The sequence below is a fragment of the Gigantopelta aegis genome, chromosome 5 (assembly GCF_016097555.1).
Source record: "Gigantopelta aegis isolate Gae_Host chromosome 5, Gae_host_genome, whole genome shotgun sequence".
In the NCBI taxonomy this organism is placed as follows: Eukaryota; Metazoa; Mollusca; class Gastropoda; order Neomphalida; family Peltospiridae; genus Gigantopelta; species Gigantopelta aegis.
Window position 1 is genome coordinate 2,004,225 of NC_054703.1, and position 60,948 is coordinate 2,065,172.

General features: G+C 37.8%; 2 protein-coding genes and 1 long non-coding RNA gene across 6 annotated transcripts in view; all 3 read right to left on the reverse strand.

Moving 5' to 3' along the window:
- Positions 1–228, reverse strand: part of LOC121373457 (coadhesin-like) — a 25,839-nt gene extending 25,611 nt beyond the window's left edge. The window contains exon 1 of the mRNA XM_041500121.1: positions 166–228. Coding sequence (XP_041356055.1) covers positions 166–228 — 63 coding nt within the window. The remainder of the gene's footprint in view (positions 1–165) is intronic.
- Positions 229–36,672: 36,444 nt separating this feature from the next.
- On the reverse strand, positions 36,673–60,694 carry LOC121373309 (gastrula zinc finger protein xLCGF3.1-like). Of its 4 annotated transcripts, XM_041499867.1 has the most exons (3): positions 60,623–60,694; positions 38,024–38,321; positions 36,673–37,840 (listed from the first exon to the last, which is right to left on the reverse strand). In XM_041499867.1, exons 2-3 carry the CDS (start codon positions 38,226–38,228, stop codon positions 37,074–37,076), a joined length of 972 nt encoding a protein of 323 aa, XP_041355801.1. In that variant the 5' UTR covers positions 38,229–38,321; positions 60,623–60,694; the 3' UTR covers positions 36,673–37,073. The 4 variants fall into 4 exon arrangements, with proteins under 4 accessions (XP_041355801.1, XP_041355799.1, XP_041355800.1 ...); XM_041499865.1 differs by having other exon boundaries at positions 36,673–38,321; XM_041499866.1 differs by lacking the exon at positions 60,623–60,694 and adding an exon at positions 39,619–39,672 and having other exon boundaries at positions 36,673–38,321.
- On the reverse strand, positions 41,000–43,264 carry LOC121373310. Its single transcript, XR_005958062.1, has 2 exons — positions 42,131–43,264; positions 41,000–41,185 (listed from the first exon to the last, which is right to left on the reverse strand). It is a non-coding gene; the product is annotated as an uncharacterized LOC121373310 (long non-coding RNA).
- Positions 60,695–60,948: the final 254 nt, after the last annotated feature.

Sequence of the window (60,948 nt, forward strand, 5' to 3'; positions counted from 1 at the left end):
TCCAGATCCCATTCGACCCACACGTCACAGAACAGGCAGTGTATGCCGTGTAGCCAGACCACGGGCCCCACTGAGGACAAGGATTCAGAATACAGTCCCGTGTCTGCTGCGACGACTGAGGAGATAATTCACCACAACCACGCCGAGATGGGACGTCATTCAAACAGGTTCTTGTTCGTATTCCAGTTTGCGTTGCGCCGGTTCCACACGTTTTAGTGCATCTGCCATACTGGAAGCCAGACCACAGACCCCAACTGGGACACAGTGGTTTGCTGCACGGTCGCATCGTCTGCTGTTGCTGAGGAGACAGTGCCCCACAACCTAGATTAGATGGGATGTCGTTCAAACAGACTCTCGACCTTGCACCAGTTTGAGTTATGCCTGTACCGCACGTAGCAGAGCAAGCACTGTAATTGTACGGTGACCACGATCCCCATTTTGGACAAGTGGGCCCTGAACACAGTTCAGTTCTTCTTTCAAACTGGGGCGACAGAGCACCACACGCATCATGAGCGGCATTATCATTAAAGCATGTTCGACTTCGTCGCATTGTTTTAACTCCAGTGGGTCCACAGGTGACTGAACATGGTATCAATTCAGTGAATGGTGTCCATACACCCCAAGCTACAAAAAAAGAAGAAAAAAAAGAGGATAAAATATTTGTACTAACAGGACAGGCGTGCGCTACAACAGCTTGTTCTGAATGTGCACGTAAAACCCTATGACATGACATGACACTATTTGTACTAACAAAGTGAAAGATAGCATTGAATTTATGCTAATATGTACTACTTTAATGTTAATTTGTCATCCACGGGTGACTGAATATGCTATCGATTCTGCGAATGATGTCCATGACCCCAAGCTACAAAAAAAGAAGATACAATATTTGTACTAACAAAGTGAAAGATAGCATTCAATTTATGCTAACACACACACGCACATACACACACACACACACACACACACACACACACACACACACACACACACACAATGTCTCAGGCAGTTTATTATGTATGTAATGTTAACAATATAGAACCGCCAAGAAATTAGCTGGACAAGGCTATTTTACTAAAGTATTTGCCGTTATGTGCAGTGGACCGTGAAAAGTAGATCACAATGACCTAAAGTAGTGTCGGAAATAGAATAAAAATGATTTTTATCAACTATTTCTTTCATATTAAGCTGACATGTAAATATTTTGTAAATACCTATTTAATGATACGCTACCTAATTTAGCATTTACTTGTTTGGGCTCTCATTGATGTACAAAGTGGTGTTTACTCTTGAAATTAAAATAAAGATGTCAGTAAACAGGAAATTTGTGACCTTTATTGGAACAGACTATAACAAATATTTATGATATGTGTCAATTTCATTTACCCGTAAACAAACTTTTAATTTAAAACTGCAAGTTAACTGATTATTTTGAATTGCAGCATAAATTATTAATTATGACCAGCATTTTAGTGAATATAAATTCAATATAAGCACATTATAAATTAACACAATCTTGCAACCACTTAAAGGTGCTATATTAGCAGTTATATGTGAGCATCTGTTTGTGAGAAACATTCTCCAATAAAAATTTATTTTCTACGAGTAGATAAAATTATTTCCTATAATCATTCATGGGCATATAGTTAAAGGTGTAGTTTTTAAATGTTAAAGCAAAATTTAATAAAAACATTGCAATGGCTGTCATTATGTAACTTTGAGATAGCACCTTTAATACCGGTAAAATAGATCACAAATTATTCTTGACAGTTTTGCTCAAAAGTTACTTATAATGTCTACAAACATTTTGTTTTGGAGAGGGATAGGGGGGTAAACTGTCATCAGAAACAGTCCCTTACATATTGTAACAGCAATGAAATTGACACATGTTGACCAATTTTTTTTATAGTCTGTTCCAATAAAGTGCACAAATCACCTATTTACTGACATCCTTATTTTAATTTCAAGAGTAAACACCACCTTGTACATCAATGAAAGCCCAAACAAGTAAATGCTAAATTAGGTAGACTATCATTAAATATATATTTATAAAATATCTACTTGTCTGTTTAATATGTCTGTTTAAAATCGACAAAAATCATTTTTATTCTATTTCCGACAGTACTTTAGTAATAGTACGCGACACAGCACCATCCGCCATCCGTCATCCCAAGTTGTTCCTACATGTGTGGTTTGATGATCCTGTGTGCGTCTGTATGCAATATATGGTCTGGACAAGAAAACGTTAACAGACGGACGTATGGACAACGCCATACCATAATACGAACCATCATAGACGGACGAATAAATATGTTTCTAAACCAAATGCAATAGATGGTCAGTTTGATTAATAGTGTTAATCAATTTGACATAAGGCCTGTAGGTTTTGGGTTCGCCTCCCAGTACTGGCACCTATCTAGAGCGAGTTTAATAAATCAGTGGGTAGAAGTAAGGCCACTACACCGTCTTCTTACTCACCAACCATAAACCCTCTATCCAATTCAGGTTCAAGCACGCTGTTCTGGGCACAGGACAGTGGGTTAGTTGTTAATTGTTAGTGGTTAGTGAGAGAGAAGAGGGTGTAGTGGTCTTACATCTACCAATTGAGTCGTTAAAACTCGCTCTGGTTGCGAGCGGGTACCAGGCTGCGAGCCGTGTACCTACCAGCCTTATGTCCGACGGCCTAACCACGACACCACCGAGGACGGTTTCGCTATCTATATAAACCAACCTTGGCCTTGCACGTGCGTCCATTGCGTTGCCGCCACGAAGACTATCAGAGCCAGGCAGACAGTAGCCGTCCTCCCCATGTTCCCGTAGAGATCCTAATCCTGGAATAGAAAATAAAACATTAAATTTCACAGTTTGTCATTTTCCCAAGCAACCATGACTAGCTGATGTAGGATAATTACCTACCTCAGGAATGAAAACAGAAAATGTATCTTTCTATATCCGTAGGAATAGGCGCAACTCTAGAGGATGGCTGGTTTTAATCATGTTGTTATTTTTTATTTAGTTCGGGTTTGTTTTGGGTTTTTTGGGTTTTTTTTTTTGGTTGGTTGCTTTGTTTTGAAAGTTGATGTTGTTCCTACCTAAAAATCAATAAATAAATAAATTAATTAATTAATCGAGCTCACACATAATCTTCATATAATTAAATGTAAAATATATATTTTAATAGACACTTGTGCTTTAAAAAGACATTATATTAACTATTTCAATATATATATATATATATATATATATATATATATATACTCTGTCAAAAAAGAAACGCATAGGCGAAATATTCATGGAATTATCTGTTTAATACAAAGTGGCATAATTTCGTTATTTATGACCATATCACAGTCAAATTTGACATAAGTATGTGACAATGTTCTTGCTATGGACTGGTGGCAGTGGATGCGTTTTCGTCACCAAACAGCGTCGCACGAAGGCGCTGAAATCAGTACCTTGTGTGGCCACCAGCAGCAGCAATCACTGCGCGACATCTCCTTGGCATAGACTGAATGAGTCTCTGAATCCGGGCACGTGAAATCCTAGCCCATTCTTCCTGCAGTGCATGTGACAGTTGCAGAAGCGTCTGAGGCTCCGGATCACGCTGGCGTACACATTTGTCCAGTTCGTCCCATAGATGTTCAATGGGGTTGAGATCTGGCTATCTTGATGGCCATGGCAGCACATTAATGTTCTCATTCTGTAGGAAATCCATTGTTACACGTGCCGTATGCGGCCTGGCATTGTCCTGCTGAAAGAGTTCTCTCTGGCGATCCAAAATGGGAAGCATGTGACAGAGAAGAATTTCATCCCGGTAGCGTACAGCTGCTAGGTTGCCTTGTACAAACATAAGTTCATTTCTGCCGGTGTATCAGATGGCTCCCCACATCATGACACTTCCTCCACCGAATATGTCAACTTGGGCGACGCAGCCGTTGGTAAGACGTTCATTGCGGCGTCTATAAACACGTTGTCGTCCATCACGTCGCTGTAGAAAGAAACGTGACTCGTCGCTGAACCATACTCGCAGCTAGTTTCCACAAGTTCTACCCCTGTACATTCGTGCACCAGCGACAACGTAAATGTCCATGTTGACGTCGCAGGACGGGACCAACATATGGTCTCCTAGCCCGTAAATCAGCTTCTCGAAGTCGGTGCCGAATGGTTTGTGCAGACACCCGTCTCAAACCAGGTATGCGTCCAGCAGTGTTCGTTGCTGTGGCAGTTCGGTGACGCAAGTGCAGAACCCTGATGTAGCGATCTTGTGCTGCAGTTGTTACGCGAGGTCTTCCACTTCTGAGCCGGTCTTCAGCTGATTGAAACTGCTGGTACCTGTCCCAGAGACGTGAAATGGTGCTCTGATGGACGTTCATGTGGTGTGCGACTGCTGACTGCGATTGACCTAACTGGAGGGATCACACCGCTATTTAGTTCCATGAAAAAGAGTACCTCTTTTCTTTATTTTATTATGTTGGTGTCTGAACAGACTTGACAGTATGATTATGGAATATTGGAAGGGTAACATTGCCTCTTGATTTTGGCATATCAAACTGACAGATGCATATCTGCTTAGCTACAAGCAAGACCATTGTTTGCTATGCCTGTGGTACATATATTTAACGAGAGTAGCCTCCCCTCCATTAGCCCATGTGCTTAGGAGAGTGGATAATTAAAATTGCAGGTGGCGAAGTATCAATTTTATTTACTTAAATCCTGTCACAGAGGCTGTTCTCTTCATGTCAGGTAGTATATAGCACCTACTGTTAATAATTTAGTCAGTGCTTGGCTTTATATTTGTACTGTCACCAATGTATAATCAATAGTGGTGAGATACCTGGAGGTGGCCTATTGCAATAGTTCGATTCGGCAGGCTTAGTCTTGGCATCTTGTAACTCGTCTACGTCGAAATGGAAATGAGGTATCATTGCAATTGCAGCTTTAAATACCCATCACTATCCCAATGATTTCCCCGAGTTTCATGTGCATTCGCCAAAATCTGACCATTTCACGCCGATTTCCTGCAATTGTCGCACAACGTGCCACAACGTGTGTTAAATTTGTTTTAGGGTGCATATGTGCATTAACAAAAATAAAAAATTGTAAAATCAAACACTTTTCTTCTTTCCCTATCACCTATGCGTTTCTTTTTTGACAGAGTATATATATATATTATATATATATATATATATATATATATATATATATATATATACATTAGATAGATAGATTGAAATAGTTAAAAGCACAAGTGTCTTAAAATATATATTTTACAGTTAATTATACGAAGATTATATGTGAGCTCGATTAATTAATTAATTAATATATATATATATATATATATATATATATATATATATATATATATATATATATATATATAAAACAAGTTTTAAAATTTAAATTGAGCAAAATGTTTTTTCAAGGAATTTAATTTGTTGTTATTGTAAAAAGAAATTATATTAACCCAATTGTAAAAAGAAATTATATTAACCCAAACATTTAATGAACTAAATGCAAAAGTATTTAAATTTAAAATTAAATGTAACATTTAAAACCAAAATTTAAGATGAGCATCTAGAGTTGTAGCTATAAACCAAGTTTTATTGGTCTAGTGGTAAAGCGCTCGCTTGATGCGCGTTCGGTTTACGATCGATCCCCATCGGTGGGCCATTGGGCTATTTCTCGTTCCAGCCAGTGCGCTACGAATGGTATATAAAAGGCCGTGGGATGGTGCATATAAAATTATATGGATAGATATAAAAATAGATAGATAGATAGATATGTAGATAGATAGATAGATAGATAGATAGATAGACAGATAGATATACTGAACGTCAAAATAAACTATACAAACATACATACGCACATTTTGAGGCGTTTTCCTCCTTTTGCTTTGTAATTTGCCAGTTTGCTTTGTAATTTGCTGGTGGACTATTGTAGTTGCTCCTTTTTAACAATTTTGTTTATGTTCAAGTGCCCTTTTCAAGGAGTTAGTCAATGTGCCCGTTTGCCATTGTACGCCTCTCCAAAATATGTTGTGGGTCCACCCTTAGAAATGTTTTTGAAAAGCCTGTATTATACACAGTTATGTATGTGGTGCCGCAACAATGACCGCCTGAGAAACGACTGTGTAATAATGCTAATAATATTATATGAGCCACTCCCGACAGGTTTAACAAACAGGTTTGGAGTTTTTCACTAAACGAATTCTGTGTATAAAAATAAATATATCCCACTAAGCTAATTTTAAAATGTACTTTACTATAATTATTAAAGCAACGTCACATACATTACGTGATGTCGGAACGAAATGGCTGGAGGGTGGTGGCTAATGGGGGGGGGGGGGGGGGGGGGGGGGGGGGGGGGGGCATACATACGGGGATTTGTCAGTTTTTAGTTCTTACAAAAATATGTTCTTTTCTTTTCTTTTTCTTTTTCGGGGGGGGGGGGGGGAGAGGAGTTTGGGGTTTTGCTGCTATTTGTTTGGTTGGTTTCTGAGGGTCTTTCTTAAATAAATATTTATTATTCCCAGAGTATTGGCACTGAATACGTTGGAGAGTGATTAGGCAATCGGTCTATAGGCTGGTAGGTATTGGGTTCGGATCCCAGTCGAGGCATGGGATTTTTAATTCCAAATACCGACTCCAAACCCTGAGTGAGTGCTCCGCAAGGCTCAATGAGTAGGTGTAAATCACTTGCACCGACTAGTGATCCATAACTGGTTCAACAAAGGCCATGGTGTGTGCTATCCTGCCTGTGGGAGGCGCAAATAAAAGATCCCTTGCTACTAATCGGAAAGAGTAGCCCATGTAGTGGTGACAGCGGGTTTCCTCAAAATATGTGTGGTCCTTAACCATATGTCTGACGCCATATAACCGTAAATAAAATGTGTTGAGTGCGTCGTTAACTAAAACATTTCTTTCTTTCTTTCTTTCTTTCCTCACTAACCACTAACAATAACCAATAACCTATATATCTCAGTAACCAGTAAGCAATAACCCATGTCTGTCACTAACAACTAATAACCCATCTCTCTCACTAACCACTAAAACCTAATAACCCATGTCTGTCACTAACCACTAACAATAACCAATAACCCATATATCTCACTAAACAATAACCCATCTGCCTCACTAACCACTAACACCTAATAACCCATGTCTCTCGCTAACCACTAACAATAACCAATAACCCATATATCTCACTAAACAATAACCCATCTGTCTCACTAACCACTAACAACCAATAACACACCTCCTTTTTTGACTAAGCCAATTCGGGCTACAGGATTCACAAAGCTGCCACTACTACAAGGAACTAATTCATCAGTGTTTGCGGTAACAACTCCCGTGTTTGTGTCTGTCACCGTGACACAAGTCGTCTCAAGTTACAGGTGTATTAGCTGCTCCACCGCTCTGGGCAACTGGTGAAGAAAAAGCAGCAAGGTTCTGAAAGAAATGGGTGTATTCGTCTGTGTCGGGAATACAGTAACCTGTTATAAGTAATTCAGTGACTGAAATATGGATACATTAAATATAGACTGGAGGCAGAGTCCGTATCTTTAGGATTTCCATTGTATTACTTTCATGTAGGGGGATGGGCTGCACAGGCACGGCAGAAGCAAGTAGACATTGGGGGAGGGACTGAGATCGAGGACACAAAGTAAAGTTCTTAGGGGGTTCGGGGTAAAGTTGTGAAAACTAGACGCCCTGAAATGTAATTTCCTGCATACTACAAGTAAAATTCATCGCTGCCATAAGATTTACTACCAATAATATGTTTTATTCAGAATTAACAACCCACCCACCCCCTCCACACACACACACGCACACACACACACACACACACACACACACACACACACACACACACCGTATTCCCATATTAATATCGTTGTGATTGCTTCCATGATCCATTTTCAGGTGTTCGTCTTAGGAGGACTGTCACTCTCGTAGGTGTAGCGATCCATAAAAGCACATAATTTGATACACTGGTTAGCATACTAAGCAACATTAAGTACAAATTAGCTTGTAAAAGGTTTAAATGAATGCCTTTTTATAGTTAAACGTGTTCTGTTGTTGTTTGTTTGTTTGTTACACTGGAGCACATTGATTTGTTAATCATCGGCTATTGGATGTCAAACATTTGGTAATTTTTGACATATAGTTTTCGAGATGAAACCCGCTATATATTTCCATTAGTTCCAAGGGATCTTTTATATTCACCATCCCACAGACAGGTTTAGCACATACCACGGTCTTTGGTATATCAGAGGTTCTGCATTGACTGGGGCGAGAAATAGCCCAATGGGCGCCTTTTTAAAGATACCAGCCATATTTTTTATTACTTTGGATATAAAGTTAGTTTTTATTATTGGACTCGTAACAGTGTGTAGCCTTAGGGCAGCACAACACCGTTACTTTAGTCTGTTTAACGACACCACCAGAGCATATATTGGTGTCCAGCATGAGAAGACGTGTTCAGTCCGTCATCTAGGCACATGTCGGATATACCTGATATTGATCACTGATAGACACAAACCGTGTTGAGGTGTTGGCTGACATTTACAAATGACGTTACCGACCATCACGTCGTTTGTATCAGCTATGGAACATTAGTTATAAATTGTTTGGCAAATGCTTATTTCCATGTCACTTGTTCAAATGGTGATAAAATCATTCAGTATTTCCATGGCATCATCCCAAGTGTTTCGTTTGTGTCAGTGGTATCTATTGTAATCGATATACATTTAAAAATGTAAAATAGTATTGGTATTCTCGTAGTACGACTTGGTGTGTTCATGTCTGAAACAAATGAGTGGTGCTTAACTTTGGCGCAGGTGTATATTTTTCAATTGTTTTGAATTAAACAATGAGTATTTCTGTTTATATTAACATATGGGATTGGTCAACAGACATAGCCTATATAAAGACCTTTCCCTACATTATACAATTGAAATATTAACTGGTCTACATAGAAAGTATAAGACATGGATTCAAAATTATTGTATATTTAACCTATCAAAGTATAAATGTTTGTATATAGATTAGAGCAGAGAGACAAGAAGAATAAAGAAGAAGGTGAACGGTTTTATTAGTCAAAACGTTTGCTTTCAGCAATGAAATTGTGAATTGCTTTGCAGATGAGACTGTTTTCCTGTAGTGTTAAGTTGGGATCGCCATATATTAATGTCTTGATATTTAAATTTAAATGATTTAACGTGGATAAGTACGACTGGCGCTCTCTATTATATAGAGGGCAAAACAACAGGAAATGTTCCGAGTCTTCACCGTGATGACCACATGTACAACGTGGATTATCTCCAACGAAGCGTGTAAATTTGTGGCCGTTTAGATCACTTATTCCTAATCGAAGTCTGCAGTGCAGTATGTGTAGCTTTCTTTCGCCCTTCAATTGTTTTACCGATATGCCGATAATTTCAGTCAGCCATTACTTGATATTCAAGTGACGTATGCATATGTGACGCGGTGTATTTTTGAATGGGAATAAACTATTAGAAAGTTGTCATTGATCACACGAAAGGTTCATTTTTATATTAAATATGTTTTATATGGGTAGATGCTGATCTATTTGGCCCTGCAGTCGCTGATAGCAGGAAAACAATACACTGGAGTAATGAGAGCTCTTAAGTTAACACCTCAAGCATTTTTTTCTGCAACTGACTTCGAAAAAAAAGCTGACTAACAGAAATGCAGAAACATCCACCAAATATTTAATCAAGTAAAATCACTTACCATCCTTAAACGGATTATTTGAGTTTTCTACATTGTAAAATCTTTTAAAGACAATAATTACATATTTTTGGTTTAGAATATCACTGTATGTATGATTAATCTGTTTCTGATCGTCTTAATATTTGTACGTAGTCCAAACTGGATGTTGTTTTCAAATAATTTCGAACGTACGAACAAATATATATTAATAAACAGCCATTGATATTTTATATATATATATATATATATATATATATATATATATATATATATATATATATATGTGTGTGTGTGTGTATGTATATATATATAGATATAGATACAGATATAGATAGATATATATAGATAGATAGATAGATAGATAGATAGATAGATAGATATACACACACACACACACACACATACATACATACATACATACATACATACATACATACATACATACATACATACATACATACATACATACATACGGTATATTTGGGCCATACGCAAGATTGTTTGGACGAGAAGAAAGCAGAACTTTGACATAACGAAATGACTGGTAATTGATAAACATTAACTGATACATAAATAGAAAAGCTAACGTTTGACACGATTCACGCCTTTGAGACCAAAAACAAACAGCGCTAATAATTATTACAAATGCTCTTTGAAGTTAACCAGACTGTGTCTTTAATTAAGTATTGCGTAGCGAGGCTCTCCACCACGGACGAACACCGACTCTCAAACATAGGATCATTTCGTTCCGCTTAGTCGGCGATCTATTATTCTGTAATTATCACCCTCATCCTCGACAGCCAAGACCACCCGAGACAGGCGCGCTTCGCTTGTTTGACATGATTGACAATGCATTCGTCTTTAAAATACTATCGGCAACGACAGTTTGATCAATCCACACGCGTCGAGTTTTAGAGGTGCATACTGTATTAAATCTTTATGGTGGGACCAAAGAATTAGGTCGAGAGATCGAGGTTATCGAGTTTTCGAAGTTTGAGTTTTCGAAGGTCGTTATTACTAGTTTGTATAGCAACTCGGCCGGGACCGTCGCTTCAGATCGAAAGATCGAAGTTTTCGAGAGATCGAAGTTGGAGTGATAGAAGTTTGACTGTATATATATATGTGTGTTGTTAAAAGTATCTGTTAGTTGGCAACATTTTACCAATTACAACAAACTCAGTGTTCCTTTAAGCAAAATGAAACAGTTTGCACTCACTAGCAACATACAAAGCCAACAGGGAGTTGAGTATTGTACTGATCGTAAAGCCTGACTTGCTACACGTATCAACACAGCAGGTTAATATTTATTGTTGGTACTGATCGTAAGACATGACTTGCTACACGTACCAAGACAGCAGGTTAATATTTATTGTTGGTACTGGTCGTAAAGCATGACTTGCTACACGTACCAACACAGCAGGTTAATATTTATTGTTGGTACTGATCGTAAAGCATGACTTGCTACACGTACCAACACAGAAGTTTAATATTTATTGTTGGTACTGATCGTAAAGCATGACTTGCTACACGTACCAACACAGCACTTTAATATTTATTGTTGGTACTGATCGTAAAGCATGACTTGCTACACGTACCAACACAGCAGTTTAATATTTAGTGTTGGTACTGATGGTAAAACATGACTTGCTACACGTACCAACACAGCAGTTTAATATTTATTTATTGTTGGTACTGATCGTAAAGCATGACTTGCTACACGTACCAACACAGCACTTTAATATTTATTGTTGGTACTGATCGTAAAGCATGACTTGCTACACGTACTAACACAGCAGTTTAATATTTATTTATTGTTGGTACTGATCGTAAAGCATGACTTCCTACACGTACCAACACAGCAGGTTAATATTTATTGTTGGTACTGATCGTAAAGCATGACTTGCTACACGTACTAACACAGCAGTTTAATATTTATTTATTGTTGGTACTGATCGTAAAGCATGACTTGCTACACGTACTAACACAGCAGGTTAATATTTATTGTTGCTTCAAGTCGAAAACCTGACGGGAAGAGAATATAAGGGAAACATGCTGTATTTGATAGCTATAATTCTATGTTAACAGACTCGTTATTTTTGCTTTTACCTTTGACACCCGACAGCCGATGTATTTTTCGCGCTGGGGTATCGTTAAACATTTAATCTATTCTATTCTATTATTATTATATTCTATTATTATTCTATTATATTCTATTATATTAACAGGTTATGTAAAAGAAGTGAATGCAGAAATTAGAGACAATCAAACGTCTATGGAAAAGGATGCAAATGTCAAATAAATGGTTGAACAGAAAGCAATGTTAACGGGGGTTTTTGGAATTCGCCTTGAATGAAAAATGGTTCTGGATCGATGGGAGGGAGTTCACGGAGGAAGATGTAGTGCACAGTACTAACGATGAGATGAATGTTGAACAACCAAATACCAAGCACGTGGAATGTGATACCAGAATAGTGTTTCCTGCAATTCAATATTCAAAGCCATAGGGCGAAATAGTGTGGTACATATTAGATGGGTGATCTATTGGGTGTTTTGCTGTTTCACGTCAAATATCTATGTAACAATTTGAAAGTTACTGGAAAGCCATTCCACTTGACAGAATATTGGAAACCTCCTAGCATCAGACTGTTGTGTTTGCTTCCATTGCATGCTCTGCAAAGCGATGATACTACCTCATGTGTCCTGATATTGTCCTAAGAAAAAGCTTTCAATGTGTTTGTTCCAAATGTGTTACAGGACTCTAATAGGTTACTGAAGACAAATGGGAATGTTTTGTACAATTAAGTTTGTAAAGTGTATGTCCTGACAGTAACCAGTGTTGACAAAGTATAAAATGTTCTATCTAACGAATTGAAAGGTCCAAAATGTGATGTTTGCAGATGAGCCTGCATGGCTGTTTCCAGCTGAGTCGGTAGAGCGCTCTGATTATTTTTAATCGACCCATCCAGAGCACCATGACTGGCATATCAAAATCCGTGGCATGTGATGTATGTTTGAAAGTGTTTATAAAAGATATCTTGCTACTGTTGGATAAATCTAATGGTTTTCTCCTAAGACTACGAGTCACAAATTACCAAATATTTGACATCTAATTGTCCATGATCAATACATCAATGTTCTAGTGATGTCGTTAAACAAAACAAACTTTAGTGTTTCATGTCATTGTCATACTATGGTATGGATACAAGCTTACATGTATTTGCCCACTGTAGATCTTCCATCACCTTCAGCGGTGGCATTGGGCATATGTACTCGGCTATCATGTACAGACCATTGTTAATGATTTTCCCTTTGGTTACCATTTCACTGTTTTCAGAGTTATCTTCCCATTTGTGTTAAAGCAATTGGCGTTCATTTTGCAAATGTGTAAAGACGCATGAAACATCGCCAGTACAACAAATGATTGATCGATTGCCCCTTTTGTTACCATTTCAGAGTCATCTGATTTTGCTTCCGATCTGTGTTAAAACTGCTTTTGTTACATAATCCTTTCAGTAATTATGCATATGTTAAATGACTGCTAGCATCACGTTTTGAACGACCCCACCCCCACCCCAAGTACAAATAATTCTGATTTGGCGGTCATTTTGGATCATGTTACATATCTACATGTATGTTGAACTTCTTTTAGTTGTGTGATATGCTTAGCAGCAAATGGTGTCCTTCATAAAACTTGGATGTCGGTTTTATTAATTGTATTACAAATGGCCGCCATCTTGTTTCCGGTATCTTGTTTTTCACCAGTTTGAACAATAAAACTAAATGTTCAGATTTCAACATAGATTTTTACAAATGTAATGTACATACATATCATACGTTAGTACTATAAAAATCATATAAAGGTCATTGTGGTACCATTTAGATATTTTATAATAGACAATTTTCCGCTATGTTCATTTTAATAATTTTTAATCATAAAATGTAATTTCTCAGACGACCAGCATATAAATTTTTTTCGGATTCAACATCCCCTAATTAGGCTTAAAATCTATGTTGGACTAAATTCTAAAAAACAAACATTCTCGTACATATAGCATTCTTGGCAAAGTAGGACCTGTCTAAAATATTCTAGCAATAAAAACTTTAAATGTGTTTAGTACATAGTGATGATCGGTAACAGAAAGAGACTATTAGTTGAAAACCGTGACATTGCCAGTGATCTGGGGTAATAAAGTTAAAACCAAAACCAAAAAAACAAAACGTTCAGTAATGGCATGAGTTTCAGGACAGCCTGTTTAATAGTAAAATGAGCTGTAGTACGTGAAATTATGTTACACTATCTTGGAATCAGTAGCTTTAATAAGATGTGTATGTGTGCGTTGTGTGTGTGTGTGTGTGTGTGTGTGTGTCGTGTATGTGTGTGTGTGAGAGAGAGAGAGAGAGAGAGAGAGAGAGAGAGAGAGAGAGAGAGAGAGAGAGAGAGAGAGAGAGAGCGTTTGTATGAGAGCGTGTGCGTGCGAGTGTGCGTGCGTGTGTGTGTGTGAGTGTGTCATCGAGTGTCCGTGTCATTGTTTGTTTTCTTTTGTTTGTTTTGGCGTGCGGGGGTTTTCGGGGGTGGTTGTTTATTGTTGTTGTTGTTCTTCTTGTTCTTTTAATTGTGGTTTGTTTTTTGTTGTTGTTTTTTTGTCGGATTTTTTTCTTCAAAATATTAAACATTAAATAACTAACTACTGATCAATAATGAGTTAACGATGTGTTAACAGGTCTTACCTCACCAGCCACTGTCTCCAAGTAGACCCTGATTTGTTGATTCCTCTAATGAGTTAACTATGTGTTAACAGGTCTTATGTTACCAACCACAGTCTCCAAGTAGATCCTGGTTTGTTAATTCTTCTAATGAGCGAACGATGTGTTAACAGGTCTTACCTCACCAGCCACAATCTCCAAGTAGATCCTGGTTTGTTAATTTCTTTTATGCACCAAGCTACTTCTCTCAATACAGCGCAGCCGCATTACACAGTCAGCAACATGTCTACACATTGCATCACAGAAGATTCGCGTGAATAACCTAACAAGATGGTTACACATGCGGTCGGTATTTGGGTATTCTTGGGCATTTTTTGTTCTTCTTTTGAGATTTTATCGACCCAGAAGTAAAATAAAAGATGGGGTAGTGGATCATTGGGGGGGGGGGGGTTGCTTCTCGGGTCGAAACCTCACTGCTCAGGCAAATGTTCTTCTTTCTCGGTATATTTCCTGGGGGAGACACAGTCTAGACTCGCACACGACCCACGCAGAACTGTCTTCATACACAGCAGGAGGTGGGAATTAAAATTAGAATCTACTAGCTCTTTATATCAGATCCATCCGCCGCCCAAACGACGCACTCAGCATTAACGGTTATATATCGTCAGACTTATAGTAAGCGATCACGCAGATAATTAGAGAAGAAACCCGCTGTCGCAACAAGTTATTTTTATAAGTACCACCCTACAGACAGGATAGTACACGGCCTTTGTTAAACCATGGGGCGAGCGCTTTACCACTGCACTAATTACAATCCGGCATAAAAGGATGAAAACATATTTTCATTAATTATAAACGAAACTAATATTCTTTATAAAAAAACAAATAATAAAAAGATTTTTTTTAATCGGTTTTTAAAAACACACACCTGATATCCAACGTATAATATGTTTCCCAAACAATCGAGAGACTTATGCATGAATGACGATGAATTGGGTGTCGATTGCCTTTTCAAAATCTACTCTTAGCAACATACCACGCACCTTTTAAAAGGACATTTCTGAATTTGCTGCAAGTTTTAAGATGTTATCGACTAACAGAGTGTAATTACATATCAACTATATTTGTCTGCATAAAATATTAGTGGCCGTATATTAAACGTGTTTCTGATCGTTCTAATATTTGTAAAAGCTTAAATTTCATTTTATTTCCTAAAAAAAACAATTCGTACGTACGAAATTATTTGAAGACAAAATCCAGTTTGGGCTTCTAACAAATATTATGACGACCAGAAAGACGTTGAATATACAGACACTGATATTCTAAACAAGAAAATATATTTAATATGTAACCTGTGGCACCGAATCGCCGCAACTTGAAGACTTGCCACGATACGTTCTGACGTATCCAGACATCCATAAGAAGGATGCTGTTTTACTCAATCACTTGCATGGGGCCTACAAGTCACGCGGTCGATCCCGCTTACGTGCATGACACAGAGGGCAGACGTGGCACTGGCTAGTATATATTGATGTATGACTATCTATATGTTGTATGTATGTCCGGTTTGACTATTACATACGTAGATATTAACGCACTGGCGCAGGGGATAATTAAATCCTGTCTGACCTCACAAATTGTCCCATACTGTTGATGGGACTCAAACCTATGACACCGAATCACCCGCAACTTGCAGCCTTGCCACGATACGTTCTGGCCTATCCAGACATCCATAAAAAGGATGCTGTTTTACTCAATCACTTGCATGGGGCCTACAAGTCACGCGGTTAAACGTTTTGTCTGCTAATGATAATAGATCATAATGTAATTAGATGAAGAAATATTTAATTTATTCTTTCTTCTGGAATTTGAACAGAAACAGCTCCAACCAGCATGTCAGAGCAAGCTATTTTATAAACAGTTCTTCTTACAGCCCAGCATGTGACAGATTGTGAAAAATCTCAAGTCAAGAATAATGTTAGCTTGCAGTGAGTCCACATGGCATACTGTAAACTTTCAATTTCGCAGCAGCTCTAAAACACCTAATTGAGTTTGTGTTGTTAATACTTTGAACATGTGCTGGAGGCAGGAAGTAATTGTAAACAACAACAGATTATTTCTAGATAGCAGACCCTCACAACCCTCACAGGAGTATCATGCTGTGCGCAGAGTAACCTTATCTTACACTGTGCTGGAGAATCCGGCTCCCTGGTATTGTAACAGGTTGCCAGAAGCACTTTACTACTTTGGAAAAACAGTTTATCAAACAAAGTGAAGCCTTTAAACCAGTTATAACAGACATATTTATTACACTAATTATTACATGAAATATAAGCTATCATCCCAGTTATAACAGATGTATTTATTACACTAATTAGTACACGAAATGTAAACTATCAAAAAAAACTGAACCATATCTGTAGTATTGAAATACTGACTGAATTAAAAATGCTACTCAACAGTTAAGATGTGTTAATACATTTAATCACTTGACATACACATTAATTTAACTAAATAAAATTAATTAAGGGCCAGTTGTTATATTCGGCATTTTCCCTTAAACGTTTTCTTTCGTTGTAAAGTGTCTACGTTTTGACATGTTCTAAAAAAAATGTTCTATAACTTAATGATATAAACAGCACTTTAGAGATAAGAAAATGACAAATATATTTATAAATCACATTTAACAATTTCTAGCAGAATGCACATTTTTGTACGTTTTACAAAAATGCACAAAACTCATTGTGTCCAAGAGTTTTGCGTGTAACATGGGTCAGATATTACTAAAACAATATTTAGAAATTATTTGTGATTAAAACTTACTGGAATAATATGACATTAGTAAATAATTACCAAAAGTCGACTGGCCTTTAATTAATTTTGTTGAGTATATTTTAAATATGTTAGTAATACTACTAAAGGTAACTGTGTTGAAACAAAAATCGATTGATTGATAAACTTAAAATGCACAGATATGCACTGGCATAGCCTGGTAGCCGGGGATTCGGCACAAGAAGGCCTTGCCTTCTCAAATATACCTCTTTTTCCCCCCACCATACTAACTTTTATAACGACTGTCTCCCCATGACACGTGTAAAAGTAGTGTCCTCCACCCGACCCCAACTCCAATATAAAGTATTGACTACCCCAATACATATATGTGCCGTTAAGGTTTGATGACTAGTTGGATATTGGCATGGAAAGGAAAGAAATATTCAATGACAGCGCAGCACATGCTATTTTTAAACCATGGTTAACTGATGTCAACTTTGTGAGGTATTTCGACACTTGGTCTGTAAAATGCAAAAAGAAATTTGCTACCACCACAGAGGCTGCTCCAACTAAACAGTGACAAAGTATTATTTATATGTACTTCCCCATTGAAAGGATAGTACATACCACAATCTTTAATGTACCAATCTTGGGCACTGGTTTGGATAAGATAAAAGCTGACGGGTCCACTAAGGGCAATCAATCACATATCCAATCGCACCTATCTGTGTCAATGAACTATAATGACGTGGGTGATATATAATGATGCCTGCATAGCAAGTGTTTAAATATCACCTCAACAGTGAACATTAATATCCATGTCAATGCCACAAAACTGTCACTACAACGAACAATACATCCCCAAAATATTCAATCCTTCCTGGTAATTATTCTTCAGGACACTAGCATCTATAACAGCTAAAACAAAACCTCTGTAACTACAAAAATGGAAAATGCATCCTCTAAATATTTGCAACAGTCCTTCCTGGTAATTATTATTCAGGACACTAACATCAGATTCTATAACAGCTAACCAGAACCTCTGTAACTACAACACTGTAAAAGACATCCTCACAATATTTGCAACAGTCCTTCCTGGTAATTATTATTCAGGACACTAACATATATAACTAAAAAAAAAAACTCTAACTACAACTATGGAAAATACATCCTCTAAATATTTGCAACAGTCCTTCCTGGTAATTGTTATTCAGCATCAGTATCAGTGTCATTCTGATAACAGTGTCCCACTGGCTGGGTACATAATGCTGGTCTTCTTCTTGGCAAATTCAATACTAGAATGCATGGCATCACATTCCATCTGAGTGTGGCCAGGTTCCAGAAATTTGTGGTCAATGGTGTTGATGTGATCAATCGATATGACAGCATGCAACAGAGCAGCGGCAACATACTGGTTTCTGTTCTGCCCTGTACAGGTATCAGAATAGAATATCACATGTCTGATATTGGGGGGTAATGCCTTCAACTGAATTTGTAAGCAAGACGCTATTTCACATGATCCTTTTTGGGCATCCACTTCCGACCAAAGAAAGCATGTTCCACTCTTACTTGCCACATCATAAATGGTAAAATTGTAGCAGTTGAGTTTTCTCATATAGTAGATTTCACTCACCAGTGAGCATGGTGTTACAAGCACAGCTTCTAAGTCAAAGGTTCCAACAAACATGGAAGTATTTTTGCAGGAAAGTGCCTTGTCTCTTATTTTTGCCTCTCGAGCTTTTATTTTTCTTGATTGGTGGGTGATGTATTCCTGATTTAAATCTTCATTGATTGCTCCAGCATCCTTTTCTCTGTTGTATCTTTGGCAGAGAGAGCACTGGTCTTTCTTTGGAACGTGGAATGAAAAGTTGAATTCTTCATTGAAAACCTGCCTGTAGAGGGAGGCTGACACTGGTTCAATGCCATCTGACTCACACTTCTCTTTGTACAGATCATACATTTTCTTGATGTTCAGTTGTGGTCCTAAAAACTGCCTATTGGTGTCTCGACGAGTGTAATGTGCATCCACCCTTGGAAATGAATCTATATGTTTCCTGACCTTGTTGAGTTGGTCTTTGGAAGTCTTGTTATGTGGCTTATGTTTCCCACGTCTCTCGCTGCCATAAAATACTCCTTGGTCATTGTGTTTCATTGCATGGTTTATATAAGCCTCCCCAATGTCCAGAGTTTTTCTGAAAAACATCTTGCAGACTTTATGCCTTTCTCCTTCATGTTGAAATGAGTAGGTTCGGTGCACTTGATGCGTTTTGTTTACCACCCTTTTCTCCTCATCCAGATATGTTCGAGTTTTCTTTTCTTGTGTGTTCGAACAAATGAAATCTTTTTGTCTGTCATACGAGTACAAGTTCCAAAATGCCTCACAAATACTTTGTCGAATCGCCTCTGAAAAGTGTTCTGAGCATCTATACACTTAGTACAGTCTGTTTTTTGAACTGTTCTAGCCCTCATGGTTCTTCCTTCATGGTTGACATATACCTCCCCCGCGAGCTTCAGATGTTTTCTTTTATTCTTTAGCCAGGTGTCAGGGGTAGCTTTTCTCTTTCTGAACAGTTGCTTCTTTGGCGGAGTATTGTAGGCTGCAGACATTCTGGGTGATGCTGATGGAGGTGGATTAGGTGATTTTATAGGAGTGGTGATTGAAACATTAAGACTGGCACTTGGAACATCAGTAGTAACAGTTGTACCATCTGTACGTGAAACAGACTGTTGAACAGAATCTGACAGAGCCGTACTCGATGAGGCTGGACTTGGATTTACCATGACTGTAGGTGTGGTAGAAGATGGAGTAACCTCTGTTTTGTTTATTTCTGTAAGCACTGTCTCTCTATGATGTGCATGTGTGATGAAACTCGTTAGTGTCTTACATGCATCATAATGGTCACGTAGTCCTCTTATTGATGTATAAGCCAAAATAATGCGTGTATCAGCAGTAGGGAGTTGCAATGTAGGCTTTACATCGATGAGTGGAGTTGAAGCTTTGCTGCAAAATATCAGAACACAACGACCAGACCAGTTTGCCACTGCGAGGGGCAGGAAATCGGCTACTCTGTTGGAAAAGTAACCATCTTGGCGAAGTTTCTCTACTTCTAGTTGGTAATCTTTCTCTTTATCTGCATTTTCTGTAACCGAAAGGAAGTCAATATATTCAGTCATGTTTTCTTCTAAATGATCACACAACAGTTTTCTCAGTTCACTGGAGTTCACAGCTGCAGACATATTGACTGAGCATGCCTGAAAGAAACAGTTACCGTCAGCAGGAACCACATGTATTTGGTATCCATTGCACTGAACTAGCTGAGATAGTCTCTTTGTATGCATCTCACGCATTAGTGTGGCATAGTTATGAGCTTATCGACTTTTATCCATGATTGCAGATATCTGCTGTTGTTCATCTTTATTTAAAATTGGAGCGCAGTTTGGCCTAGCGTGAACGGACAGAACATCCTTTATCACTTTCTTTCTATTCCGCTTCACCATTGGCACAACAGATTTTGATTCTGAATCGCTCTCAGAATTCACAGAACTGAACTCTTCCTCACTAGGGAGATATTCTTCATCTGATGATATATGACAACTCAATTCAGATGGGTGAGAATATTTTCCTAAAGCAGCTAGGGGTTCATTATTTGAACTGTCAAAATCGCTGTCACTTCCCTTTCTTTTTTCTTCCAACTGTTCTGGTGGTATCTCATTTGGTGTATTCATTTTTTCTGGCAGAATCTTGCAAACGTGTTCACTTTTTTCAAGATGAGTAGTAGTCTCAGTGGATGAATTTGTTGGTATAATTTTACTGGCACCAGTTTTCCAAATCTGTAGTGGACCTTTGTCGGGTGTTTTTGTGTTCCTTTGTTCTTGTGCTGTCTCATTTTCGTCAACAAGACATAGAGATGGTAATTTGATGGATGCATCTTCATTGCATATAGTGAGAGAAGCCTGAACAAGATCTTCATCTTCAATATCTGACCAGAGATCACTCATCATTGGAACTTCTGAAATGTTACAATTATTCCAGTTAATGTAATATCTAGATACTGTAACCCAGAAAATATGAATCTGCATACATTTCAACTACTACAATGAACAATATTAATTTATGAGTATGCATATATATTTTATGCCAATTACATCAAATGGTCGCTTCTTCTAACCAATTAGTTATAATTATGAACTACCATGAAAGGACAGTGATTTAAAGAAAAATAATAATTAATTTTCACATAATTCATTTCCATCTTACTATATTGCAAATATTCTGTAATGTCTATAATTACAGTTACTAGAAAAGTTATAATCCTGTGATAATGATTCATGCCTTCTAACTTTTTAAAAATAATTTCCCTGCATGCTAAGCAAGTTAAAATATTTTATTGCAATGTGCATGAGCAAACAACATTAAATTTTATCATATTTGGGCCGGCATTCTTATTACATTAAACAATTCCCAGGCATTTTTATTTTAAATTGCAACTTAAATTTAGTTTTATGTAATATCCAAATTGTGTACACAATACAGACATAGTTCATAATTTATAACTAAGATTGGTGGATATGGAAGCCATATTTAAAATAAATAAATATTTTTAAAAATATATTTAATGATACATTCAGCACATTTTAACTACAGTGGTATGGTGTCAGACATGTGGTTAATGACCACACATATATTGTAGAAAGGTTAAAGTTTGTTTTGTTTAATGACACCACTAGAGCGCATTGATTTATTAATCATCGGCTATTGGATGTCAATCATTTAGTAATTTCTGACAGTTTTAAAGAGGAAACCCGCTATATTTTCCCATTAGTAGCAAGGGATCTTTTATGTGTACCATCGCATAGACAGGATAGCACATACCACTGCCTTTGATGTACCAGTCGTGGTACACTGGCTGGAGCCAGAAATAACTTGTAGAAAGGAAACTATGGGCTACACTTTGTGGTTAGCACCAAGGGCTATTTTACATATGAATCATCAGACAGGATAGTACATACCATGACCTTTGTAACACCAGTTGTGAAACACTGGTCGGAACAAGAAATAGTCCAATGATTCCACTAACAGGGATTGATCCTAGACTGACCACACATCAGGCGATCATTTTACTACTGGGCTACGTCCCACCCCCGGCATATTAATTTAGGTGTTGTTGTTTTTCTCTAGTATAACTAAAATAAGTGAAAATAACTTACCTATTTAAACCAGTTTCTCTATGACATTGTCTCCTTTCAGTTAATTCTTCTCAAATGTGTGCTTCTTCTATATAACTAAATGAACTCTGCAAATACACTCAGTTTAATCACTTCTGATTAAACTATTTACATCACCAGCATTTATTCAGCAACTAATTATCAACACACACATTATACCACATTCCAGATGTCTAAGCACTACAAACTTCCAGCCCCCTATTGTCTGCAGTCCATCTCAGATTATCACCCACTGACTGGTCATCGTGATGCGTAAACAATTAATTCTAGCTACCTCTGCCAGAGTTGTTATTTCTTTGTAAGCCATAACACCCAGCCAGAGATAGTTTACATAAAACATCATTGCTGGGTGTAAACACTTAAGAGCTAGCACGTGTCATTAGCGTGTCATGCGGTATGGCAACAAGGATTCTGTCTTCTCAGACAGCTTACAGCCCACCACGATTCAGTGTTGTGAGCTAACGTGTTATCTATGGGTGATACTCCAAAATTCCAGAGAGACAGAACAAAGTAGAGCTGAAAACATGGGTTTGGCTACTGGTGGATATGGACATACAAGATAATTGTTTTGGGTTATGATGTACAAAAGCATAAATAAATGACTGATTTGAATGAGACATGGTGAAATGATAGTACACATTCCCATGATGCTGACAAGGTGATTAACTCATTTTTGTATAATTCACCATATAATGGGTTCCTGCACTAACCCCTCGATATATATATATATATATATATATATATATATACACAGTAGAATCTCGTTGGCTCGACCTCTGAAGGTTCGATCACACTGCAACGCTCGAACCAAAAACGAAGTCCCGATTTTTTTGTCCGATAAACCCTTATATTAACTGATGATGGGTCGAATACGTCCAGAGTCGACTATAAGGCTTCGCTCGAACTAAATTATCGGTCCCGTCTGTGTCATTAGCTATATTTCCCTCGAACATCAAATATCAAATGGAAAACCACCGAAAAGGACCTACAATTGCTGCGCTTGCGCATTTGGTTATTACAACCTTTGGATTATAATAATTTAGGCGAAACGAGTTATAGATGGATCGGAGAATCGCGACACTAGCCAAGCAATCATTTCTTTGCCATACCTGTCATGTTGTGTGTTCACCCAGCAGCTATCGGTAAAAGTCTTTCAAGTACAGCTAGTGTCACGGTACCTTTTCGATGAAGCGTGATACCAGTCAAACAATTGGCCTCGGCCGGAAGCGTTACTCTGAACACGTCTACCAGACCAGTTGTTAATGAAACTAGGGGCGAGGTACTCCGCTATCATCACTTCGGCAAGGGCTTCTGCATCAGCGGGGTAATTTCTAATAAATCCTTTCACTCTGATATTTTGTTATATAACACATTGAAGAATTGTGTAAGTTTTCAGTTACCAAAATAATATGGTAACAGGTCGTTTCGCCCTTATTACTAGTTCACCCGAGTCATTTTGAACAGGGTTGATTCGTACCTCTAACCGAGTCGTTAGGTAAGTTCTGTCTTGTATCACTCTCTACCACTTGAATCGTTTGAGAAATGTTAAAACGTAATATACAAACATGAAAGTCTAAACATACTAAACGTAAGTTTCGCTTCCTTATTTTATCACCATATCATGTATCAGTGATATTCTACATGAACGCGATGACGTACATGTTTATGTGTGCATGTGTGTGCGTGTCACGGTGTATAATATGTATGTAGGCATGTTGTATGTATGCGCGCGCGCGCGCGCGTGTGTGTGTGTGTGTGTGTGTGTGTGTGTGTGTGTGTGTGCGCGCGCGCGCGCAATGAATTTTATTCGACAAATTAATGTTACAAATTTGTATTTTATTTATATTATTACCGGTGTTACTATACCAATTACAGCATATATCTGTATACACGATCACTCGATCGCTGTATATTGTATTAGGGGCCGAAACGGTTTGGGGCCGAACATGTACTGGGGCCGAAACGTCCTAACACCTATCTAATTCAACTTTCTAACTTATGTTACGGAAATATCCGATGTTGACCGAATGGTTCGGTCGAACTACCCGATGGGTCGAACACTTCCTCGAGCACCGACGGGGTTCGAGTCAACGAGATTCAACTGTATATATATATATATATATATATATATATATATATATATATATATATATATATAAGAATATCGAGGTCAATTAGACAACTCTACAATGGTATTATTATATATAGAGGATTCGTCACGAGTATTTTTTAATATGGAAAATATCAACCGAGTCTATGTTAATCGGTATTTGTCGAGGCTCTGCCGACACAAATACCGATTAACTAGACGAAGTTGATATTTTACATATTAAAAAACACGAGTAGCGAATTCTATTTATCCTATAACACTTCTAAAATAACATTCTAATTACTTTTTTAGTAAATCACAGTACTATATTTAAAGTCGCCGCCATCGATAATATGACGTCATCACGATTAGCACAGATTAGTTTGACGTAATGCATTTTAAACAAATCTTTGAAAACGTTACGTTCAGGTACACGGGTCTTGTTGGCTTGTAAGCAAATGACCATCCACGGCAACACATTACCTAGAGACCTTGCAGATTTGCATACCATTATTAACCGGGTTAATAAAGTAAATTATCACATGGGTTTATGACATGGATATCATGGGTAAGTTATAGGAAAAAGACATTTATCAGACTTGTGTCTTTATAATAAAGTTACTAGTATTTAGATTGTGTTGATGTTGAAAAATACAGCTCAGCTTTAACAAGAGTACATATTTCAGGGTGTTTACTACCAAATCCAATCTTATAGACGACAATAGTAACATATGTGGCTAAAATTCCTACCTGCAGCGTATCAATCGACATAAAGGCCACGGATATAAATACTACCACCCCTCACACTTCAAGTGAATCAGAAAAAAAGGGGGTCAAGCTGCTCGTTTCTGAGATAACGTGTAGCGTCTATGACTACCCTAGTTCCGCACAAAATTCGAGTACTTTTTTTTAGAGGTACCCCATACAAGGCTACATGACACATTGGTACTAGATGAAATAAAATTGCATTTTTTTTTTTTACCCAGGTGAAACTATTATTTTTTACAACCAACACACTCACATTTATGACCAATCACAGGACTTGTGGTGTTCACTTCTCTATCAAAAGTTGGGTGCACCTCGAACTTTCACCCAGCCGGAAGTTATTTGGTACACAGGTTGGTCATTGAAACTGGAAGCTGGGAGATACCCCATCCGAATGTATGAAAAATCGTAACTGACCGCCGTGTTACTAACTGGAGATGAATTTGTACAATTATTCAATAGCAGAAATCGAAATATAGAAGGCTGGTAGAGTTATGATAATATGGCTTTGAACGAAAAAATGCAATTCTGTTTCACTAATGTTTCCGAAATAATAAACAACAACAAAGGAAAATAGGTTTTAAACTATATTAATTAGAGATGGCACAGGCTGGGATATGCTATTTATTTACCGTTATGTGTCAATGTATCTCAATACACACGTATAATTATATTCTATCACACGTTTGTGCTCAAAGCCCTTTGTCCAAATGCAAATACACTGCCTGTTATGTTGACAAACTAATCAGTATCTCACGATTTAATATCCTGTTTCTGACAAAATGCGAGGCGGGACGTAGCTATAATGTTAAAGCACTCGCTTGATGAGCGGTCGGTCTGAGATCGATCACTGTCAGTGGGCCCATTGGGCTATATTTCGTTTCACCCAGTGCACCACACTGGTATATCAAAGGCCGTGGTGTGTGCTATCCTGTCTGTGGCGTGGTCCACATAAAAGATACTTTGCTACTAATGTAGCGGGTTTCCTCTCTAAGACTTAATATCGAAATTATCAAATGTTTGACATCCAATAGCAGATGATTAATAAATCAATGTGCTCTAGTGGTGTCGTTAAACAAAACAAACAAAGTGGAAAAATGCATATGAAAGACCACTTCCTGCTTTATTGGTAGGAGTTTCCAATGCGATGTAGAGGGTTTCCTCCTCCCTCCCCCCCCCCCCCCCCTCCCTCCCTCTCTCTCTCTCTCTCTCTCTCTCTCTCTCTCTCTCTCTCTCTCTCTCTCTCTCTCTCTCTCTCTCTCTCTCTCTCTCTCTCTCTCTCTCTCTCTCTCTCTCTCTCTCTCTCCGTCCTTCTCTAAATATAATAATAATAATAATAATAATATAATAATAATATATTATTATTATTATTATTATTATTATTATTATTATTATTATTATTATTTTGTAGGTAGATATATTTAGCTGGCCGTTTACGGGTATATTTTAACAAGATTTATATTTACAGGTGAATAAACGAAATTGGTTATGTTGGTCGTGGATGATTACGGATTTAAAATAACTTACAGGCAGTAGTAATATTAGTCATAAACAAACTCGACTAGACCTGTACTACCACATGTTTGCGCTATTCAGGTGTGACACCCACAGCATATTCTACCCAGAACCAGTCGTGTTCGCACCTTTAGGAGATCACCGGGGCGTAACCCGTCAATGCATTTACGCTACGGCAGAAAAGATCACGTGGGGGGAGGGTGTGGCAGATTAACTCAATTCTTTATTGACATAAAGCTGTACCACTCATCGGTACATTCACAGTATAAATGCAAATACAAATTAAAAAAATACAAATACACACACACACACAATATAAATGCAAATATAAATCCCAAACAGATATACACTCATAATATTAATGCAAATACAAATATAAATATAATTATAAATATAAATGTGTGTATATATATATATATATATATATATATATATATATATATATATATATATATATATATGTGTGTGTGTGTGTGTGTGTGTGTGTGTGTGTGTGTGTGTGTGTGTGTGTGTGTGTGTGTGTGTGTGTGTGCATAAATATAAATATAAATACAAAATATAAATACAAAATACTAATATAAAATACATATACACTCACAATATAAAAGTAAATATAAATACAAAATACATATAAGAGAAGTTTGTTTTGGTTAAACACCACTACATAACATTGATTTATTAATCATCGGCTATTCGATGTCAAACACAATATAAATTCAAATACAAAAATACAAAATCAATGCAAATACAAATTACTAATACAAATACAAAATACAAATACAAATATAAGTATAGGAGAAACCAGTATACACACTAATCATCGTTTTTCAGTGTGTGATTTCTAATTTAATATTGGTCCTAATGGCGCCATAGTTGGCAGTAAAAAAAGAAAGAAATGTTTTATTTAACGGCGCACTCAACACATTTTATTTACGGTTATATGGCGTCAGACATATGGTTAAGGACCACACAGATATATAGAGAGGAAAGCCGCTATCGCCACTTCATGGGCTACTCTTTCCGATTAGCAGCAAGGGATCTTTTATTTGCGCTTCCCACAGGCAGGATAGCACAAACCATGGCCTTTGTTGAACCATTTATGGATCACTGGTAGGTGCAAGTGGTTTACACCTACCCATTGAGCCTTGCGGAGAACTCACTCAGGGTTTGGAGTCGGTATCTGGATTAAAAATCCCATGCCCCGACTGGGATCCGAACCCAGTACCTACCAGCCTGTAGACCGATGGCCTAACCACCACGCCACCGAGGTCGGATAGTTGGCAGTAAATTCTTAACCTTAATAGTTGTACGATGCTTTGGGATGGAAAGCAAAACCTGCTTTTTAGGTTGATTGTTGGAAGGCATATTGTGTATTTTGATTACTAGTAACAATTGTCTCTTGCTCCTTGCCAATTCCGAGCCGTGGTGTTTAAAATGTTTTTATACTGTCAGAGCTCGTATTGTTATGACAGTGATTCATGAGTGCATGTCTCTTGCTCCTTGCCAATTCCGAGCCGTGGTGTTTAAAATGTTTTTATACTGTCAGAGCTCGTATTGTTATAACAGTGATTCATGAGTGCATGTCTCTTGCTCCTTGCCAATTCCGAGCCGTGGTGTTTAAAATGTGTTTATACTGTCAGAGCTCATATTGTTGTGACATGATTCATGAGTGCATGTCATCACAGCTGTACGTATTCTAAATAGCTCTGTCCTGTGCTGGTTTTGATTTAGTAAACTAGTCTGAGGGCCGATTTCTCGTCGCCGGTTTAAACCTGATTCGCGGTTTAAACTCGGTTCAAAATCGGCTCAACTAAAATTCTCATTTCTCGTTGCAAATCAAATTTGAATCTTGGATCAAAATCTTCTTGAACCAGGTTCAAGTTAAACCTCCAAATCGGGCGTTCAAGGCCTTGATCCATGGAAATATGGCGGACTCGGACGTTGACGATATGGAAATAATGCTAGAAAATAGGCGTATATTCAACATACCGCGTGTTTTTAGATTACAGTTTAACCCATTTGATGTATACAGTGACGAAGAATTTCTGCAGCGGTTCCGTTTTACCAAAGAAGGTGTGCATAACTTGGAAATTATCTTTCGTAATCAATTACAACGTATAAAGAGGGGCCATAACATTACACTAATGCAACAACTATTGGTCACGTTGAGGTTTCTTGTAACAGGATCATTTCAAATAGTATGTGCGGATTTAACTTCCATGAGTATAGCAAATGCAAACCGTGCTATCTGTCGCACCATTTTAGTCACTGCAGCATGACACAGGGAATACATTATCTGGAGACGAGATAGATGTTACGAAACAAACATTTTTCAACAGCAGTGTGTGTGTGTGTGTGTGTGTGGGGGGGGGGGGGGGGGGGGGGGGGGGGGGGGGGGGGGGGGGGGGGGGGGGGGGGGGATAAAATATTATTTTTGAAATTCAATACGAAACCATTCCTATCATGTTATGCTTTAGAATACCTTTCCAAAGATCTATAACACATGCGTTTAGCATCATTTTTTACCCCTCCCAAGGTCACATGTAGGTTTATAACAATTCGTAATTAGAAAATTGGTCATAAATGTTTTAACATCTTCTTATAAAGTGTTTTTTATTACTTGAATATGCTTTTGAGTTACTAAAATGTTAATGTTTTTCTGTCCCACGAATGGTATAGACAAAGGCCATGGTATGTGCTGTCCTGTTTGTGGGAAAGTGCATATAAACATATCTTGCTACTAATGGAAACTGTACCGACTTTCGTCTGAAAACGTGTTAGAATTACCAAATGTTTGACATCCAACAGCCGATGATTAATTAATCAGTGTGTTCTAGTGGTGTTGTTAAACAAAACATTTTATTTATATATCTGGACAATATTGAATATACAGATTGTCTGCAAGTCTGAAAGTCGGTATGTTTTCTAGAGTATCCAACTATAACTGCAGAATATGAATCAGTTCTCTTTTCTAGCAAAGTCTTTAGAACAATATTATACATCTTTGCTGTTTTGACGCAAGACTCGGCGACCTTTTTCCAGCATCCTTTTAATTGTTTAGTTGTACGATTTCGGGTACCTTGAATTGCATTGAATTTAGTGGTTATTGTCGTCCACGCACGTTCTATTTCCCTGTTACTTCTGCTGTTTGTTGGGGTTTTGTTATATCCTCGACAACATCCCTATGTTCACTAATAATAGAAATAAGTATTTATCGTTCATATAAGGTATAATTGTTACTACGGGCTGTCATTACTGGTAAAAAGAAACAAAACATGAACATATGAAGGGGTACATGAAACGTCCGCGTCATGGAACAGCCTGGTTTAGTTGAGCGAGATAATGATTTCGCACGTGAAATAGGATCTGAAATGATCATGGTTTATTATGAACTAGGCTTAGTTGATCTTGACCGAAGGTTTAAACCTAGCTGCTTTGAGCCGTCAACGAGAAATCGGGCCTGAGAGTGGCAGTCTTCTTTTTGGTGGTGCAAGAGGGATGGACTATCCAGTAAACGATCTCATCGTGTGTGGCTGTCCTTCTATAGATGAGGCACTAAATACAGATTAGTGAAATCATCCACTATTTTGCAAAATACCCATTCGACTCTGCAATGTGCAGAGATACGGCCTTGAAACTGTATTTTGCTTTTTGTCGTTCAGATTGATATAAAAAAAAAACTATGGTATACATATATGTGTGTGTGTGTGTGAGAGAGAGAGAGAGAGAGAGAGAGAGAGAGAGAGAGAGAGAGAGAGAGAGAGAGAGAGAGAGAGAGAGAGAGAGAGAGAGAGAGAGAGAGAGAGAGAGAGAGAGAGAGAGAGAGAGAGAGAGAGAGAGAGAGAGAGAGAGAGAGAAGAAGAAGAAGAAGAAGAAGAAGAATACATATACATGAGTGGCCGTTAGATACATTTTAAAACTCGTTGTGAGATAAATTGTATCTAACGGACACGAATGTATTATTCTTACATATCCTCAAAAACCAGGTTTTAAGAAACTTACGCGTCACAAACACATGATTGTCAGGTTAACTATACGTCACAGTGTAATCAATTTCCATCGCGTAGTTTTTCATTGGATGTATGGCAGTGGTGACCTGGTCATCACCTATGAACAGCCAGTCGTATGTCTTCAAATTGTTAACACACGTACATGTGTAAACAACCATGTTTTGTCACCAACGAATGTGTAAGAAATACATGTATATGTGAAAGGAACTTGCTTATAACACTTAGTTTCTTAATTGAGGTGGGGGGGGGGGATTTAGCTCAATCGGATGAGTGCTCGCTTGAGGTGCTTGCGTCAAAGGATCTCCACGTCAGTGGATCCATTCAAGTGACTGGGGTTTTTTCTCGTTAAAACCAGTGCACCACAACTGGTCGAAGGCCGTGGTATGTGCTGTCCTGTCTGTGGGAAAGCGCATATAATAGATCCCTTGCTGCACTAGGAGAAATGTAGCGGGTTTCCTTTGATGACTACTTGTCAGAATTACCAAATGTTTGACATCCAATAGCAGATGATTAATTAATCAATGTGCTCTAGTTGTGTCGTTAGAAAAAATATCCTTTTTTACGTTATATATTTGTCAGAGCATATGATGGTTTCTTCCAATAATAAGAGAGGAGGAGGGCAAGGTTTTAAATAGCCACTTCCATTATTCAAGGAGGGGTGCAACATTTCAAAAGGGTACCTACATTATTCAGGGAAGGGATGCAACGCTTAAAAAGGGGAACCACCAGTATCCAGGTAAGGGTGCATCTTTAAAAGGCGGGCACCTCTAGTATTCAGGGAGGGATGCAACAATATACTAATGTATAGTATCTATACTGTCAGAGCTCGTATTGCTATGATAGTGATTCATGAGTGCATGTCATCACAGCTGTACTTACTCGAGGCGTGTTGTTTAAAATGTTTTTATACTGTCAGAGCTCGTATTGCTATGATAGTGATTCATGAGTGCATGTCATCACAACTGTTCTTACTCGAGCCGTGTTGTTTAAAATGTTTTTATACTGTCAGAGCTCGTATTGCTATGATAGTGATTCATGAGTGCATGTCATCACAGCTGTTCTTACTCGAGCCGTGTTGTTTAAAATGTTTTTATACTGTCAGAGCTCGTATTGCTATGATAGTGATTCATGAGTGCATGTCATCACAGCTGTACTTACTCGAGCCGTGGTGTTTAAAATGTTTTATACTGTCAGAGCTCGTATTGCTATGATAGTGATTCATGAGTGCATGTCATCACAGCTGTTCTTACTCGAGCCGTGTTGTTTAAAATGTTTTTATACTGTCAGAGCTCGTATTGCTATGATAGTGATTCATGAGTGCATGTCATCACAGCTGTACTTACTCTAGCCGTGGTGTTTAAAATGTTTTTATACTGTCAGAGCTCGTATTGCTATGATAGTGATTCATGAGTGCATGTCATCACAGCTGTTCTTACTCGAGCCGTGTTGTTTAAAATGTTTTTATACTGTCAGAGCTCGTATTGCTATGATAGTGATTCATGAGTGCATGTCATCACAGCTGTACTTACTCTAGCCGTGGTGTTTAAAATGTTTTTATACTGTCAGAGCTCGTATTGCTATGATAGTGATTCATGAGTGCATGTCATCACAGCTGTACTTACTCGAGGCGTGTTGTTTAAAATGTTTTTATACTGTCAGAGCTCGTATTGCTATGATAGTGATTCATGAGTGCATGTCATCACAGCTGTACTTACTCGAGGCGTGTTGTTTAAAATGTTTTATACTGTCAGAGCTCGTATTGCTATGATAGTGATTCATGAGTGCATGTCATCACAGCTGTACTTACTCGAGCCGTGGTGTTTAAAATGGTTCTATACTGTCAGATCTCGTACTGTTATGACTAAAAATGAGTGCATTTCATCACAGCTGTACTTACTCTAGCCGTGGTGTTTAAAATGGTTCTATACTGTCAGATATCGTACTGTTATGACTAAAAATGAGTGCATTTCATCACAGCTGTACTTACTCTAGCCGTGGTGTTTAAAATGGTTCTATACTGTCAGATATCGTACTGTTATGACTAAAAATGAGTGCATTTCATCACAGATGTACTTACTCTAGCCGTGGTGTTTAAAATGGTTCTATACTGTCAGATCTCGTACTGTTATGACTAAAAATGAGTGCATTTCATCACAGCTGTACTTACTCTAGCCGTGGTGTTTAAAATGGTTCTATACTGTCAGATCTCGTACTGTTATGACTAAAAATGAGTACATTTCATCACAGCTATACTTATTCTAGTGAGGTCTGTTCCCTGCTAGGTTTGATTAGAAAAACTAGTCTGAGAGTAGCAATCCTCTTTTGGTGGTACAAGAGGGATGGACTATCTAGTAAATATACTGGATATAAATGTAAATATACTGGGTAGTACATCTCTCTTGCACCACCAAAACGAGGACTGCCACTCTCAGACTATCCAGTAAATATACTGGATAGTCCATCCCTCTTGCACCACCAAAAAGAGGACTGCCACTCTCAGACTATCCAGTAAATATACTGGATAGTCCATCCCTCTTGCACCACCAAAAAGAGGAGTGCTACTCTCAGACTATCCAGTAAATATACTGGATAGTCCATCCCTCTTGCACCACCAAAAAGAGGACTGCCACTCTCAGACTGTCACAGGGATGTAAAAATATATTAATGTGTAGTATCTCAGACTATCTATATGGTAATCTTCCACAGGAATATCGAGTTAACCAACATATTGCATGCTGTCCACTAAAAAATAAATAAATGCAATAAACGATTACTAATTAACCAATGTGCTCTGGTGGTGTCGTTAAACAAAACAAACTTAATTTAATTTCACTGTCATTTTATGAAATTTAATTTGGTGGTACACACACCATAAAATCTAATGTTTCGCTCATTTACTTGTCCATTGAGATTACTCTTGTACGATAAAATGACTCGAGGGCGGAGGATTATCACACTTCAGAGAGCTTGTGAAATGAAATTAGAGTCTTAAAATCGGTTAATTCTCACTAACAAAAGCACTGGATCAAGATGACCGATATTTTATTTTTGTTTAATTTATTTATGTATTTATTTATTTATTTATTTGTTGCTGTTGTTGGTGTTGTTTTTTATGTATTTATTTATTTATTTGTTGCTGTTGTTGGTGTTGTTTTTAACAAGGGAGATAAGTCGTGGCAGCTTACGAATCTTTTACTTCATAGTTGTAAAGCGCTCGCCTGATGCGCGGTCGGTTTGGGATCGATCCATGTCGGTGGGCCCATTGGGCTATTCCAGCCAGTGCACCACGACTGGTATATCAAAGGCCGTGGTATGTGTTATCATGTCTGTTGAATGGTTCATATAAAATATTCCTTGCTGCTAATCGAAAAGAGTAGCCCATGAAGTGGCGACAGCGGGTTTCCTCTCTCAATATTTGTGTGGTCCTTAACCATATGTCTGACGCCACATAACCGTAAATAAAACGTGTTGAGTGCGTCGATAAATAAAACATGTCCTTCCTTTTACCTCATTGTCGGATTCAGAGGGGTCACAGAGGTCTCTTGCCAGTTTAAAGTTCCCTTTTAATAACTTCCTTTTCCACAATATGCAATATTAACATTGAAGTAACGTCTCTGGGCATCGTTGTATCAAACTTTTCTGGGGAGCAATACCCCCGAACTCTTGTCTCTTTGGTAACTCAGCTCATTTCTCTTCGACAAACTCAAACTTGCCCTTGAAGATTTATAAATGAAACACGTAAAACAAATTGCTCTAATAAACTGAATAAACCTACCGAACAACAATCAGTTCACAGGTTGCACAGAGCCAAACAAGAGAGTTCGTGTCATATTTAAGGAGTAAAAGCACCTGTGGGTGTGATTGGTAGTAATATGTGACACGGATTATTTGTGCAAATACTATTATCCATTGCCAATAAATAAATACACTTTTATTTGTTATACAATTGTTATGCAGCATATACCAGAGGTTGAAACTAATGCGGGGTACCCCCAAAAAAGTAACTGCAATTTTCAGCAAAAATGACGGTTGCTATTAAAAACATTATTTAAATCTCTCCAATGGTATGTGCCTCCTCCCCTCATTTTCCTGCAGATAGATTAGATGTGGTTGTCACACTTTTTTACTGCTGTACTCCCTGGGTGTGTTGATACGCTGCTTATATCAGTTTTATTGGTAAATATTAACATTATCGGCAACAGGAATTGATTTGGTCTATTAGAACCTATTCACCTAGATATCACAAATATAGGTTGCAGAGAAGTAAATTGACTAATGAGCGTCGAATTGCCGACGAAGATAGTGCTTTTAAAATACACCATTCTTTTATAAAATAATTTATGAGTTTGAAAATAGGTAAGAAATTGTATTTTTGACAGGAATTGCACCTACATTCATGGTGCACAATTGTGTTGAATGAGATCTCACTTTCCATGAGTTATTTGTACATACCGAGTATGAATATGCCTACACGGTCGGGATGGAGTGACTTTCTATCAGCCGTGAAATGGCAAATTGGGGGTGGGGGTGGGGCTCCAAAATGAAAGATTATTTTCAGATTTAAGTTGACATCACTTAGTTCAGACATTCTTGCTGCACAACACAAGGACTGGCTATCATCACTACATGTGTGATTGATTCACCTGGGAAAATTCTCGTTTTCCCCTTTTTTTAAATTTATGTTAATATGGAGGACAGTTCGCTTCGCAGCTACTTGAAAAGGTCACGAAAAAGCTATTCTGACCTGTTGTTCGGACTGAAGTACAAAAATGTATTTTTATCGTGCGCATTCACTTACCAAGACAGAAAAAAAGCAAACACACAACCAACCAACAAAATCTAACATAATTTTTGGTACAGTTATGACATATAGATATAGAAGGTAATAGAGCAAAATGTGATAATAATGTGACACTTTGCATGTCGTTGGCATACCATGAGTAGAGTAAAACTTAATATATAGCCAACCTGGCTACAGTGGTATGATCCCCTATTGCCCAGATGACATCACAATTTAAAATGGCCGCCAATTAACTATTTCTCACCATATTTGTTACATTTATAAATGCATGCTATCACATATTACCTCCATTGATACTATTTGTGTGTATGTGTGTGTGTGTGTGTGTGTGTGTGTGTGTGTGTGTGTGTGCGTGTGTGTTGCTGTTATGTATTAATCATATATATTAATCATTATTCTGAAAAATTTGAACAAAAAAAGAAACGTGTCTAATCATAAATATCCTGTATATAATTGCCTTGTAGCTAAAAACACCCCCTTTCAATGATGTTCCGGTTAAATACGTATTTGCTGACGGGTTTCTTCCTGTAGTGTGTGTATTAGTGATTAATGTGTGATTTCTGTTTTTATCAGGCAGCTAAAAAATGATCGATGTAAAGGTATTTAACATCGATCATAGGATTGTTGTTATATTAGAGCGTGAATCTTTCACTACCGTTTCGTAGGCAGATATTGCGCAATATTGATATAGATTGGCCTCCGACGGTTAGAGTGTGACAGCTGTTCAAATATCCGTCTAGATTCGTTACCGTCAGGGGGAGGGACGTACCCCAGTGGTAAAGCGCTCGCTTGATTCACGGTCGGTCTGGGATCGATCCCCGTCGGTGGGCCCATTCGCCCATTTTTCGTTCTAGCCAGTGCACCACGACTGGTATATCAAAGACAGTGGTATGTGCCATCCTGTTTGTGGGATGTTTCATATAAAGGATCCCTTGCTATTATGAAAAATGTAGCGGGTTTCCTCTCTAAGACTACGTCAAAATTACCAAATGGTTGACATCCAATATTCATTATTAAAATGAGCAACTGGAGGAAACAATTACAATGAAACGAATATTTTTCAAAATAGTTTTATTCAAGAAAAAAGCAAAACGGTTTATCCACCACCTGTATTCAGATGGTAATGAAGTAACTAAGAACAAGCGGCTAAGACTCTTGTAGCTCACTTATCTATCATGACCACCTTGATTCCAGTCTTCACAAGGGAAACAAGCCAATGAATATTCATGGCACTTGTCTATAACGACTACATTGATACCAGTCGTCACCAGTGAAACAAATCAATGAATATTCATGACACTTTTCTATAATGACTATCTTGATACCAGTTTTCACAAGTGGAACAAGCCAATGAATATTCATGACACTTGTCTATGATGCCTACCTTGATTCCAGTATCCAAGATTAGCATTTAAAGTAAAGTAACTCTTATAAGCACCCCCTCACATATAAACGGATTAACACCCATGAGAATATACCAACATATGACGTTTCAAGTCTGTGTTCCGAGAAAATCGCTTTGCACACACCTCACATATGAAAGACTTAACACCAGTGTGAATCGACATATGTCGTTTCAGTTCGTAGTTCAGGGAGAATCGTTTTGCACATAACTCACATTTAAAATTCTTAACTCCCGTGTGAATCGACATATGTCGTTTCAGTTCGTAGTTCAGGGAGAATCGTTTTGCACACACCTCACATTTAAAATTCTTAACTCCAGTGTGAATCGACATATGTTGTTTCAAGCTAGACTTCCTTGAGAAACAATTTTCACACTCGTCACACTTGAACGGTTTAACACCAGTGTGGATCAACACATGTCTTCTCAAGTGGATATTGTCAGAGAAACTCTTTGCACAAACCCCACATTTAAAATTCCTAATCCCGGAGTGGACAAACGTGTGCTGTTTCAAATTGGAAGTGTTAGAGAAACATTTTGCACAGATCTCACATTTGAAAGGTTTAACACCAGTGTGAGTCAGCATATGTGTTTTCAGGTCTTTATTCTGAGTGAAACGCTTTGCACACACCTCACATATAAAAGGCTTAACTCCAGTGTGAATGAGCATATGTCTTTTCAAATTGCGATTGCTTGAGAGACATTTTGCACACACATCACATTTAAAATTCTTAACTCCAGTGTGAACGAACATATGGTGTTTCAATGATATTTTCCATTGAAAACTCTTTCTGCATACCTCACACTGATATGGCCGTTCACCTGTGTGTGTCCTCATGTGCAGCTTACTATGACACTTGTAAGAGAAGTACTTTAAACACATCCCACATTGGAAAGGTTTCTCAGAAGAATGTGCTGATGTCTGTACTTCCATATCAGGGTGGTTTTCAAAATGTTTAGATGAGACCTCACGTTCGACACATCTATCGTGATATGGTCGTTCACCTGTGTGTGTCCTTATATGCTGCTTGATGTGACACTTGTAAGAGAAACACTTTAAGCACCTGCCACATTGGAAAGGTTTTTCACACGAATGTGCTGATGTTTGTACTTCAATATCAGGGTTGGTTTCACAATGTTTAGATGAGACCTCACGTTCGACACATCTATCGTCATTGCTTGACATACTGCTTTTAGGTTTTGGTCCCATTTAACAAAGTTTTCTTTCATTTAGTATCTCTGAACCCAGCTTAGAATGAACATTTCCTGATGCGTCTTCAAACTCATAGTATGAAGAGACGTGCTGAAACAGAACCAGTAAATGGATAAATAAAAGTGAAATTAAGAGTTGAACAACACGCCCAGAAATATCGTCTTTTGTTATAACTCACAATCACTGCTAGATATATTTCTTTTACAATTAGTTGTAGTCCATGTACAAATACGTAGTGATTCGTTTGCAACCCTATACAGATGTTTGGCAGTAATGCTAATACGAATGAATGTTGTTATGCAGATTCTTTATCAGTGAAGCAAGCCAATGAATATTCATCACACTCGTCTATAATGACCAGAGCCGGTTTATCCTAGTAGCACGGGGTTCAACAACGAACTCAACACATTTTATTTACGGTTATATGGCGTCAGATATATGGTTAAGGACCACACAGATATTGAGAGAGGAAACCCGCTGTCGAACTGCAATTTTCAGTAAAAATGACGGTTGCTATTAACAACATCAATTAAATCTCTTAAATGGTATGTGACCCCCCCCCCCCCCCCCCCCCATTTTCCTGCAGGTAGATTAAATATGGGTGCCACACTTTTTTATTGCTGTACTCCCTGGGTGTGTTGATACGCTGCTTATATCACTTTTATTGGTAAACATTAACATTATCGGCAATAGGAACTGATTTGGTCTGTTTGAACCTATTTACCTGGATATGGTCTCACTACACAGATCACTTCCGGGTGAGAGTTGATTGATCCACTATAGTTTCTAATTGTGACACATGTTATGGTTCACATATTCACTTCCAGGAAATGGTGAAGAATCAAAACAATATGTATGTTTAATGGGAAGCTTTCTGGGTGTATTTTGCCCATGTTATTTTGTAATATTGTGCATCGACCTTCATAGGCACCATCCCAGACAGGATAGCACATACCACAGCCTTTGATGTACCAGTCGTGGTGCACTGGCTGGAGTGAGAAATAGCTCAATGACACACTGACGGGAATAGATCCTACACCGACCACGCATCAAGCGAGCGCTTTAACACTGGGCTACGTCTGAACACCGTGCTTGAACCTTAATTGGATATAAGCACGAAAATAACTTCAAATGAAATATTATTAAAACGTATCACACAGAAAACATTACAAATGTAAATCGCAAAGGGAAAAAAAAAAGTGATTATCACCAAAAAGACAGTCCGGTCCCGAGTTCCATTTCGAGTATCAGGCATAAAGACTAATATTGGCAAAAATATGCAATTGGCAAGTGATTTACGTTAAACTGAAGATAAGTTTGACTGGGCATGGTGATTTATAAATGAAACACGTAAAACAAATTGCTCTAATAAACTGAATAAACCTACCGAACAACAATCAGTTCACAGGTTGCACAGAGCCAAACAAGAGAGTTCGTGTCATATTTAAGGAGTAAAAGCACCTGTGGGTGTGATTGGTAGTAATATGTGACACGGATTATTTGTGCAAATACTATTATCCATTGCCAATAAATAAATACACTTTTATTTGTTATACAATTGTTATGCAGCATATACCAGAGGTTACTACATACTTTTTTGTTTTGTTTTAATAAAATATAAAAAATCTCCATCAGACATCATCAATGGAATCATTCCATAATGTCATCAACCATTTTGTGCCAAAGATGTTCCCATTTTCATACATGGGATTGTTATGCAGGTATATGCTTGCACACCATTTAACATTATAACCAAAAATTCGAATTCTACTTTTTAACCCAACTTTTTTTTTTTAATTTATACAGTATATCATTACCTTTATATGCATATAATTTGGAAATGTTAAGTGAATAATAAATGTTATACATGCATTTCCAGTCATTTTATATAAGTGAACAATTGTCAATTTAATTCTGTCAGGAAGAAGATGTTATGAATAAAAGTTTTGTTTTGATTAATAACACCACTAGAGCATACTGAATAATTAATCATTGGTTATTGGATGTCAAACATTTGGTAATTCTGACCGTCATCAGAAGAATCCGGTCACATTTTTCCATTAGCATTTAGTAGCAAGGGATCTTTTATATGCCCTTTCCTGCATACAGGACAGCACATACCAAAGCCTTTGACCAGTTGTGGTGCACAAGTTGAAACAAGAAAGACCACAATCAGTTGAATGGTTCCACCATGGTTGTTTGATCCTGCAATTCAAGCAATGTGGGCGCGCTGTCAACCGAGACCTAAATCCAATGAATAATAAGCACACCAGTACATTAAACAGTATTTTCTGTTTTGCAGAATTTTATTAAGTTCATTTCAATGAAAATGCAAGAAGAGCACAGGCAAAAACGGCATTGGGATGCGCTATAAGCTACAGTTTCCACGGTACGCACCAGGAATGCCGTGCAATATCAAAGTGGAACGATTTTATAATGCCATTTTTATTAAGTATCGCTGTAGATTTTAAAAATGATGTTGATCAGGATATAATAGTTTTTAATAATAATGTATTTTGGTTAAAATATGTTAATGTATGCACACACACACACATATACAACATAAATGATTTATTTGAAAATAATGTTTTGTTTCTTTTTTCCATAGATTATGTTGAAGAGATCATGACTTTGGTTAACCAGACAGCTAGCCATATTAATCTCACATCCAAAAGACCTGCTATTGACACCCCTCCACCACCGATGGCCGCGTATGAAAAGCCATTAAAGGATGAAAGGATGATGTAGTGAAAGGACACAAGAAAAGATTTGCACAAAAATAACACTTTATTTAGTCATCAATTCTAGGGTATTGAAAGCCAGAAAACTCCCTGGAAACAAATGTTTTTTTGATGATTGCGTATGTGCATGCTGGCAGGGGTACACGTACTTTTTGACCAAGATATCCCCAACAGAACCTAACGAATTGTCTATATGCAGCATATCTGTATTTTCTGTGGAAAAAGAAAGAAAAACCTATATCAAAATTGTGTGTATATAAAGGATAACAGTTGTAAATAATTATGTCCTAAGTGGAATAAATCTTAATACTTTTGTATGTACAAAAGTGTTATACCAAGTTTGTCATTGTATTCATTACCTTTGCTAATTTTTTTCTCTAAAAGCCTTTTATCCATAAATATTTCATTTATTAGTACCCAATTGAGAAAATGACCCAGATTGAGAAAAAAGACAGTGGTATAATTATAAAAATACAAGTGCCAGTTTGTGATGATATCACAGAACGGCTTGACATAACAAGCGAAGATCAATACATTTTTAGTCTGAACAGGTAAATAGGAAATTCAACTGCTAATATCATGCACAATATTGAAGGTCATTTTTAAAGAGATCATTAGCTATTTAGCTTGTAATTTAATACAGTAATGCTCTAATTACACCCCCATCCCCAGTTACGAGTACCAGCTGTGATAATAAATGTGTGTACAATATTTATGAAAACTGTTGAAACTGTTTTTATATGTGTATATATATATATATATATATACACACACTCGTATTGTATATATATACACATACTTGTTTTTGTATTAGGGGGGGGGTTTTTAAATGGACACAATCGGCAATGTATATGTTTGAAAATTTTGTTTATATGTATATATTTTTCAGGGCTCACATTGTAACAAATATTGTTTTAGCCAATTTTTACAATATATCAAATATTTCTTAAAAATTAATAAAAATGGTTATGTTATAGAAGAAAAAATTACCCCTTTGTATTAAATTAGCTTTTAGCCGAGTCATGTATTTGGTTGTGATTTGATCATGTTCAGCAATATGTTAATATGCATATCATAAATGATTATCTAAAATGTGTATGGTTGTATTTTTGTAAATACTTATACTGTTATAGCTTCAAAGTTTATTAATAAACTTACTCTTCAACTGAAATGTTTCTGTTGTGCACTTTGTATTGCTGTCGGTATGCATGGTAGGCAAGCTGAAGTACCCAAGTATCAAGGCTGGATGTGTTGTAATGCATCCAAGTGGTTCCATTTGAAAATCATTTGCATAGTCATCCATTGTTTTAGTAACTGCATCAATTTCCATGCAACATCTGTTTTCTACCAAAGTAGGCTGGACTTCACAGTTTCCACAAAGGCACCTGTAAATTTGCAAAGAAATGCATAATTAATAATAAATGTCCATGGTACAATATTTATGGGTTATAAAATAACTTGCCCCCGCCCCCATCTGCTTGATTCCAGTGAGTTATGACGGGCAGTAGCGGAACCGGGGGGGGGGGGGGGGGCAGGGGGCAGGGGTCTGGACCACACTTTTGAAAACCGTCCATAACCTTTAAGGGGAAACATGATTATATTAACTGTTCTAAATGCTTAAAAAAAAAAAAAAAAAAATCAGATTTACACACACACACACACACACTCTTCAGAAATCCTGCCTGTTATGTATGTATAAAAGTACATTCTCCGATTCAGTTATAAAACAGTGTAATTACCATGTTACAAAATGAGTATAACCTTAGTTTAGTTAACATATCTACTAGTGTTTTTCCTAGCCAGTTTTAGCATGGTGTGGCACCATACCTTAATCAGTGCCATGTTGAACTGAGATTAAACAAACCTTTTTCAATAATTAGTTATAAAATTGCCATTATAAATGACTCGAAAACATTTTAAAATAAAATATCCCTGTTATATATTTTACATTTATTATTTTTATTTCAATTAATTAATTTTTAGGAAAGACTTCCGAACGTTCCAGCATGCATGCTAATAATATCACTAACCCTTACCCTAAGCCTGAATGAACTGAATGCTGGAACGTTCGGAAGTCTTAAAAAAGAAAAAAAACCCAAAGAAACAAAACATTTACCAGTCGGTATTACGAAGCCGGTCTGGATTGTCAAAGTCGTCCGACTCGGCAGGTGTTGATGTTTGGGTATCAGCCTCTGAATTCGTGCGTGGCGGTGCCTTCGGTTCAAATTGGTACGGAAGAATCGCATGGTCCTCATGTATGTCGTCGTCGTTGTCGGAAAAACTACTTAGTAGGCTACCATTGGACTTAAAATTATTTTGTGTATACTATAACCAAAAAAGTAAAATAGAGTTAGAATTCAACATTACTATCCAGTTTTTATTAACTGTTTGTATTCATTATCATGCGGATGATTCGTCCACTCGCTCGTACACAATGTGGTAAATAGGTAATGCAAGCCTCCGCGTCGGAAGACTTTATTACCCCCCCCCCCCCTCCCCCGTCATGTTCTCCTTCAATGGCGTAAATTCTATCCACTGTACCCTCCCTCGTCACGTTATGCCTAATAACCTCGAAATAAAATAAAAACGTGTTGTCTTCAATTCCAATTTAATTAAATGTACATTAAAAAACAATTCAACAAACCATAGTTTGACACCCAATAGCCGATGTATTTTTCGTGCTGGGGTGTCGTTAAACATTCATTCATTCATTCATACCGTCCATACAGGTAGTTAGCGATGCAGCTTTGAAATAAGGCGTGTTGTTTTAGACGCTACTGGATCCAACTTGGTGAAACAAGCTTAAGCAGTAATGAGCCTGCATTGCTAATTACTTCACAATATCACAATAGAGGACACCTGTACACTTACCACGTTGAAAGGGAAGGACTAAAGATTATCTTTACTGGGCACATTGTACTAAAAACATCCTACGACATGTAGCGTGAAAGGCGTACATTATAGAAACAAACAATAACCTAATAAATAGAAACACCAAAGAATTATGTCTGCAGAGCATTGTTACAAAAACATCAACCAAGCGTAATCTAATGCAATATAATTTATTTTCACCTTTGTAAATTTATGACACAGCAAAAAAAATATGGGGTAATAATGGACGAAATAAAAACCCAGTGGACGAATCGTCCGGTACTGATTTTTTGTAGTGGACGAATCGTCTCGAGTTCCTCAGTGGACGAATTTTCAGTGGACGAATCGTCCGTGGGCGAATTGTCCAGTGGACGAATCGACTGCATCCCATCTTGTTCGATGTTTTGTTTTCCCCGCTTGACGTCAGCTTCCGTTTCGGTGTGTTTTTAAAGTCATTGTTTCGCAAAAAATTTGTTTTTAATAAAAACAAACACATGAAGTTTAGAATATGCAAAAATTAACTTATATATGTATAATATACGTATATTGAATAAATATAACTAAAGATATGCCAAGCATTCGTGGTATCCTTTAAATGGTATGTGCATCGACCTTTTGGGACATGGGTATATAGCGCAAGTGACGGCCGGAGTGAATCGGTTAAGGAACCACCTGTTCGGACCGTTACTACAGCCAGATGCGGTCATATAGCAAAATACTGAGACGAAAATGTTCGCATTTTGGAGTAAAAATAAATGCTTATATAATGTATGTTCGCAATGGTGTATGTTGTTAGTGCCAACGAGAACCCGTTCTATTAGCAATCTTCGTTTGAAGTTGGGCAATTTAACATGGGTTTCAATGGCAGACGACATCTGTGTAGTGTGACCTATCACAAATAAAGGTTGCAGAGAAGTAAATCGACCAATGAGCGACGTGTTGTCGACGAAGATAGTGCTTTTAAAATACACCCCATTTTTTTTATAAAATAATTTATGAATTTGAAAATAGGTCAGAAATTGGATCTTTGACAGGAATTGCACCTACATTCATGGTGCACAATTGTGTTGAATGAGATCTCACTTTCCATGAGCTATTTGTACATACCGAGTGTGACGGAACATGCTCTTAATTTTGTTTTCGCCTGTGGCGATATTAATTGTTTTAGAAGGCCGTGTGCAGTTCCAAATTGCACTTAAGCCCAGATGGGCAACTTGTTACGTGATACCTTTGCGCGACGGTCATCGAGCTTTTCTAATACACACCCAGCGGAATCTCTAGCGAACTGGCGACATTAAGTCTGACAATCTGAGAAAAAACAATACCGCTTGGTCGCGGTGGAAATAGCACTTGTAGGGATTCGGTGCCGCGATGTACCCCCAGGCGATATTCGCTGTCTCTGAGAGTTTTGAATAAATAGCTAGGATTTTAGATATATCGAGGAGAAACGATAGGAAGGCTCCGGGGGATCGCTGTCCATCCACTGAACGATCTATATTAGTTCAGACGGGACTTTGGTAAATATATATTTTCTGCTCTGTGTATAACCTTGATGTGATTGATGCGACTTTAAATATTTTAATACTGTATTATACCACTATTATTTAGACGGTGCTGCCGGTCATCTGACGCAGTAATCTGTAGGCTCACTGTCCTAAATAATTATAAAAAGCTTAACCAGTCATCCTAGAAGACCTAGGTAAACTGTAGGTTATTGTCTTTATTGTGATAGGTACCAGTATTAATTCTGTGTTACAAGGTTACTGAATGAGTAGTTAAGTGTTAATTAAAAATTAACCAGTTAGGAATAGAGCTGTAATTCCTTTATTAATTAAGTTCCCCTGGAAGCGTTTCTCAATTATCACACGTGTGGGTGTTGTGTCACGGTGAAGTGATTAGCATATTGTGTAAACTAGACACCTAGAGATTAACTAATTAAGTGATCAGTTCTGGGTTGTTATTATTGTTGTTATTAATCAACTACTGCGGCAGTCCATTTGTCAGCGTAGGTTAATACAGATTCCAAAGTGTATTGTGTTTTGTTGTTTTCTAGTGAACTAAACGTGCTATAATAATATATACTTTATATAAGATCGTATCTCTGATCATACCTAGACGAGCCACTCGGGTAAATACTGCTCGATACAGAGAGATCTAATAGATATACAGTTAGGAGAGATATTTGGACAATCGTGTTTCATTCAGTTACGGGTATTATAGGATCCCCGTGAAAACCGAGTATGAATAGGCCTACACGGTCGGGATGGAGTGACTTCCTAGAAGCTGTGAAATGGCAAATTGGTGGGGGGGGGGGGGGGGGGGGGACTCCAAAATGAAATATTATTTCCAGATTTATGTTGACATCACCCAGTTCAGACATTCTTGCCGCACAACAAAAGGACTGGCTATCATCACTACATGTGTGATTCACCTGGGAACATTTTCGTTTTCCCCTTTTTTTAATTTATGTTAATATGGTGGACAGTTTGCTTCGCAACTACTTGAAAAGGTCACGAAAAAGCTATTCTGACCTGTTGTTCGGACTGAAGTACAATAATGTATTCTTATCGTGCGCATTCGCTTACCAAGACAGAAAAAAAGCAAACACACAACCAACCAACAAAACCTAACATAATTTTTCGTAGTTATGACATATAGATATAGAAGGTAATAGAGCAAAATGTGATAATAATACGACACTTTGCATGTCGTTAGCATACCACGGGTACAGTAAAACTTAACATATAGCCAAACTGGCTACAGTGGTATCATCCCCTATTGCCCAGATGACGTCACAATTTGAAATGGCCGCCAATTAACTATTTCTCACCATATTTGTTACATTTAGAAATGTATGCTATCACATATTACCTCCATTGATACTATTTGTGTGTGTTTGTGTGTGTGTGTGTGTGTGTGTGTGTGTGTGTGTGTGTTGCTGTTATGTATTAATCATATATATTAATCATTATTCTGAAAAATAGGAATATATTGAACAAAAAAAGAAACGTGTCTAATCATAAATATCCTGTATATAATTGCCTTGTAGCTAAAAACATCCCCTTTCAATGATGTTCCTTTTAAATACGCATTTGCTGACGGGTTTCTTCCTGTAGTGTGTATTAGTGATTAATGTGTGATTTTTGTTTTTATCAGGCAGCTAAAAAATGATCAATGTTAAAGGTATTTAACATCAATCATAGGATTGTTGTTATATTCGAGCGTGAATCTTTCACTACCGTTTCGTAGGCAGATATTGCGCAATATTGATATAGATTGGTCTCTGACGGTTAGAGTGTAACAGCTGTTCAGATATCCGTCTAGCTTCGTTACCGTCAGGGGGAGGGACGTACCCCAGTGGTAAAGCGCTCGCTTGATTCACGGTCGGTCTGGTATCGATCCCCGTCGGTGGGCCCATTCGCCTATTTTTCGTTCTAGCCAGTGCACCACGACTGGTATATCAAAGACAGTGGTTTGTGCTGTCCTGTGTGGGATGTTTCATATAAAAGACCCCTTGGTACTAATTTAAAAATGTATCGGGTTTCCTCCCTAAGACTATGTCAAAATTACCAAATGGTTGACATCCAATATTCATTATTAAAATGAGCAACTAGAGGAAACAATTACAATGAAACAAGAATATTTTTCAAAATATTTTTATTCAAGAGAAAGCAGAAAGGTTTATCCACCACCTGTATTCAGATGGTAATGAAGTAACTAAGAACAAGCGGCTAAGACTCTTGTAGCTCACTTATCTATCATGACGACCTTGATTCCAGTCTTCACAAGCGAAACAAGCCAATGAATATTCATGGTACTTGTCTATAACAACTACATTGATACCAGTCGTCACCAGTGAAACAAATCAATGAAAATTCATGGCACTTTTCTATAATGACTATCTTGATACCAGTGTTCACAAGTGAAACAAGCCAATGGATATTCATGGAACTTGTCTATAACGTCTACATTGATACCAGTCGTTACCAGTGAAACAAATCAATGAAAATTCATGACACTTTTCTATAATGACTATCTTGATACCAGTGTTCACAAGTGAAACAAGCCACTGAATATTCATGACACTTGTCTATGATGACTGCCTTGATTCCAGTATCCACGATTACCATTTAAAGGAAAGTAACACTCTTATAAGCACCCCCTCACATACAAACGGATTAACACCCATGAGAATATACCAACATATGACGTTTCAAGTCTGTGTTCCGAGAAAATCGCTTTGCACACACCTCACATATGAAAGACTTAACACCAGTGTGAATCAACATATGTTCTTTCAAGGTATACTTTTGTGAGAAACATTTCTCACACACCTCACATTTGACAGCCTTGTCACGTGTGTGAACAGACATATGTGCTTTCAAGTGCGAGCTTAGTTTAAAACATTTTGCACAAACCTCACATTTGAAAGGTTTAACACCAGTGTGACCCAACATATGCAGTTTCAAGTAGGCATTGCGTGAGAAACATTTTGCACACACATCACACTGAAAAGACTTAACACCAGTGTGAATCGACATATGTTTTTTCAAAGAAGACTTTTGAGTGAAACATTTTTCACACATCTCACATTTCAAACACTGGTTATCAGTGTGAACCAATATGTGATGTTTCCAGGTTGACCTGTCTGAAAAACGTTTTGCACACACCTCACAACTATAAGGCTTAACACCGGTGTGAGTCAACATATGTCGTTTCACTTGGTTGTTCAGGGAAAATCGTCTTGTACACACCTCACAACTATAAGGCTTAACACCAGTGTGAGTCATCATATGTGTTTTCAATTTATTATTATGAGTGAAACGCTTTGCACACACCTCACATAAGAAAGGCTTAACTCCAGTGTGTAGGAACATATGCCCTTTAAAGCTGGAATCGAGTGAGAAACATTTTGCACACACCTCACATTTGAAATTCTTAACTCCAGTGTGAATGACCGTATGGTTTTTCAATGCTGATTTCCAATTAAACCTCATGCTGCACACCTCACACTGATATGGTCGTTCATCAGTGTGTGCCCTCAAGTGCACCTTGATGTATGACTTGTAAGAGAAACACTTTAAACACATCCCACATTGGAAACTCATAGTATGAATAGACGAGCTGAAACAGAACCAGTAAATGGATAAATAAAACTGAAATTAAGAGTTGAACAACACGCCCAGAAATATCGTCGTTTTTATAACTCACAATCACTGCTAGACGTATTGCTTTTAAAATGACTAAAAGAAACTTAAACAGTTGTGTCTTCAAAGTCTTATCTGTCCTGGATCAAGCCACTGGCTATCCAGAGACTTGGCCTGCGACAGACATGCCTGAAACCTTAGTGGTATTTGGGCATGTTAAATATACTTACGCATTCACTCAAAGTCTTAAACAGAACCAGTAAATATATAAATGAAACCGAAACCAAGAGTTTTGTCTTCAAAATCTGAAAGAAAAGAACGTTTGTTTTTGCTTGCCTACATCACTGGAGCACATTGATAAATTAATCAAACATTTGGTAATTCGGACACGTAGTCATCAGAGGAAACCCGGTTAATTTTTCCTAATGCATCAAGGATCTTTTATATCCACTTTCCCACAAAGAGGAAAGCACATACCATGTCCTCTGACCAGTTGTAGTACATTGGCTGGAATGAGAGAAAACCAATCAGTTGAATGGATCCACCGAGGTGGTTTGATCCAACAACGCAAGCAGGTCAAGCAAGCGCTCAACTGACAGTGCTAAATCCCCCACAAGACCGAAACAGAACTATTGTCCGAACCAAATTGTTAACAACTACAAAACATGACTCTCCTACCTTTAATTGCCGTTAGATTTCCTCCAAAGTTTGTCCAGACACAAATCGTAAAAAAACCACTACAAATATACAGATTCCACACACGAGACTGCAACGATGTCGCCTTTGCTGAGATTGCATAGGGAAAAATACATGCAGTTTTCTGCCGTCTGCCATGTTGCTTGTTTATGGAATACTCTTCAAGAGATGGTGAAAGCCTCCAAAGTATGTGACACAATTAATATGAAATCAATGATCTCTTGTGGTATCATTAAAAAATTTAAAATAATAATAAATAATAATATGACGTCATCACGTCTGCTTTTATAATCATAACATGTTATGACGTTGTTAGATTAAGTCCTATCCTTTCACCCCTCTTGGAGAATATTCCATAAAAAGTCAAAATGGCAGCTAGCACAAAATTACATGCTTTTTGCCCTATGTGCTCTCAGCGAAGTCGATATAGGTGACATAGTTATCATCTGGTATGTGGAAACTGTCATTCTAGTGGGTTTTTCAAGATTTCTGTCTGGACAAACTTTGAAGGAAATCTAACGGCAATTAAAGGTAGGAGAGTAATTTTTCGTAGTTGTTAACAATTCGGTTCGGACAATAGTAAATAGATAAATCAAACTGAAACTGAAACTAAGAGTTGAACAAGTCAAGAAATGTTCGGTATCTTCTGTTAATGTGTTGTTGTTGTTTTTTTCTACATTTTTGCTACGTTTAAAGTCATGCTGTTACAGATTTAAGGAATTTTTTTTTTTTAAATGGATAATAAATAAAAATTACAATAACTGTTGGAAACCAAATCTAGCTATCGCATCACCTTAACTGAACCATGATGGAGTGAAATCCATCTCATCCCTCTCGGCAATTTTAGTTTTTGAATTATGGACCATTCCCATAATTTAATTATTTTTACAAAATGTCATTAATAAATGGAGTATGGTGGTTATGAAGATGGTTTAATAAAGTACATTTAGGGACAAATTAAATTATATTTGTTCAGGTAATACTTTGTTAGACCATTAAATAGGCCAGTGGTCTGTGACAATATGCCTTTAATGTCCATTATAAATGGGTTGGAGACCTGCATTTCTTATAACTTTGTCTAAATGATTTAGACTATAACAACGCATTTGAGAATTTATAAAACAAAATGAAAGATCGATCGAAAATAAAGTAAATGATTGAAATGACTGGAGAAATCAATATTTGTAATAAATACTCATGGAAAATGCACTCTCATTTGTATTACAATATACATCAGCAATCCTTTACATCTGAGCAGCACAATTGCGCTGGTGCAAACCTAAATTTCATCTCTGGAGCATTTGTTTTTAATAGTTTACTTCAAATATGGTAGCATGACTTCTGCGCAAATTTGAAAGAGGCTGACTAGACATTGTGTGTTTAACAAAGAGATACATGTGATCTGACAGGGACAGACAGGACATTCTGTGTCGTAACAAAGAGATACATGTGATCTGACAGGGACAGACAGGACATTTTGTGTTTAACAAAGAGATACATGTGATCTGACAGGGACAGACAGGACATTCTGTGTCGTAACAAAGAGATACATGTCATCTGACAGGGACTGACAGGACATTTTGTGTTTAACAAAGAGATACATGTGATCTGACAGGGACAGACAGGGCATTCTGTGTTTAACAAAGAGATACATGTGATCTGACAGGGACAGACAGGACATTTTGTGTTTAACAAAGAGATACATGTGATCTGACAGGGACTGACAGGACATTCTGTGTTTAACAAAGAGATACATGTGATCTGACAGGGACAGACAGGACATTGTGTGTTTAACAAAGAGATACATGTGATCTGACAGGGACAGACAGGACATTCTGTGTTTAACAAAGAGATACATGTGATCTGACAGGGACTGACAGGACATTTTGTGTTTCACAAAGAGATACATGTAATCTGACAGGGACAAGCAGGTGAGTTTGTGTTTAACAAAGAGATACATGTGATCTGACAGGGACAGACAGGACATTCTGTGTTTAACAAAGAGATACATGTGATCTGACAGGGACAGACAGGACATTCTGTGTTTAACAAAGAGATACATGTGATCTGACAGGGACAGACAGGACATTCTGTGTTTAACAAAGAGATACATGTGATCTGACAGGGACAGACAGGACATTCTGTGTTTAACAAAGAGATACATGTGATCTGACAGGGACTGACAGGACATTCTGTGTTTAACAAAGAGATACATGTGATCTGACAGGGACAGACAGGACATTCTGTGTTTAACAAAGAGATACATGTGATCTGACAGGGACAGACAGGACATTCTGTGTTTAACAAAGAGATACATGTGATCTGACAGGGACAGACAGGACATTCTGTGTTTAACAAAGAGATACATGTGATCTGACAGGGACAGACAGGACATTCTATGTTTAACAAAGAGATACATGTGATCTGACAGGGACTGACAGGACATTCTGTGTTTAACAAAGAGATACATGTGATCTGACAGGGACTGACAGGACATTCTGTGTTTAACAAAGAGATACATGTGATCTGACAGGGACATGACAGGACATTCTGTGTTTAACAAAGAGATACATGTGATCTGACAGGGACTGACAGGACATTCTGTGTTTACATTCTGTGTTTAACAAAGAGATACATGTGATCTGACAGGGACTGACAGGACATTCTGTGTTTAACAAAGAGATACATGTGATCTGACAGGGACTGACAGGACATTTTGTGTTTAACAAAGAGATACATGTGATCTGACAGGGACTGACAGGACATTTTGTGTTTAACAAAGAGATACATGTGATCTGACAGGGACTGACAGGACATTCTGTGTTTAACAAAGAGATACATGTGATCTGACAGGGACTGACAGGACATTCTGTGTTTAACAAAGAGATACATGTGATCTGACAGGGACTGACAGGACATTCTGTGTTTAACAAAGAGATACATGTGATCTGACAGGGACTGACAGGACATTCTGTGTTTAACAAAGAGATACATGTGATCTGACAGGGACTGACAGGACATTCTGTGTTTAACAAAGAGATACATGTGATCTGACAGGGACTGACAGGACATTTTGTGTTTAACAAAGAGATACATGTGATCTGACAGGGACAGGGACTGACAGGACATTCTGTGTTTAACAAAGAGATACATGTGATCTGACAGGGACAGACAGGACATTCTGTGTTTAACAAAGAGATACATGTGATCTGACAGGGACTGTGTTTAACAAAGAGATACATGTGATCTGACAGGGACTTTCTGTGTTTAACAAAGAGATACATGTGATCTGACAGGGACTGACAGGTGATTTTGTGTTTAACAAAGAGATACATGTGATCTGACAGGGACTGACAGGACATTCTGTGTTTAACAAAGAGATACATGTGATCTGACAGGACATTCTGTGTTTAACAAAGAGATACATGTGATCTGACAGGGACTGACAGGACATTCTGTGTTTAACAAAGAGATACATGTGATCTGACAGGGACAGACAGGACATTCTGTGTTTAACAAAGAGATACATGTGATCTGACAGGGGACTTACAGGACATTCTGTGTTGTAACAAAGAGATACATGTGATCTGACAGGGACTGACAGGACATTCTGTGTTTAACAAAGAGATACATGTGATCTGACAGGGACTGACAGGACATTCTGTGTTTAACAAAGAGATACATGTGATCTGACAGGGACTGACAGGACATTCTGTGTTTAACAAAGAGATACATGTGATCTGACAGGGACAGACAGGACATTCTGTGTTTAACAAAGAGATACATGTGATCTGCCAGGGACTGACAGGACATTCTGTGTTTAACAAAGAGATACATGTGATCTGACAGGGACTGACAGGACATTCTGTGTCTAACAAAGAGATACATGTGATCTGACAGGGACAGACAGGACATTCTGTGTTTAACAAAGAGATACATGTGATCTGACAGGGACTGACAGGACATTCTGTGTTTAACAAAGAGATACATGTGATCTGACAGGGACTGACAGGACATTCTGTGTTTAACAAAGAGATACATGTGATCTGACAGGGACAGACAGGACATTCTATGTTTAACAAAGAGATACATACATGTGATCTGACAGGACACTGTGTTTAACAAAGAGATACATGTGATCTTCTGAACAAAGAGATACATGTGACACAGGACATTCTGTGTTTAACAAAGAGATACATGTGATCTGACAGACAGGACATTCTGTGTTTAACAAAGAGATACATGTGATCTGAGGGACTGACAGGACATTCTATGTTTAACAAAGAGATACATGTGATCTGACAGGGACAGACAGGACATTCTGTGTTTAACAAAGAGATACATGTAATCTGACAGGGACAGACAGGACATTTTGTGTTTAACAAAGAGATACATGTGACAGGGACTGACAGGACATTCTGTGTTTAACAAAGAGATACATGTGATCTGACAGGGACTGACAGGACATTCTGTGTTTAACAAAGAGATACATGTGATCTGACAGGGACTGACAGGACATTCTGTGTTTAACAAAGAGATACATGTGATCTGACAGGGACAGACAGGACATTCTGTGTTTAACAAAGAGATACATGTGATCTGACAGGGACAGACAGGACATTCTGTGTTTAACAAAGAGATACATGTGATCTGACAGGACATTCTGTGTTTAACAAAGAGATACATGTGATCTGACAGGACATTCTGTGTTTAACAAAGAGATACATGTGATCTGACAGGACATACATGTGATCTGACAGGGACATGTTTTAACAAAGAGATACATGTGATCTGACAGGGAGGACATTCTGTGTTTAACAAAGAGATACATGAGATACATGTTCTGTGTTTAACAAAGAGATACATGTGATCTGACAGGGACAGGACATTCTGTGTTTAACAAAGAGATACATGTGATCTGACAGGGACAGACAGGACATTTTGTGTTTAACAAAGAGATACATGTGATCTGACAGGGACTGACAGGACATTCTGTGTTTAACAAAGAGATACATGTGATCTGACAGGGACAGACAGGACATTCTGTGTTTAACAAAGAGATACATGTGATCTGACAGGGACTGACAGGACATTCTGTGTCTAACAAAGAGATACATGTGATCTGACAGGGACTGACAGGACATTCTGTGTCTAACAAAGAGATACATGTGATCTGACAGGGACTGACAGGACATTCTGTGTTTAACAAAGAGATACATGTGATCTGACAGGACATTCTGTGTTTAACAAAGAGATACATGTGATCTGACAGGACATCTTTAAAAAAGAGATACATGTGATCTGACAGGGACTGACAGGAAATTCTCTGTTTAACAAAGAGATACATGTGATCTGACAGGGACTGACAGGACATTCTGTGTTTAACAAAGAGATACATGTGACAGGGACTGACAGGACATTCTGTGTTTAACAAAGAGATACATGTGATCTGACAGGGACTGACAGGACATTCTGTGTTTAACAAAGAGATACATGTGATCTGACAGGGACAGACAGGACATTGTATGTTTAAAAAAGAGATACATGTGATCTGACAGGGACTGACAGGACATTCTGTGTTTAACAAAGAGATACACATAATCTGACAGGGACTGACAGGACATTCTGTGTTGTAACAAAGAGATACATATGATCTGACAGGGACAGACAGGACATTCTGTGTCGTAACAAAGAGATACATGTGATCTGACAGGGACTGACAGGACATTCTGTGTCGTAACAAAGATACATGTGATCTGACAGGGACTGACAGGACATTCTGTGTCTAACAAAGAGATACATGTGATCTGACAGGGACTGACAGGACATTCTGTGTCTAACAAAGAGATACATGTGATCTGACAGGGACTGACAGGACATTCTGTGTTTAACAAAGAGATACATGTGATCTGACAGGACATTCTGTGTTTAACAAAGAGATACATGTGATCTGACAGGACATTCTGTGTTTAAAAAGGAGATACATGTGATCTAACAGGGACTGACAGGACATTCTCTGTCTAACAAAGAGATACATGTGATCTGACAGGGACTGACAGGACATTCTGTGTTTAACAAAGAGATACATGTGATCTGACAGGGACTGACAGGACATTCTGTGTTTAACAAAGAGATACATGTGATCTGACAGGGACTGACAGGACATTCTGTGTCTAACAAAGAGATACATGTGATCTGACAGGGACTGACAGGACATTCTGTGTTTAACAAAGAGATACATGTGATCTGACAGGGACTGACAGGACATTCTGTGTTTAACAAAGAGATACATGTGATCTGACAGGGACTGACAGGACATTCTGTGTCTAACAAAGAGATACATGTGATCTGACAGGGACTGACAGGCCATTCTGTGTTTAACAAAGAGATACATGTGATCTGACAGGACATTCTGTGTTTAACAAAGAGATACATGTGATCTGACAGGGACTGACAGGACATTCTGTGTTTAACAAAGAGATACATGTGATCTGACAGGGACAGACAGGACATTCTGTGTTTAACAAAGAGATACATGTGATCTGACAGGGACTGACAGGACATTCTGTGTCTAACAAAGAGATACATGTGATCTGACAGGGACTGACAGGACATTCTGTGTCTAACAAAGAGATACATGTGATCTGACAGGGACTGACAGGACATTCTGTCTTTAACGAAGAGATACATGTGATCTGACAGGGACTGACAGGACATTCTGTGTTTAACAAAGAGATACATGTGATCTGACAGGGACTGACAGGACATTCTGTGTTTAACAAAGAGATACATGTGATCTGACAGGGACTGACAGGACATTCTGTGTTTAACAAAGAGATACATGTGATCTGACAGGGACAGACAGGACATTCTGTGTCTAACAAAGAGATACATGTGATCTGACAGGGACTGACAGGACATTCTGTGTTTAACAAAGAGATACATGTGATCTGACAGGGACTGACAGGACATTCTGTATCTAACAAAGAGATACATGTGATCTGACAGGGACTGACAGGACATTCTGTGTTGTAACAAAGAGATACATGTGATCTGACAGGGACTGACAGGACATTCTGTGTCTAACAAAGAGATACATGTGATCTGACAGGGACAGACAGGACATTTTGTGTTAACAAAGAGATACATGTGATCTGACAGGGACTGACAGGACATTCTGTGTTTAACAAAGAGATACATGTGATCTGACAGGGACTGACAGGACATTCTGTGTTTAACAAAGAGATACACATAATCTGACAGGGACTGACAGGACATTCTGTGTCGTAACAAAGATACATGTGATCTGACAGGGACTGACAGGACATTCTGTGTCTAACAAAGAGATACATGTGATCTGACAGGGTGACAGGACATTCTGTGTCTAACAAAGAGATACATGTGATCTGACAGGGACTGACAGGCCATTCTGTGTTTAACAAAGAGATACATGTGATCTGACAGGACATTCTGTGTTTAACAAAGAGATACATGTGATCTGACAGGGACTGACAGGACATTCTGTGTTTAACAAAGAGATACATGTGATCTGACAGGGACTGACAGGACATTCTGTGTTTAACAAAGAGATACATGTAACAAAGAGATACATATGATCTGACAGGGACAGACAGGACATTCTGTGTCGTAACAAAGAGATACATGTGATCTGACAGGGACTGACAGGACATTCTGTGTTTAACAAAGAGATACATGTGATCTGACAGGGACTGACAGGACATTCTGTGTTTAACAAAGAGATACATGTGATCTGACAGGGACTGACAGGACATTCTGTGTTTAACAAAGAGATACATGTGATCTGACAGGGACTGACAGGACATTCTGTGTTTAACAAAGAGATACATGTGATCTGACAGGACATTCTGTGTTTAACAAAGAGATACATGTGATCTGACAGGACATTCTGTGTTTAACAAAGAGATACATGTGATCTGACAGGGACTGACAGGACATTCTCTGTTTAACAAAGAGATACATGTGATCTGACAGGGACTGACAGGACATTCTGTGTTTAACAAAGAGATACATGTGATCTGACAGGGACTGACAGGACATTCTGTCTTTAACGAAGAGATACATGTGATCTGACAGGGACTGACAGGACATTCTGTGTCTAACAAAGAGATACATGTGATCTGACAGGGACTGACAGGACATTCTGTGTTTAACAAAGAGATACATGTGATCTGACAGGGACTGACAGGACATTCTATGTTTAACAAAGAGATACATGTGATCTGACAGGGACTGACAGGACATTCTGTGTTTAACAAAGAGATACATGTGATCTGACAGGGACTGACAGGACATTCTGTGTTTAACAAAGAGATACATGTGATCTGACAGGACATTCTGTGTTTAACAAAGAGATACATGTGATCTGACAGGGACTGACAGGACATTCTGTGTTTAACAAAGAGATACATGTGATCTGACAGGGACAGACAGGACATTCTGTGTTTAACAAAGAGATACATGTGATCTGACAGGGACTGACGGGACATTCTGTGTTTAACAAAGAGATACATGTGATCTGACAGGGACTGACAGGACATTCTGTGTTTAACAAAGAGATACATGTGATCTGACAGGGACTGACAGGACATTCTGTGTTTAACAAAGAGATACATGTGATCTGACAGGGACTGACAGGACATTCTGTGTTTAACAAAGAGATACATGTGATCTGACAGGGACTGACAGGACATTCTGTGTTTAACAAAGAGATACATGTGATCTGACAGGGACTGACAGGACATTCTGTGTTTAACAAAGAGATACATGTGATCTGACAGGGACAGACAGGACATTCTGTGTTTAACAAAGAGATACATGTGATCTGACAGGGACTGACAGGACATTCTGTGTTTAACAAAGAGATACATGTGATCTGACAGGGACTGACAGGACATTCTGTGTCTAACAAAGAGATACATGTGATCTGACAGGGACTGACAGGACATTCTGTGTTTAACAAAGAGATACATGTGATCTGACAGGGACTGACAGGACATTCTGTGTCTAACAAAGAGATACATGTGATCTGACAGGGACAGACAGGTGATTTTGTTTAACAAAGAGATAGATGTGATCTGACAGGGACTGACAGGACATTCTGTGTTTAACAAAGAGATACATGTGATCTGACAGGGACTGACAGGACATTCTGTGTTTAACAAAGAGATACATGTGATCTGACAGGACATTCTGTGTTTAACAAAGAGATACATGTGATCTGACAGGGACTGACAGGATATTCTGTGTTTAACAAAGAGATACATGTGATCTGACAGGACATTCTGTGTTTAACAAAGAGATACATGTGATCTGACAGGGACTGACAGGATATTCTGTGTTTAACAAAGAGATACATGTGATCTGACAGGGACTGACAGGACATTCTGTGTTTAACAAAGAGATACATGTGATCTGACAGGGACTGACAGGACATTCTGTGTTTAACAAAGAGATACATGTGATCTGACAGGGACAGACAGGACATTCTGTGTTTAACAAAGAGATACATGTGATCTGACAGGGACAGACAGGACATTCTATGTTTAACAAAGAGATACATGTGATCTGACAGGGACTGACAGGACATTCTGTGTTTTGACAGGGACATGTGATCTGACAGGACATTCTGTGTTTAACAAAGAGATACATGTGATCTGACAGGACATTCTGTGTTTAACAAAGAGATACATGTGATCTGACAGGACATTCTGTGTTTAATAAAGAGATACATGTGATCTGACAGGGATTGACTGGACATTCTGTGTTTAACAAAGACACACCTATAATCCAGGCATAAGCATACGAGACAGGGAACAGGGGTGGGGGCAACTTTCCCCTGTCTTGTACGCATATGCCTGGATTAACCTCAAATTCGGGCAAACATTATTAAGATATTCAGGGGAAATGTGCCAACCTAAGACTTTCTTACCATGTATTTCCATCATTCTACACTCAAAATTAGTTGTAATCTATGTAAAAATTAGTAGTTATTCATTTACAAACCTATTTACAGGTAGCTGTATGAATAAATGAATGAATGAATGAATGTTTAATGACACCCCAGCACGAAAAATACATCGGCTACTGGGTGTCAAAACTATGGTAATGCAAACAAATACGGTGATGATCGACATCAATATAAAAATTCAAGATTTAAAGGGACATTCCTGAGTTTGCTACAATTTTTAAGATGTTATCGACTAACAGAGACTTTTTAATAATTGTAATTACATATCAAATATATTTTTCTGTGTAAAATATTAATGGCTGTATATTAAACGTATAAAAATTTCTGATCTGTAGTAGGTTAAATTTCATTTTATTTCCTAAAAATTATGTTTTTCGTACGTACAAAATTCTTTGAAGACAAAATCCAGTTTGGGCTTCTAACAAATATTGAAATGACCAGAAACAAATTGAATATGCAGACACTGATATTCTAAACAAGAAAATATATTTATTATGTATGTTTAATAGTAGAAATATTTTATTAGTCAGAAACATCTTACAATGCAGCAAACTCGGGAATGTCCCTTTAAATAAAACATATAAGGTGATGATCAACATCAATATAAAAATTGAAGATAAAAATTATACCGAAAAGAATTTGAAATGGAAAATTATTAAAACGTAGAAAAAAACCCCCACAAGTGTCCGAATTTCACAGAAGGAATCGATTATCACCACAAACACAGTCCGATCCAGAGTTTCATTTCGAATATCAGGCATTAACTTGATTAAGACCTACATTTCCCAAGAATAGGCCTAATTGTTTTGGCGAAAATACGCAATTGGCAAGTGATTTACGTTAACCTGAACATAAGTTTGACTGGGCATGGTGATTTATAAATGAAACACGTAAAACAAATTGCTCTAATAAACTGAATAAACCTACCGAACAACAATCAGTCCACCAGGCAGGATATCACAAATATAAAGGTCACGAGAAAGCTATTCTGACCTGTTGTTCGAGGTCACGAGAAAGCTATTCTGACCTGTTGTTCGGACTGAAGAACGATGAAATGCGGACTGCGATTAGGTAATTAATTTCTGTTTTTAAAGATATACTCGATTATTTCTATTATTATTATTCGAACTGAAGAACGATGAAATGCGGACTGCGATTAATTAATTTCTCTTTTTAAAGATATACTCGATTATTTCTATTGTTATTATTATTATTATTATTATTATTATATAAATCGTGTTCTACACAATAAT

Coding starts and splice junctions, on each gene's coding strand:
- LOC121373309 (XM_041499865.1), bottom strand. CDS start 38,228: ATGGGACCAAAACCTAAAAGCAGTATGTCAAGCAATGACGATAGATGT.